Source organism: Phyllobates terribilis, unplaced genomic scaffold (genome assembly GCF_046119375.1).
Source record: "Phyllobates terribilis strain yellow unplaced genomic scaffold, ASM4611937v1 Scaffold_4__5_contigs__length_816908805, whole genome shotgun sequence".
NCBI lineage: Eukaryota > Metazoa > Chordata > Amphibia > Anura > Dendrobatidae > Phyllobates > Phyllobates terribilis.
The window spans coordinates 553,865,323-553,937,411 of NW_027362764.1; positions in this window are offsets into that span (position 1 = coordinate 553,865,323).

A 72,089-nucleotide genomic window follows, 5' to 3' on the forward strand; every position below is an offset into this window, starting at 1 on the left:
TATCAACACATAATGTATATGAGCATAATCATGCTCTCAAAAATTGCAATATTTTAAAATATGAGAAACCAAACCAAACAAAATCTGCACTATTATATGGTGCTCCTTCACTTATGAGCTTTCCACTGTGCCTGAAAATAATTTCTTGATTACATCTAGGATATTGGCTCACTCATGAGAAATTGGGCAACAAATTTTACCATTCATTTTATCCTATTATCCTTTATGAAAATTAAAAACTTGGGCCACAGCAACATTTTAGCGGAAAAAATGGTAATTTGCCATTTACTCATCCCAAGGTTATACAATTTTGCAAATTTCCTGAAGGTTAAAAATGATCACTACACCCCTAGATGAATTCCTCGAGTAGTATAATTTTGAAAATGGAGTCACTTGTGGGGGTTTCTGCTGTTTTGGCATGTCAGGAGCTCTTCAAATGTGACAAGGCATCCGCAAATCTATTCCAACCAAAATTGAGCTCCAGAATTCAATAGGCGCTCCTTCTCTTCTGAGCACTTCCTTGTGACCAAATATAGTTTTCCATCACATATGGGTTAACGGTGTACTCAGGAGAAATTACACAACAAATTTTGCTGTCCATATTCTCCTGTTACCCTTGTGAAAATGAAAAATTTGGGTCAAAACCAACATTTTGCAGGTAAAATATATCTTATTACAGCTCAATGTTATAAAATTCTGTCACACACCTGTGAGTTCAAGGTGCTCAACAAACCTGTAAATAAGTTTCTTGAGTGGTGCTGTTTCCAAAATGTGGTCACTTGTGGTGGTTTTCCATTGTTTAGGCACAGCAAGGGCTCTGCAAATGTGACAAGGCGTCCGCTATCTATTCAAGCCATTTTAATGTTCCAAAATTCAAATGGTGCTTCATCCCTGCCGAGCCCTGCCGTGCTCCCAAACAGTACAATATGTGGGGTATTAGCGAATGCACGAGAAATTACACAACAAATTATATGGTCCACTTTCTCCTGTTACCCTTGTGAAAATTCAAAATTGAGGGCTAAATCAATATTTTTGTGGGAAAAAGTTAAATTTTCATTGTTTCCTTCCAGATTGCTTTAATTCTTGTGAAGCATTAATAAGGTTAATAACCCTATTGAATGCAGTTTTGAGCACTTTGAGCAGTGCAGTTTTATATTTATGTCACTTTTGAGTAGTTTTTTCATATAGACCTGTCAAAGTCACTTAAAATGTGATGTGGTGGCTAAAAACATTGGTTTTGTGCATTTTGTTGTAAAATTGAGAAATTGCTGATCAACTTTTAATCCTTCTAACTTCCTAACAAAAAAATTATGTTTAAAAAATTATGCTAATGTAAAATAGACATGTGGTAAATATTATTTGTTATCTAATTTTTGTGCTATAACTATCTGGTTTAAGGGCATAAAGTTAAAAGTTTGAATATTTAGAAATTTTGACATTTTTTGTCAAAATTCCCATAGTTTCACAAATAAACGTAAAAAATACCGGCCTAAATTTACTACTAACATGAAGTACAATGTGTCACAAAAAACAATCTCAGAGTTACTGGGATATGTTGAAGCGTTCCAGAGTTGTAATGTCATAAAGTGACGCTGGTCAAAATTGTAAAATTTGGCCTGGACAAGAAACTGAAAACAGTCTCGAAGGTGAAAGGGTTAGGACCAGTAGCCTTTCATTCCTCCTGAACACAGAATGTGTTACACAAGTCCCTCTGTTAGGAGGGCGGTTGCAGACAACTTTATTTTAATAGAACGCAACCGACCTTGGGGTCCGCAATGCAGCCTGGAAGACTGCTGCCGAACACTTTCCGGGTGGAAAGGCAAGCGACAACTTAAATGTAAAACCCTTCCGTGTTTCTTCACACAAGAACGGGTAAAGCGGTACACCCTATCTCGGTTAACTGCATGGAGGGAGAGCGACCGACGATGCACCTAACAATAATCTTAGCCCTTCGTGTTAAGGCACACGGAGGGGTAAGACGGTTCGCACAATCTCCAAGAACCGCAGGGAGACGTGGACCGTGGGAACAGCAATAGCCCTATCTTTGATACAGGCGCTACGCTATGGGGATTGGCGCTAAAGCGGTTCACACAATTTCCAAGAACCGCAGGGAGACGTGTAACCGAACTAGGAGCAGTAGCCCTGTCTTCGGTACAGGCGCTACGCTATAGGAGAAGGCCCTAGCGTGCGGGTGTGATTCCCGCCGGGTATTCGAGCACTCAGCCAGCGTGCTTCCGGACTGAGCCAACCCGCTCTATTTAGCTCACAGGCGGCTCGGGGTGTAAGGCGAACCCCCTGGTCAGAACCAGTCTGCAAGGTGAAGCTACCAGCCTACTTAATCTGACCTGCCTAACTAAAGCTAAGGCTCTTAGAGGAGCCCAGAGAAAGCGTGCACACCACAAACAGCTAGCTCAAATGATCTGAGCGAGTCGCCATCTTTGTGGGCGGGCCTTTTAAATACTAAGCCCTGCCCACCGACCCGCTATTGGTGACGTTAACCGTGAACCAATCAGGTGGTGCCAGGTCACCGGGTCAGGTGGGTGCCATCAAACCAATCATGATCAGCCAGGTCACGGACATGCTCAGTGCGGCAAAACCTGGACTTAGATTCCACAAGCCCTGTCTCACTCTGCAACCCAGGCTTAACATTGCTAGGCACAACTACCTGGGAGACAAACATGGCTCGCGGACCAGCTAGGCATTGGGGCTCATGGTGATGCTGAGCAGCATCAGCCCTGGTTGGACTGAAATGGGAGACCACAGAAGGTCCTGGACCCATTTCAAATCCAGCACCAGACGGATGCCTAACATTATCCCCCTCCACTTGACGCTCATTTTCCTCCATGAGCCGGAGGGCAATGGATGTGGTCCAACGGGTCACAGAGAAGATTCACGAAACAGTGACCCCTCCGGTGTACAGGGTACCCTCTTTTAGAACGGGAAGCAGTGACAACTGGTTCTTTATGTGTAGGATCCTTCACGGGTGACAGGGAGGAAGGACCCGCTGGTCTCTGGTGAAAAGATTTATCTCTCGCACAGACGGGACACGCGAGAACAAAGTCCTTGACATCCTGGGGCCACCAATAGGACCATAGAAGGGACTTAGTGGTACGTTTGACCCCCAGGTGAGCTCCGGTCTTAGGGTCATGAGCCCAGGAGAGCACCATACTCTGTAGATTAGGGGAAACAAATGTCCTCCCCGACGGAACCGGGTTGGAGGACACTGCAGCCACCCTCTCTTCCTGAGAGTTCTTTGTGACAAAATCTGACAGGGCCCGGGGCCTGGAAACAGACAAGGAATCTGCACCGGATGTCGCAATGCTAGGAGGATCAGAGACTACCCTCCGGGTAACTTTGACCAAACACTGAGATGTACAATTCTCACTCCAGGAAGAAATTCTCCCCGTATTCCAGTCAATGTGTGGAGTATGACAACGTAACCAGGGGAGCCCCAATAACACCTCGTCTAATCCACTGGGAATAAGAAATGAAATAACCTCCCGGTGGCCCTGGGGAAATGACATGGTGAGAGGAATCGACTGGTGGGTGATTTGTAGATCCAGGAGTGAACCATTGACAATACTAATGTTCATTGGTCTAGAGAGTAACTCAATAGGGATGGCATGCCTCTGGGCAAACGTAGACGATAGAAAATTGCCATCAGCACCGGAATCCACCCACGCCTTGCAGTGACTGCAGCTTTACCAAAGGACAAAGTCACATTATGTAATAATTTGGAGGAAGAAGTCCCGGAATTTAGTACCCCTCCTCCAACGGTGGTAAGACCTACTCATTTTACCGACTGCTTGGAACCCTTATTTACGGGGTGCTCCGAGATATGTGCAGAACGGGAACGAGAGGAAATAGACTTTGACCGGGGTACATCCATAGCCTTAGGCTCCGGGTTGAGTGTCTTGAGTTTGAAAACGGGTCTAAAGGCGGATGGTGCCAACAGATACTGAGGTCTGGCAACCTCCAGCTCTATTTTGTGTTCCGCACGACGCAAGTCAATACGGTCAGCGAGAGATATTAACTCCTCCAGAGAGGTTGGGATTTCTCTGGTAGATAAAGCATCTTTAATATGCCCAGCCAGACTCCTCCAGAATACTGGGATAAGTGACCGCTCAGACCAATCCAGTTCAGCCGCTAGGGTTCTGAACTGGACGGCATAGTGGCTGGTGGTGGCTGAACCCTGGACCAACGCAAGAAGCTTGAGAGCCGTATCATGTGTGACCTGAGGACCCAGAAAAACACTTTTTAGAGTCTTAAGGAAAAGACCCGCATTTACTACAACCGGGTCTTTCCGCTCCCATAGAGGAGTAGCCCACTCCAGAGCCCTGTGAGAGAGTAATGAAATGATATATCCAACTTTGGCTCTTTCGGAGTTGAACCGTGCCTCCATCATCTCCAAATGAATGGAGCATACGTTAATAAAACCCCTGCAGAGTTTACTATCCCCAGAAAATTTCTCCGGGAGAGCAAACCGGGGTAATGGGGCACTTGCAGTGGTTGCAGTAATCACCGCAGCCAAGTTATTAATATTGGCTGCGAGAGTAGCCGCCTGGGAAGCTACGGCAGTGATATCAGCGACCGCAGCAGTTTGTTCTAGATATTTAATTCTGGCCTCGAGTTGCTGTATGTATCGCTGCAGTTGTTTATTGTCGGCTATGATCGGCAAGACCATGGCGCTCAGAAACTGTTAGGAGGGCGGTTGCAGACAACTTTATTTTAATGGAACGCAACCGACCCCGGGGTCCGCAATGCAGCCTGGAAGACTGCTGCCGAACACATACCGGATGATAAGACAAGAGACAACTTAAATGTAAAACCCTTCCGTGTTTCTTCACACAAGAACGGGTAAAGTGGTTCGCCATATCTCCGTTAACTGCACGGAGGGAGAGCGACCGACGACGCACCTAACAATAATCTTAGCCCTTCGTGTTAAGGCACACGGAAGGGTAAGACGGTTTGCACAATCTCCAAAACCGCAGAGAGACGTGCAACTGTAGCACCCTGAGGATTCGGCTGCTACAGGGGTATTGCACCTCAGCCAGAGGTGTGATATTCCACTCCCGGGTAAGGATGGAGTGTGGAACTGAGCTCAGATAGACTGCATGCACTACATACATCCCATTTCCGGGGAGCAGGCCGACGGCACTCCCACTTAGAAATGTGCAGGTGCGACCGAGCCTGTTCCTGGCTGGAGTGGGAGGGGGGAGGAACATCCCATGTAGTGTAGGGGCAGATAGGGGGAGCAGTCTGGGTAGTGATAGGAGCTCATTGGGTGCTGGTCACCTGAGCTCACACATAGAGGGTGTATATAAGGAGGGCACCAACTTAGATCAGGGTCAGACGCTGAGAACAAGTCAGTTGGAGAGAGAGAAGGAAACAGCAGCCCTGAAGAGAGAGAGTGGAGTGAAGAAAGACCCAGAGGGAGACAAAGAAGGGACCCAAGAACCCAAATTAGAGCACCGGGTGAGGAGTCAGCAAGAGGGTACCGGAACCCAAGCTGGTGGGGGTAAAGACATTCCCCAGCCAGAGACCGGAGACCGTGGGCAGTGTCTGTCACGGTCACCCACTACATTCACCCTGAAGGCACACCACAGGAAGGGTCAGGGAACCTAAGGCCAAAGGTTGCCCAACAGAAGGCCCGAGGGAGCTGGACTTAGGTGAATCACTGGTGGGGACGGCTGAAGAAAGGACAGAGGGGGAGCTCAGGGCCACGCTCCGGACTTGTTTGGGGGTTGGCCGGATCCAGGACCTGGTGGATGCAGCACGGCTCGGGTGGTCACTTGGAGCTAGAGTGACCAGGAACATCAGCAGTGAGTAAAACCCTTAACTGCACAACCCGACTCTGTCTTCCTTTATCATCTATGCTGCACCACCACAACCCCCATCCTCTGCGCCTGTCCCCTCTGAGGCTATACCCCTCCCGTTGGGGGTTATCCCACCAAGCTGCACATCCACCATCAGCCTCAGCGGACCCTGCTGCAGCGGCGGCCACAGTGACCGCATTACAACGGGTGGCGTAGTCGACACAAAAAGAACTCTAATAACATCAGTAAGGACTGCCACATAACACATAGCTTGACGCCCTGGGCACGGGACCGGGTCACAGCCGCTCGGAGACTACAACACCCCATCTGATCCGGTGCCGGGTATTCCCCTCAAAAAGGAATATGTCCCAGGGGGCGCGTCAACTTTGGCGTAGTCGGCAGGATTACGTGCCCGCAACACCCGGGTACTGCGTGCCTGAAGAAAAGTGCAAGTTTACCTCAGAAAGAAGTCTCCTGCCGGTTCCGGAGGGTCCACGCCATCGGACTCCATCACCAGTTGTTTCCCGCCGATTGTCCGCCATTTCCAGCTTGTTCCCGCCATCTGCAGAGTTTCCCGCCACTGGGAAGCGATTCCCGCCAAAACCGCAGATTTCCCGCCTTGGAAGAGCAGCGGACGCCATTATGGGCGTGCCAAAGGAGGGCAGGAGGCCACATCCCATCGTGGGCCGGGACAGAAAATGGCGCCAAAAATGGAAACCGCCCCCACCAACAGAGACTGTGATGCTGGAGGTGTCTGTCAGCGTGAAAGAACTCCCCCTGGAGCTGACAGTCACCGAGTTGCCCCGGGACCGCCCTCGAAGTGGGAGGAGACGAAAGAAAAGAGAAAAGATGGGTGTCGCTTGGAGCAGTCTAGAACGAGCGCACCCGGAGGCGAGGTGTCCAGAGCAAGAGCACCCGGAGTCGAGGAGAGGAAGAATAGACCCGGGAATGGAGCGGCAGCAGCGCAGCACCGGCCCGCTGGCCAGGAGCCTGCAAAAAGAAGAAAGAGGAGAGCAGAGCAGCACCGACCCGATGGTCAGGAGCCTGCTAGAGTCCACAACCCCGCTAGGTCTAGCGGAGATCCTAGCGCAGCTCCCCCGAGACCGGGAGTGTGCACAAACTGCCCTGGAGGGCCTCGCAAGGAGGATGGCCCGGGTACAGCGCGAGATACTGGCGGAGTGGGGCCGGGAGATGACCCAGCAAGCAGAGACCAGTCAGCGGAGCACGCTACCCTGGAAGAGGAAGCAGACCGCCTCTGAGGATGGCGCGGGAGGACCTAAGGCCGGAGACGGCGCCGAGGAGGGAGCCGAACGCATGGAGGCAGGTAAAGGGGACGCCTATACCCCAAGCCGTGACACCGCTTACCTGCCCCAGCTCCCCGTCGCAGAGCCCGAAAGTCCCCCTGCTGTGCCCGTAGCCGCCAGGTCACCGACGCAGACTAGGCCCCAACCGGAAGCCGCCGCCGCGACCCCTGTGACGTCACACGCCTCGACCCCGAGCGTGACCAAGCAGGAAGTACCACCAGCCTGGTCGCAGGGCCTAGAATTCCCGGGCGCCGCAACACCAACAGCGCCCCCTACCTCCGCGGAGCCTCCGGCCTGGCCGCAAGGCCAGGTAGCCCAGGGCGCCGCCGTATTAACGGTGCCCTTCACCTTCCAGGTGCCCCAGGCCTGGCCGCAAGGCCTGGGCAACCCGGGCGCCGCCACCACCGCGCCCGCACCCGTAAAACCAAGGGTGCCGCGTCTGGGAGGAGGAGCAAGAGGACCCGGACGGGTCTGAAGTAACAACCAGCTATAAGCAAAGAGCAGGAGGAAGACGCCGTTGAGTGCGGCAGAGCAAGTGATGTAAATAGTTACCCGACCGGGTACCAAAGAAACTGTTGCTGCTTTAAAGTTTAGTCCCCGTTGGGACCAGTGAACAGTTTAACCCGTGTGTCCCCTACCCAAACCAGGCTGAGGACTGTGAGCAGCCATCCCTTTCCCTTTACTTGGCCGGGGACTGAGAACGGCCAAACTCCCCTGTACATAGTTGCGCTTTCTAAGGCGCCCCCTACTGGTTTAATGAGAAACTGCTTTTCGGTCGCACTTTACCTGGTCACGAGTTGCACGGTGACCAGAGGAGGAAGAAAGAAAGAGACGACGAGAATGTTATTTATATAAATATATCTACTGTTTTATATAATGTTTTATATGTTTTATAAGTTTATATGAAAAAAAAAAAAAATTGTTGTATGTTTTGGTGTTTTGTCTTACAGCCCGAGGACGTGCTGTGATTTACCAGGGGGGAATGTAGCACCCTGAGGATTCGGCTGCTACAGGGGTATTGCACCTCAGCCAGAGGTGTGATATTCCACTCCCGGGTAAGGATGGAGTGTGGAACTGAGCTCAGATAGACTGCATGCACTACATACATCCCATTTCCGGGGAGCAGGCCGACGGCACTCCCACTTAGAAATGTGCAGGTGCGACCGAGCCTGTTCCTGGCTGGAGTGGGAGGGGGGAGGAACATCCCATGTAGTGTAGGGGCAGATAGGGGGAGCAGTCTGGGTAGTGATAGGAGCTCATTGGGTGCTGGTCACCTGAGCTCACACATAGAGGGTGTATATAAGGAGGGCACCAACTTAGATCAGGGTCAGACGCTGAGAACAAGTCAGTTGGAGAGAGAGAAGGAAACAGCAGCCCTGAAGAGAGAGAGTGGAGTGAAGAAAGACCCAGAGGGAGACAAAGAAGGGACCCAAGAACCCAAATTAGAGCACCGGGTGAGGAGTCAGCAAGAGGGTACCGGAACCCAAGCTGGTGGGGGTAAAGACATTCCCCAGCCAGAGACCGGAGACCGTGGGCAGTGTCTGTCACGGTCACCCACTACATTCACCCTGAAGGCACACCACAGGAAGGGTCAGGGAACCTAAGGCCAAAGGTTGCCCAACAGAAGGCCCGAGGGAGCTGGACTTAGGTGAATCACTGGTGGGGACGGCTGAAGAAAGGACAGAGGGGGAGCTCAGGGCCACGCTCCGGACTTGTTTGGGGGTTGGCCGGATCCAGGACCTGGTGGATGCAGCACGGCTCGGGTGGTCACTTGGAGCTAGAGTGACCAGGAACATCAGCAGTGAGTAAAACCCTTAACTGCACAACCCGACTCTGTCTTCCTTTATCATCTATGCTGCACCACCACAACCCCCATCCTCTGCGCCTGTCCCCTCTGAGGCTATACCCCTCCCGTTGGGGGTTATCCCACCAAGCTGCACATCCACCATCAGCCTCAGCGGACCCTGCTGCAGCGGCGGCCACAGTGACCGCATTACAACGGGTGGCGTAGTCGACACAAAAAGAACTCTAATAACATCAGTAAGGACTGCCACATAACACATAGCTTGACGCCCTGGGCACGGGACCGGGTCACAGCCGCTCGGAGACTACAACACCCCATCTGATCCGGTGCCGGGTATTCCCCTCAAAAAGGAATATGTCCCAGGGGGCGCGTCACAACCGTGGGAACAGCAATAGCCCTGTCTTTGATAAAGGCGCTAGGCTATGGGGATTGGCGCTAAAGTGGTTCACACATTCTCTAAGAACCGCAGGGAGACGTGTGACCGAACTAGGAGCAGTAGCCCTGTCTTCGGTACAGGCGCTACGCTATAGGAGAAGGCGCTAGCGTGCGGGTGTGATTCCCGCCGGGTATTCGAGCACTCAGCCGGCATGCTACCGGACTGAGCTAACCCGCTCTATTTAGCTCACAGGCGGCTCGGGGTGTAAGGCGAACCCCCTGGTCAGAACTAGTCTGCAAGGTGAAGCTACCTGCCTACTTAATCTGACCAGCCTAACTAAAGCTAAGGCTCTTAGAGGAGCCCAGAGAAAGCGTGCACACCACAAACAGCTAGCTCAAATGATCTGAGCGAGTCACCATCTTTGTGGGCGGGCCTTTTAAAGACTAAGCCCTGCCCACCGACGCGCTATTGGTGACGTTAACCGAGAACCAATCAGGCGGTGCCAGGTCACCGGGTCAGGTAGGTGCCAACCCACCAATCATGATCAGCCAGGTCACGGACATGCTCAGTGTGGCAAAACCTGGACTTAGATTCCACAAGCTCTGTCTCACTCTGCAACCCAGGCTTAACATTGCTAGGTACAACTACCCAGGAGGCAAGCAGGGCTCGTGGACCAGCTAGGTGTTGGGGGTGATGGTGATGCTGAGCAGCATCAGCCCTGGTTGGACTGAAATGGGAGACCACAGATGGTCCTGGACCCATTTCAACTCCAGCACCAGACTGATGCCTAACACCCTGCGTAAAGTAAACTGCTTGCTTTTTAATGATCTTCTTCCTTCCTTCCTTCCCTTTCCTATATCAGTCAGAGGTAGTTTGGAGCATGAAGCTCCAAAGGTTGCCAAGTAGTAAGGCTGTCATTACAGTATCTCGTCCATTGGCAAATAAATGGATCAAAGGAAGGATTTTGAGTTTCAGCTAATAAATCAATATTGGAAAAAAAAAACAGTTGCAGTGCCAATGGTGAAGAGCCTGAGTTTTGGAGGGGGGGGGAGAAGGGGGAGATGTTGTGACCACTCACCTGGTCCTGTTGTGCCAAGGAGCCCCGCACAACAAGGGAAAATGCTTCCAGGTGGGAGTCTGTATGATGACGGCAGCTTAACAGGGACTACTGTATGGAGATTCTTCCTGCTTCACTTCCACCAAAGTGGGCTTTCCACAATGACATCACTGCAGGTCCTGCAATAAGCTCGTTGTAAACAGAGCAGCTTCCACTGCTCTCCACAAGGGAGATTGGCAATCAAGAAGGAAAGAATTGTGCGGTGTTAGGGAAGTGCTAGAACAACTAGACAGGGAATTAAGGTTATAAAACACAAACCTTTTATTGTTTAATACGCTCTCTAACGCTGCGACACGTTACGATTGCAGAAGCTATCTTCCTCAGAGAATGGGATTCTGAAAGCTCAAGATGATGCTCCATCTAACACTCCCCATGGGAGGTTGTTCGTGCCTTGAACCTTTAGGAGAGATTTGTTTGTGGAGTGTCATGAGTCTCGGTTGGCAGGTCATCCAAGAAATTTCGGAGACTAAGAGACTTATCAGTCGCAGTTTTTGGTGGCCTGGATGGCAGAAGGAAGTCATCAAGAGGGTGTGTCAATGTACGGTGTGTGCTAGGTCAAAGGCTTCACATACACCTTCTGCAGGGTTTCTTTGTCATCTGGAGGTTCCAAGTGCGCCTTGGACGTATCTCACAATGGATTTTATTATTGATCTTCCTGTGTCCGAGGGTTTTACTGTCATCTAGGTGGTCTTGGACCGTTTTAGTAAGATGTGTCATTTGGTTCCATTCATTAAATTGCCCTGCACCAAGACACTCACTAAAGCTTTTGTTAAGGAGATTGTCAAGCTTCATGGCGTTCACGCGGATATTGTTTCTGATAGAGGACCTCAGCTTGTGGCTCGCTTTTGGCGAGCTTTTTGTGACAGGTTGGGAGTCCATTTGTCATTTTCATCTGGGTATCATCCTGAGTCTAATGGACAGACTGAAAGAAAGAACCAGGATGTTGAACAGTTTTTGCGTTGTTTTGTGGTGGACAATCAAGAGGTGTGGTTTGAGTTTATGCCTCTCACAGAATTGGCTCTTAACAATCATACATCCTCATCTGCTGGGTGATCTTTTTTTTGTTGTACTGGGAGACATTCGTCTTTTGGTTTGTTTGCCAAATTGGGGTCGGCTGTGCCGGAGGAGGAGAATTTTTCCGGTGATTTGGAGAGAGTTTGGACTAATGTACGTTGCAACCTTCAAGAGCCTAACAAGAAGTCCAAGAAGTATTTTGAGAGGAAACGTAAGGAGGTTTTGTTTTCTGTGGGTGACGTGGTTTGGTTGTCCTCTAAGAACCTGCGGTTGAGGATTCCCTCTAAAAAACTGGGTCCTAAGTTTGTGGGTCCATTTAAAGTACTTCAGATTGTTAACCCGTCTGCTGCTAGATTGGATGTCCCTACTTCCTGGAAGATTAATCCTGTGTTTCATGTTTCCTTGTGGAAAAAGGCTGATGTATCAGATAGGGATTCCACTGTCACAGTTCCTCCTGTTTTGGAAGACGGCGAATATGAAATTTCTCGTATCTTGAATTCTAGATGGCATAGAGGGAGATTACAGTATCTTGTCACCTGGAAGGGGCGGATTATGTCTCTGCTCCTAGGCTTGTTAGAGCTTTCCATAGGAGGTTTCCAGATAGGCCTGGGCCTGGAGGATCTGAAGGATCCTCATAAAAGAGGGGTTACTGTTAGAGCCCTCCTGTTTGTTTTTTCCATCTTGTGTTTTGCGGTCACGTGACCACCTGCCTTTATATTCCAGCTCCGCCCTTCTGGCTGTGCTGGACTTCAGTGTTGTTTGACTGTTTTGCTAGCCAGGTGCATCTGTGCCTTTCTCTGTCAGTTCGCTTATGCTATAGGTCTTCGTTCAGACTAGCCGAGGACTAAGGCGGGTCTGTTTGCTAGGAATAGGCAGCCCGCTACATCGTAGGGATTCAGCTTAGTCTTACTGTAGGGATAGCTTTCCCCTCTCTTTCCTTAGTACTTTTTACAGATCATAACAATTTCCTGGCGGAGCATATACTTTAGTTACAGTGACCCCTCCTAAAAATGTAGGCACTATAATATCCCTGTTTGAACATGCCATTACTACCCTTGCCTTTCTTTGCTAGGCTGTGCTGCACTAATATTACAGATGGAGCTGGGTAATGGTCGCTTGTTTTAGTTTAACTTTCAGATAGTTGGGATTTATTTTCTCTTCCTCCTATTCATCTGTGTTTTGCAGTAAAGAGCTAGTTATTAGTGTAGTTAGCTCCTTGCTGGGAGCCATGATTTGACTCCTGCTAATCTAAACCCCTAGTAGTCAAAAAGAAAAAACTTTTTGACAGTTAGGGTGATTAATGAGTGGAACAGGCTGCCACGAGAGGTGGTGAGTTCCCCTTCAATGGACGTCTTCAAACAGAGGCTGGACAGACATCTGTCTGAGATGATTTAGTGAATCCTGCTTTGAGCAGGGGGTTGGACCAGATGACCCAGGAGGTCCCTTCCAACTCTACCATTCTATGATTCTATGATTCTATGATTCTATGATTCTATGATAGTCAGTCTCTGCCTGCTAGTTATAGGTTACACTTACTCTGGTTGAATCTTTTTGCACTGCTCTGACTTAGCCTGATAATTGACACCCTTGACATCAGCTTCAGTTTAGACTGCACTACTGCCTTACGGACATGTTCCTTATACAGACACTTTGATACTGACCCAAAATTCGGACAATCCTTCGCCAACCTGCTGTATCGGCTAGCAACTATTTTGTGAACGCAATTCAGAAGGCCCTGTCTAGATTCCTATTACAAGGTTGAAGAATGAAGGCCAGGGTTGCCCTGGAACCTGCTAGATGAAGGGGCTTACACAATGCAGGTCTGTGGAATTCATTTTAAGTACTACAGCCTTTCACTGACAATGTCTGATTATACAATTATTTTATTATTTTAAGTTGTTGCTGCTGAAATTCCCCAATCCATTGATTCCTTGTATGAACTTCTGCTGTTTTTCTGGTTTTTGTTAAATAATTAATAATAATAAGGCTAAATTTGTCCTGTGCTGTCTTGAGGTTTAATTATTTGTAAGACACAGTCGAAACATCAGTTTTTTTTTTTTGTTACGCTCACCTTTAACCCTGGCTGTTCTGTTTGTATTAGCTATACACTTCTACTATTTGGGTCAATATGACCTGACCTATAAAAGTCTGTTAATTTTGATATTTAACTAGTTGCATTATTTAACTGTATGTGAACATAGTTGATCAAAAATAAATGAAAATGAAAACTTCAGCTTCCTTTATTTTCTTTAGAAAAAGGTTGTACATGTTCACTTACAGTATATTTAGGCATTCTTAAATTCTGCACAGAAATAACTCACATGTACTTTACTTAAATATTTACTGTAACTAGAACATGTGATATTTGTTTTATTACACGAAGATGGACAAATGCTGCATGTTTTCCTTTTTCGGCTTTTTCCAGTGCTGGTGGAGGCTTGTGGGTTCACGTTGTTGAGAATGCTGATAGATACAGTTTACTATGGCTGCTTTTAGTGATGAGTGAGCATGTTCTGTTAACCCTTTCGGCAAGCATGCTCGGGTGCTCGCCGAGTATTTGCAGCGTGCTCAAATGTTATGTTTAAGTCACAGTCTGTGCATTATTTGTGACTGGTTGACAGCTTTAATACATGTGAGGAATGACTGTTTGTTAGGCATTCCTCACATGTATTAAAGCTGTCAAACAGTCGCAAATCATGCACATGAAGTGACTAAAACATAACACTCCAAATACTCGGTGAGCACCCAAGCATGCTCGCTGAAAGGGTTAACAGAACTCACTCGCTTATCACTAGCTGCTTCTCCTTCACTTTGGGGTTTTACTTTTCTTCCTAAAATAGATGGCATAACAAGTGAGTTTCCCAATTCTTCCGAAAAGAGTCTTCGTTTATACAGTTTATTGGCTTTCCAATCAGCGTTTATTTCACGCCATAAAGCAAATCTATTGTAGGCAGATACATCAAGAATGTTATAAAATAACACCATTGGCCACCGTTTGGTTTGCTTCTACTTGTGTACGTAGCTATTAGTTGATCTTGTGTATAAACTACTTTTTGATGGAATTATAATTTAACATCATTTGAGACTTTTTGTCATCTCGACTACTTACTGCATTGTCATGGTGCATTTTGCTCATCAGAATGACCTGTTTGTTTGTTTTTTGAGATTGTAAGAAACTACTGTTGTATCTCCACTAAAGTAAAATGCTGAGCTATGAACATCTCTTTTACCAAATTACCCTGCGGCCGTTCAGACTTGCTTTTTCTTACAGTGCCCAGCATTGTAAGTTTTTTTTTAGCAACAGCTGCGCCAGTTGGTGCGATGTAAAAAAGTTATCACATGTCACATTTTATCCTCTTAGTCCATACGTCAAATCTGAAAAGACTTTCATACCCTGATTCTTTTCAGGTTTTTCTCCAGGTTTTTTTCTGTATATATCTGATTGTTTAGAGCGTATCAATTGTGTGTCCTTTTCTTGATGCCATACTTTGCAGACGTACTGGATATATATTGTTTGAATGGGCACCTGCCTCGGAATGCCACAAGTTGTTCATCCACAGTGACATATTCACCAGTATTGTATCATTTTGGAAGAATCTCTACCCATTTATTCCAAACTTCTCTAATAGCGGCTAGTTATTGGAGAATTATCTGATGTTAGCAGAGGACAATTTTCCTACCTGGGCAGAAGGCTGCAAGTTCCAAATTACACTTTTATTTTTAGACTGAATTGCTTGCATTGGACTAGTTGTCTGGGTTTTGTGCCTCATCAGATTCAACCTCAGAATCAGAATTCTCGCAATCACTTTCCCTCCACTTATGTGATCCTCATCTTTGGACACTTTCTACGGTGTAGTGTGGCGGTATTCACACTGTGCGGTAATGAGGCAGTGACCCAGTAAAGTTCAATTTAAATGTCTTTATTTTCCAAAAACTCACAAAGTAAAGGTAAGCGGTATCCTCCGGATCACAGCCGGGTTGTAACACAGTCCGTCTCCGTCTCTCAGTGTCACGCTGAGGTGTGCCAGGAGTTTTGCTTTCCTTGGCTCTGTCTTTGCTTCACACAGGCCTGTGTTGCAGAGACACCTGTTCTGCAGCTTGCAGACAAAACACTGACACACCCAAACATTTGCTGCAGGTTCTTAAATGGAATCTGTGGCCATGAGCCACTTGTAAGACCCGACTGGATGGAGTGAACCGCCCCACCACCACCTGTAGTTCACTCTCAAAATAAAAGACCATGCCGGGTTTTCTTAATTCCAATTTAGCCAAATAGCTTGACCAAGTTCAAACTTCACTTTTATTCTACAGTGCAACCACAGCTGTATCTGTGATAACAATGCACTCCAGCGGGTTCAATATGCCTCTATGCACATCCTAAGAGATAAATACCGTCCCTCACATGTGGTACCTCTCACTGCCTCACACCAGATGGATATCTTCTTCAGAATCTGAGGCATTGACAAGCTTTTACAATTCAGCTTCACTCAATGGACATTTTCTACACATTTTTATGTAACTTTCAAAATAATGGAAACTCATGACTTTCACGAGGTAAAATCACTGTTGTAGAATAAAATAGAGCTATGTGAATAAACAATAATAATAATAAAATTGCAGCAAACACTAACCAATTTAGCAACAATAGGAGCTTACTGTATATTCTACAGTGAAACAGACCTGCACAGACCAGTACTCAAAGCCCATCCATCTGCAGTAACTTGCAAATGTATCTAGAGCATGGACCGGCAGAAACTGGAGAAATCGATAAACAATAGTAGATGCAATAAATAATCCACAATGATATTATAAATGGTTTATGTGACTGAAAATATATGTCGGGAGATTTGTATAAAATACTATAGGGTCATATTGACCTAAACAGTACATATGTAACAATCATTATTTCATACAGAAAGAGTTAAAAAAACAACAACATTGATAATGACAACACCTATCCATAAACAAACTTGCCAAACCACGACTTGCAGATCTTCATAATAAATAATCTGCAGCTTCACAAACTTTCAAATAGACCTGAACAGTACAGCAGGGTTAATACATAAAACCATAGAATTCAAATTCAACACTGTAACTATAGCAGTAACAGTTGCGCCCAGGCCATCATGCCTTAGTGGATCCCAAGGTCATTCTGCTATGTTATTTTGAATGAGACCCTAAAAAACTGAAAATGTTTAATTGGATGCTATGTCACAAACATACCATCACCTAGCAACATACAGTGCAATATAGTGCAGTACAGCTGTAGGCAGGGTCAGTTTAAGGCAAAGTGGGGCCCTAGGCAAAAGTTTAATGTGTGGCCCTAAATGATGACATATTGCACCATAACACAGAAACATTGCGGTTGCGGTTAGATGAGCTGATATCAGACCATTAAATGAGTGCGATTGACAATATTGAAGTTCTTCAGTGTTTGTTTCCCGGCCTCTTTACATCGGCTGACTAACAATAATGGGCACAGAACAATCACTAATAGATCAATCTGTCCCCATACATATCATGTTATCTGCAGCTTACACCGAGTGATGTGCTGCTGAGAACAATGATTTTGTTCTGCCATAAACAATCCAATCACCCAATGTATTTCACAGCATTTTGCTAGATCGTTGGACAATTGCCAACATGTTTACACCTATGAACTCACACACACACACTCTGTGTGTCACATACCGCCAATGTGTGTCTATACCCAACCATCTACATCTACTATTAACATATATGCAAGTTAGAATATTGAAATAAAATATATAAACATACACACATATACACATCTACACATCACACACTATACACAAATGTACAAGGCACACACTATACACACAGGGAGGTTGCTGCTCCTATTAAGCACCTATACACACCTATTTCTTGTTTTGGAAATACCGGCACACACATGCACAAGGCACACACATGTACAAGGCACACACTATGCACATACATGTACAAAGCTCATACTATACACACACAAATACAAGGCACACACTATGTACACACGTACAAGGCACACACATGTACAAGGCACACACTATACACACAAATGTACAAGACACACACTATGCACACACATGTACAAGGCACACACTGTGCACACACTTGTACAAGGCACACACTATACACACATGTACAAGGCACACATTACACACACACATGTACAAGTCACACACTATGCACACACATGTACAAGGCACACACTATACACACATGTACAAGGCACATACTATACACACATGTACAAGTCACACACATGCTGCACAACAAATGCTCAGTAGATACAAACATTACACACAGCACATGTATGCAGGACAACAAATCTATATATATAATCGTTAATTCTGTCTGTTTGTCTGTAACGGAAATCCTGCGTCGATGATTGGTCGCGGGCGGCCGGCGTGACCAATCAGCGACAGGTGCAGTCCGGCTGGCCGTGACCAATCAGAGATATTGGCGCTGCTACTTTAAATTAACCCCCCAATGTATCCCCCTGGGGCCCCTAATGAATTTTGTAAATACCTCATGTTGCCAATACTGCCTGTGCGCAGCACTATCGCTGACCGTGCACAGGCAGCACGTGACTCCCGGCTGCAGCCGACTCTTGCTTCTGCTTAGGTCACGAATATTTGTAGCTGCAGCCAGGGGTCTCCTGTTCCACGTTCCACGGTGAGTGACGGGTTGTCGGAGGGGTTATCCCCCATCGCGTCACAACCGGCATCCACCGTGCACTCTCTCAATGAATGGGTGCGCGATGGATGCCAGGTGTGACGCAATGGGGCATAACCCCGCCCGCAACCTGTCACTCACCGTGGAACACGGAACAGGATACCCCTGGCTGCAGCCGCTAGTAGTCGTGACGTAAGCGGAAGCAAGAGCCGGCTGCAGCCGGGGGTCACGTGCTTCCTGTGCGCAGTCAGCGATAGCGCTGCGCACAGGCAGTATTGGCAACATGAGGTATTTACGAAATTCATTAGGGGCCCCGGTGGGAAACATTGGGGGGTTAATTTAAAGTAGTGGACAACCCCTTTAAACCCCGCTTCGCTGATTGGTCGCGGTCGGCCGACCGCGACCAATCAGCGATATTGGTGCGCAAGTTAAACCCCACTTCGCTAATTGGTCGCGCCCAGCCGACCGCAACCAATCAGAGATATTGGCGCGGAATTTTACCCCCCAGTCACAGCGCGACATAGTTCACTCACGTTTACTGAACAAGTTCTGTCAGTCACAGTGTGATGTAGTTCAGTCACGTTTACTTAACAAGTTCTGTCAGTCACAGTGCCACGTAGTTCAGTCACGTTTACTGAACACGTTCTGTCAGTCACAGTGCAACATAGTTCACTCACGTTTACTGAACACGTTCTGTCAGTCACAGCGCTCTGAACAGATACTTCTTTACTGTACGCTATCACGATTTATGCTTCCTGTCTTCCAATGGGTCGTAAGTGAAAATACGCCAATGAGGATGACAGAAAAGCAGCAGCAAGGCAACGACAACGTCGAGAGCAAGAGACACTTCAACAAACTGCGGCCAGACAAGCCCAGAATGTGGACTCTCACAGACAACGTCGCCAACAGGAAACACCACAACAAACTGCCACACGACAGGTACAAGTAGCTGATTCACATAGACAACGTCTGGAACAGGAGACACCACAACACACTGCCGCTAGGCAGGAACACGATGTGGAATCCCACAGACAATGTCAGGTGAATGAATCTCCACAATCCAGGGCAAACAGACAACAACACGATCGCCAAAATCATAAAAAACGAATGCTCTACCAACTAATGCAAGCCCAGCGGAATATTCAACAACTTGCATGCTACGTAACAGACAATGAAACTACAAATATTGAACACTACTGTGGGAATATGAATGCAGTTTTCTCTAAATGCGACTCTCTGAATTTTATTGATGAAAAAACATCTGACAATCAGTTTACTCAATGCTGCCAAAAAGGAAAAGTTATGCTACCGAGACCCCACTACTCAGATCTGTTTGAGCAGTTGATGAAAGGAACGCATCAACACAGTAGAAATTTTATGGAAAATATCAGAAGCATCAACAGTTCTCATGCGTTTGCTTCATTTGGTGCTAACATTGCACCGCCCCCTGGATTCAGACCGTATTGTTTTAAAATTCACGGCCAGATCTACCACCGCACTGGAACACTTCACCCAGAAATAGGACAACCACCAAAATTTGCACAATTATGCATCCTTGATACAAGTGAGGCTACAGAACAAAGGATGAACCTGAAAGAAAACGAAAAGTGTGATGCTGAACTGATGAGATAAATTGCTGTACATTTACAAAAAATCAGCCCATTTGCTGCCGCATACCGCATGCTAAAAGACTTCGAAGCTGAGGAGGAACAGAGGGCTATACAAAATGGGACTGAAATGCCTTCTATTGTCATGGCCATTAAACAAGAACGTAAACAGGATCCCCGACTTTACAGCAAACTACGTGTAAGTGAGGTCGCAGTTATTTTTCAAAACGATGACGGAGAGCCTCCTTTTTAAAGGGATATATTATTCCATCTTAAGCCAGACAAAAACAACCCTTTGGTTCCTAAGACACAACGAATTAGCATTTTGCACAGCAACCTTGATGCTCTTCTGTATCCGATATTCTTTCCAAGAGGTGATCAAGGGTGACATGAAAACCTACACCAGCTAGGAACTTCAAGAAGAATTACACAACTTCAGTACTATAGTTTTCTTCTGTCTTTCCGAAATTACTTCAATCCTATTTTAAATGGTGGGAAACTGACACAACAGTACTTAGTCGACGCATATGTAAAAATTGAAGCTAATCGTCAAAATTTCATACGAATGAACCAAAAGTAACTGTAAAGTTGAAGACTACTGCGTTCTTCAAGAACATTTGCAAAAACAATCAATTCAAAAGGAAATTCCAATTGGAAAAACAGTAATTCTCCCATCGTCGTTTGAAGGTAGCCCCCGCAACATGCAACAGCGTTATCAAGATGCAATGGCAATAGTAACAAAGTATGGAAGACCTGACATTTTTGTGACAATGACCTGTAATTCTAAATGGCCGGAAATTACCGAAAATCTAGAACCCTGGCAACAAGTTGAACACAGGCCGGACTTAGTTGCTCGCGTATTTTCACTGAAACTCAGCAGCCTTTTGAAAGACATCAAAAATGGGCTTTTTGGAACAGTCGTAGCAATGGTACACGTCATAGAATTTCAGAAAAAAGGTCTCCCACATGCGCATATACTAATTATCTTAGACACGGATTCCAAGTTTCGCACGGAGGAAGAAATCGACAACATAGTGTGGGCTGAAATTCCTAACCAAGAAAAGTATCCTGAACTGTATAATATTGTAGTCTCTCATATGGTTCATGGCCCATGCGGTGTAGAAAATCCAAAAAGTCCATGCATGGAAAACGGAAAGTGTACAAAAGGGTTTCCAAAGGAGTTCAAACAGCACACTGTTAAAGATTTGGATGGCTACCCATCCTACCGGTGACAACACATTGATAACATTATTCGCAACAAAAAATTATAAATAACTCATGGATAGTTCCATACAACCCGTACTTATCAAAACGCTACAACTGTCACATCAACGTAGAAATCTGTGCTTCAATAAATAGTGTAAAATATCTTTTCAAGTACATCTACAAGAGGCATGACAAAGCTAACGTCGAAATACAACAGAAAACAGTCAATCAAGATGAATCATCAATTTTTGTTGACTCGAGATATGTGAGTGCTCCAGAAGCTGCTTGGAGGATATTTGCGTTTCCAATGCATTCACAGTCCCATGCCATTATACGTTTAGCTATTCATTTACCAAATTAACAGCAGCTTTATTTCTTTGAAGATGCTCAAGACAAAGATGTCTCAAAAACTTTAAGCATGATGTCAACATTAATGGAATGGTCTTTGCTGAACCAACGTGACGAAAACGCAAGGCAGTATTTGTATCGAGAGATTCCAGAGCATTACGTTTGGAAGAAAACTTGGAATCCAAGACAACGAAGACTTAGCAGAAAAATTGGACGCATGTATACTGTTAGTGTCAAGGATAAAGAAAGATATTGCCTTTGGCTGTTACTACTGCATGTGAAAGGAGCTACAAGTTATGCCGATTTGAAAACAGTTACCGGAGTATTGCACGATACATTTAAAGCTGCAGCTTTGGCTTTAGGACTTCTATTGGATGATACTGTGTGGAGACTTACTTTAGAAGACGCAGTTACCCTACATATGCCTAAGCAACTTCGTGAATTGTTTGCCTACATCTGTGTATTTTGACCGCCTACAAATCCGTCTCAACTTTGGACAAATTTCAAAGAACATATGATCAAGGATTACTGCTTACGTTTTCACAACAGAAGTGGAAATTGTCAAAATTGCAAATCTTATGCCATGCAAGATGTCCAAAATGTCTTACTACTGCATGGAAAAACGTTTTCAGACTTTAATTTGCCACAGGCTGCAATTCAATTTCCACAAGTTCCAGAGTATGACGAAACTTACGAATTATTGTTGGCAACAGAGAAGAGAAACTCCTTGAATGAACAACAGCGGATTGCATATGACACTATTGTGAGCGCTATAGAAAACCAAGCAGATGCAAGGCCAAAATGTTTCTTTATTGACGGAAAAGTCGTATTGCCATTGGCTACAGCAGGTATTGCAGCAAACCTTTTACGAGGAGGTCGTACTATCCATTCACTCTTTGGGAAACCAGTTCCAGTCAACGAAATCTCTGTTTCCAGAATAAAACAACACACATTTGCAGGAAGACAGTTATACAACGCAAATCTTTTGATACTTGACGAGTGCACCATGGCACCCAAATACGCTTTGAGCTTAATTGACAGACTTCTGCATGAAGTAATGACTACAAATGTTGCTGAAAAAAATGAAATTCCGTTTGGAGGTAAAGTTTTGGTCATTGTCGGAGATTTTAGGAAATGCCTTCCAGCTATACCAATTGGATCAAGAACAGATGTTATCGAGTCCAGCTTAAAAATGGCTGACCTTTGGAAACAGTTTAATAAACTCCAACTAATTAACAACTTGCTATCTTCTGACCCAGAGTACAGCAAGTGGCTTCTTAAACTTGGTAACGGTGAACTTAGCAATGAATACAACCTTGGAGAAGACATTATTAAAATACCAGAAGACATGTTGTGCACTGACTGCATCGTAAGTGATGTTTTTGGACAATGCGCTGAAATTGATGTGAACAACCAAAGCAGTGTTGAAAGGGCCTCTTCCCATGCAATTCTCTGTCCCAAGAATGATGATGTGGCTCTGCTAATTTCCCGTGTGATGGATAGAATGCCTGGAGAGTATAAGTTGTACAAAAGTGATGATTCAGTGGATGTAGACAATGAAGATGAACGAGAGTATTATCCAGTTGAATTTTTAAATAGTCTTACGCCATCAGGAATGCCATCCCACAGACTACAACTCAAAGTTGGAACGTGGAATCTTAGTACAAAAAATGGTCTATGTAATGGAACTCACCTTATTGTTACTGGACTCCATTCCCACGTAATTCAAGTAAGAGTGATCACTGGATCAGCAAAAGGAGACAAATTGTTCATTCCACGCATTGATTTATGTCCTTCGGACACCGGTCTTCCATTTTGGCTTCGGCGTCGACAGTTTCCAGTAAAACCAGCTTTTGCCATGACAATAAACAAGTCACAAGGTCAAGCTTTACACCGTGTTGGCATATATCTACCGGAGCCCGTTTTTGGTCATGGACAACTCTACATTGCATTTTCAAGCGTTAAAATGAGATCCAACGTCAAGGTGCAAGTTCTTCATACCCCTTTACAAGGAAAGTTGCTTATAGATAGTCAAAATGTATTCACAAGAAATGTTGATATTTTGGGTTGATATTGTTAACAAATATATTATATTGTCGATGTACTTCTTTTGTCCGATGATTTATTTAAATACAGTTAGATATTCATGTAATGGGTTATATATTTTGATGATCTGTTTAATAATTTTGTTCAGTTGTATTAAGTTCTATGAGCAATAAAATTTAATGATATGTATATATTTTACCCAGAAAATCCTATGTATTCATTGCATTATTCTTAAATCTTCATAAATAAACTACATACATATTCTAGAATACCCGATGCGTTAGAATTGGGCCACCATCTAGTGTTTATATAAACACATACAAATCTCTCTCAGACAACACACACTACACTTACCTCACATACACACACTGCTTTATGCTGAAGGGAATGAAGATGTTCCACAATATGAGCTGCAGCTTCTCATGCTCACAGCAGTGCTGTCCCAGCAGACACCTCCCTGCCCTCTCCTCCTCTGGGACTGCTTAGCTGACAAAAGCAGGAGGAGGCTAATAGGGGCAGGAGGATGCAAGCAGGAGGAGGCTGGCAGGAGAAGGCTGGCAGGTGCATCAGGAGGCTGACAGGAGGAGACTGGCAGGAGCAGGAGGGGACTGACAGGAGGAGGCTGGCAGCGGCAGGAGGAGGCTAAGAGGAGGAGGCTAGCAGGGGCAGGAGGAAGCTGATGGGAGCATGAGGAGGCTGATAGGAGGAGACTGTCAGGGGCAAGAGGAGGCCGACAGGAGAAGGCTGGCAGGGGCAGGAGGAGGCTGACAGGAGGAGGCTAGCAGGGGCAGGAGGAGGCTGGCAGGGTCAGGAGGAGGCTGGCAGGAGGAGACTGACAGGAGGAGGTTGACAGGAGGAGGAGACTGACAGGAAGAGGCTGACAGGGGCAAAAGGAGGCTGACGGGGGCTGGATGAGGCTGACAGGGGCAGGAGGAGGCTGACAGGAGGAGACTGACAGGAGGAGGCTGTCAGGGGCAGGAGGAGACTTGCAGAAGGAGGCTTGTAGGGGCAGGAGGAGGCTGACTGGAGGAGGCTGGCTGGGGCAGGATGAGGCTGACTGGAGGAGGCTGGCAGGGGCAGGATGAGGCTGGCAATGGCAGGAGGAGGCTGACAGGAGGAGGCTGGCAGGTGCAGGAAGAGGCTGAAAGGAGGAGGCTGCAGGGGCAGGAGGAGGCTGACAGGATGGGGCTGCCAGGGGCAGGAGGAGGCCGGCAATGGCAGGAGGAGGCTGACTGGAGGAGGCGGGCAGGAGGAGGTTGACAAAAGGTGGTTGACAAGAGAAGGAGAAGGCTGACAGAGGCAGGAGGAGGCTGAAAGGGCAACAGAAGGCTGACAGGAGGAGGCTGGCAGGGGCAGGAGGAGGCTGACAGGAGGAGGCTGACAGGAGGAGACTGACAGGAGTAGGCTGGCAGGGATAGGAGGAGGCTGGAAGGAGCATGAGGAGGCTGACAGGAGGAGGCTAGCAGAGGCAGCACAGCACACACAGGTGGAAATAGGAGAACTTATCTGACAGCTCAGCTTGTTAGGTTCCGCACCTCTTGCTCCCCCTCCTCCTCCCCCTCAGGCTCTGTGCAGGAGGACAGGAGCACTAGCCAATGAGAACTTCTATCCCTCTGATGTGGAAGGTTCAGTGGCCGCTGATCTTGTCCTTCACTGCACGCTCATCTTTTAATGCAACACCTTCATCAAAGGTCCTGGTCACATGATCGTGATGTCACTACAGATCCTCAACCAGTGTCTACATCGGAAGCTTCACTGATAATGCTATTATCAGTGAAGCTCCTGCTGTAGCCACTGGGGCCTCCAAGGGAGTGGGGGCCCTAGGCAGATGTCTAGTTTGCCCTGCCCTAACCCTGGCCCTGGCTGTAGGTATTCTATGTTTCCTCATTACTTCCATGCATGTTTGTGAGCCCATAAACTGGTACATTAGTCTATGAAACCCTGTCTGTGTTGTTCATTCATATGATAAACTATTAGAATAACACAAGTTTCCATCTGTGCACATTCCAGAGATAACAAACACATATTCTCATATACATGGAAAGAAGTCAAAATATATTACTTAAAGATATAATAAGTATAAACAACATATGGAGCACATTTGTTACATCAATTTTAATCTATATATCTCAATTGTTTGAAAGCAATTTTAAAAAATTTAGAAGAAATTTAGAATGTAACAAACATTTGTGATCCAAGGGGTAATGTTTCTCCTTGCGGAGAGTGACATGTGAAACAAGTCAAGGTGAGGAGACTTAAGCTGCAATGCTCTACTCGGTAATATGCAAATTGTACTCTAATGTCACCTATAGGAAGTATTAATTCTAAAACTCAATATTGACACGCAAACGAGCCTTGTCCCATGACTTAGGATAAAAGCCAGAACCAGAATCTCAATTTACAGACACTGTGTTTCGGGGTACTGCTCCTCGTCAGTACAAAGTGTGAGATCTGGTTTGGGTGACTTAGGATAAAAGCCAGTGACAAGGCTCATTAAAGAGTTGATATTGACTTTTAGGATTGCTACTTTCTATAGGTGGCACTAGAGTTCTAGTAGAACACCCCTTTAGGGTAAAAAATGTTCTGTATAAATGTCTAAATTCAGTACAAAATTGAGAAAAGTAACTTTTGTCATTTAAGTTGAATCAAAACATGCAAACTTTGACAAACTTTTATCTTTCCAAGCAAAATAGAATACATAACTAAAGACATATAACATTAAGACATGCTACTAGGACACATATTAAACTCAGAAAAAGATCAAAACTCATGGTTTCACAAGCTGTGATATGGATTCTGGATGTAGGAAACACACTACATACTGTATATAATATTCCAAATGCCCTGAAAATGTGTATTTAACACTCAGATCTATTAGGACTGTATTGAACACTTTTCAAGCTTTTAACTCAGCCTTACTAATGTTCAAGTGACCTAAACATATTTCACAGGGGCAGTTCAATCAGTTCAGCTGCACAGGGACCCGGTAGGAAGGGGCCCAACAGCACAAAAGTTCATAATTTTATCCTCTGTTTCAGGTATGTTTCTCTCTGAAACAAACCCATGTTTCAGTGAATGCATAGTTTAAAGATCCAGCCAGGGACCATAGGTAGATGTCTGACAAATCCAGCACCATCCCAGGAAGGCTTCTCCCCACAGCATTCTAGATGATTAAAAGGTTTCTCTTTATATGCACACAAAAGATAGATGCATCAATTAATTAGAATGGTGCAGGGAAAAGCTAGCGGGGGCGGGTTTACACCAGACTAGTTATTATAGCGCCATTTATTCTATGATGCTTTACATGTGAATGGGATAGATGCTGGGAAAGGAAGTTTTTTCTGTGCTCTCTGGAGTCACGACAAACCATTAGTATAGATAAAAATGTAGGTTTATTGTCTACGCGTTTCAGAGTACCAGGGACTCTGAAACGAGTAGACAATAAACCTACATTTTCATCCATACTAATGGTTTGTCGTGACTCGAGAGAGTGCAGAAACAACTTTCTTTCCCAGCATCTATCTCTGACATATCCATAGGAAGCTACAGCATTTGGAGCCCAGGCTTTATAAGTGTTGTGTCCCACACAACCCTACTAGGTGAGCAGTTTTTAATACTTTTATGTAACATTTATTAATTGGATAAGACCCTATTGCGCTCTTGCATTTTTCCATTACATGTGAAAGGGGTATTCATTGCACAAACAATTACAATAATTCTGAACAATACAAGTCAGCGACTGGTACAAAAGGAGCCTGGACCCTGCCAGTGAGGGCTCACAATCTACAAACTTATCTCTCCCTATGGTCCTAGAAAATGTTGTGGTTAGGATAAGTAGGGAGATGGAAGAAGGATCTCAGCTTCACCCTCTGCAGACCCAGACAATACAAGAAGAAGAGGATCAGACTAGGGTCCTCTCCTATTCCGTGTCATGTGTCCTCCTCCTTCTTCTGTCAATTAGTAGTAATTACTGCAACTGGTTATGGCAGCAGAAGTGAAAGACTGCCCGAGCTGCTCCAGGTAACTCCTGGAAGTTTTGCAAAGATAAGTATGTGCATGGATATCTGGCAAAAATATATACATATAAATATGTAATATATATATATTAATATATACTGTGTGTGTGTATATATATATATATATATATATATATATATATATATATATATGTGTGTATTGTGACAAAGTTACTGGCAGAATACTGGAGGGGAGATATGTTTCACTGAAACTATTGGCTTCAGTGATTGAAAACATGGAAGTTTCTCATGCACATTAGGTGCAGAGAGGGTTATTAGCCAGGTTTACAAGGGCATGCTTTTTACAGGTGGATGGTTAAGTGCTGGCAGGGACACCATTCACCCTATCTCTTCTCCAGGGTGTGTTTTGGGGCTATAAAGAGTCAGTCTTTTGACTCAGGAGGTGGTCAGTGTCTGGAAAAACCCTGCTCCAACGAGGAGCTGGCAGGTTCTGTCCTGAACCGTCAGCAACTAACCCTGAGTGGTCAGACGTCGGCCGATATACGGACTGTGCTGCAACTTTGGTATTTTGTTGTGCCTTTATGCTGAATGGGATGTATTTTCGTTATGGACTCCAGGTTAGTTTATGATGTTTAATAAACTAATCAGAAATTTAAAGAGACAGTGTTACTTGTCTACCTCCTCATACAGCCAAGCAAGTCACTTAACCACAAGTGGTGGAGAATGCGGGCATAAGGCAGCAAGTGACGCCAGACAAAATGGAGGACCTGCTTAAGAATCTGTTGCAGGCACAGAAGGCGCAGCAAATGCAGAACCAGCAGCAACTACAGCAACAGCAGGCACAGTACCAGCAGCAGCACCTACAGAGTCAGCAGAGCATGCAGCAGCAGCATCGGGAGAGGCTACAGCAGCATCGGGAGCAGCTACAGCAGCAGGAGACAAATAAACTTCTGATGTAGCAGATCCAACAGCAGCAAAGATAGATGGAACTCCTAGCAGAGCAGATCCATGGCAGGATTACCGCTCCACCCCCAGATCCAGGTGATAACTCACACATCAAGAAGACGGTAAGAAGAGCATTACAAAAGATGACCCCGAGGGATGACGCTGAGGCATTCATGACTGTGTTTGAAAGGGTGGCGGAGTGGGAGAGATTACCTCCGGAGCAGTGGGCTGAGGTTCTGGCGCCATATTTAACAGGGGAGCCACAGAAGGCCAATTATGACCTGGCGTTGCAACATAAAAAAGAGTATGCAAAATTAAAAACTCAAATTTTGGCACGTTTTGGGGTAACAATGTCTGTGAGGGCACAGTGCGTCTACCTCTGAGCGTATCACCGCGAGAAACCCCCTCTCTACGAAATTTTTGACTTACTGCACCTAGTCCAAAAATGGTTGCAGCCTGAAACCCCTTCCCTTGCGCAGATAGTAGAGCGAGTGGTTATGGAACCGTTCGTACATTCCCTGCCAAGGTCAATACAGAATTAGGTTGCCTAGGATTATCCCCGGGATGCTGATGAATTGGTGTTTCTGGTTGAGAGGTATCAGAGGGGCGAGGGCTCCTTAGGGAGGCAGCCCACTCCATACTGTGGAACTCACCAGGGGATGGAGGCCAAAAAAGCGGTGGGGTATCCAAGGTCCAAATGGGTGGGGGAGGCAATGTCCAAGGTCCCTGCGGGTGATATTATATGCTGGAGGTGTCAAGGCCCAGGCCAAGTGACTGCCCTTTGCCCCCTGACTATAGAGCAGATGAACTGTAACCTGGGACACCGGTGCTCTTACTATGCCTACCCCGCCTGCAGTGTGGACTATCAGCCCAGCGAGGGGCCACATTCATGTCCCGTGTCCGTAAATGGGGTACTGATGGCAGGACTTTTGAACTCAGGGAGTTTGGTGACTTTTATAAAGGCCACACTCACTCACCAGTTGATCCCCAGGAAAAACGTGGGTGCCCAATGTATTCACGGGGACGCCAAGTATTACCCAGTGGCCAAAGTAGCTATACAAACTAACTGTGGGGTTGAGTCCCATGAGGTCGGGGTGGTTATGGATCTGCTCCACCCGATAATAATAGGGCGGGACTTTAGCTTGTTCTTGGGGGGTACCAAGAGGGGGTACCATGTGTCTCCAATAGGAGCCGGTTACACCATGAAGAATCACCATCGCACTCAGAGGCAGATGAGTTCCCCCTGTGTGTCCTTGCTGGTGATGAGGATGAGATGGTGACCCCAGAGGACGAGATTCTGGATTTTTGGGTGTCTAGGGGGAACTTTGGTACTGCGCAGATGCAGGATCTGACCTTGAAGTATGCTATTGATAATGTATCTGTAATCAATGGGGTTGGGCAAGAGCCGGAGGCTGACACCAGTTACCCATATTTTACACTCAATGAGGAACTTCTTTATCGGGTCACTAAGCCAAAAGGGGAGGTGATAGAGCAGTTGGTGGTACTGTGACCCTAGGGTATAGGGTATTGGACCTGGCCCATTCTCACATCTTGGGTGGCATCTAGGGGTAGACAAAACTCGGGAGAGGGTCCTGCAGAGGTTCTACTGGCCTGTATGCCACAGTGAGATTATGAATTACTGTTGGTCCTGTCCCTTCTGTCAGCTAACGGCTTCCGTGTCCAATTTCCGAAGCCCCCTAGTAACCCTACCTATCATAGAGGTCCCATTTGATCGGATTGCCATGGACCTTGTCGGGCCCCTGGTAAAGTCTGCCCAGGGGCACCAACACATCCTCGCAGTATTGGACTATGCCACTCGGTATCCGGAAGCTGTACCATTGAGAAATTCCTCCGCCAGAAGTATAGCCCGAGAGCTGGTGCATATTTTCTCCCAGACGGGTCTGCCAAAGGAGATCATGATGGACCAGGGAACTCCTTTTATGTCAAAGGTAATGAGGGAGTTGTGTAAGGCTCTCAAAATTACACAACTCCGGACATAGGTATACCATCCGCAGATGGACGGACTGGTAGAGAGATTCAACAAGACCTTGAAGTCAATGTTGAAGAAGGTGGTGGAAAAGGATGGCCGCGACTGGGATTGTCTACTCCCGTACCTGCTGTTCTCAGATAAGGAAATTCCCCAGGCCTCTACAGGATTCTCCCCCTTCGAGCTGCTGTATGGCTGGCAGACTGCTGGATATTGCAAAGGAAACGTGGAAAACCAAGGTGACATCTCACAGGTGCATCATTCAGCATGTGGCCCAAGTGTAGAACTGGATAGAGAAGATGATGCCAACTGTGAGGGAGAGCCTCCTTCAATCTCAAGAGGCCCAAGCCCAGGTCTACAACTGGGTGGCAAGGCTGAGACACTTTAGCCTAGGAGACAGGGTGTTGGTGTTAATCCCCACGGTAGAAAGCAAATTCCTGGCCAAGTGGAATGGACCATACGAGGTGGTTGAAACGTTGAGTGACATCAACTATAAGGTACACCAACCAGGAAGAAGAAAGCCATACCAGGTATACCACATGAACCTGCTCAAACCCTGGCGGGACAGGGAACCATGTGCCTGCAAGCCCATCTTGAAGCCAAGGTCGAGGATGTCTCAATAGTCAAGACCCTGTCACTGGCCCAGAAGCAACAGGGCCGAAAGTAGCTTCAGTGAAACCGAGACCTGTTTTCGGAGTTGCCAGGGTGAATGCAGGTTGTGGAACAAGAGATCCGGACGGAACCACATGTACATGTATGGGTGAACCAGAGGCCATATTGAATCCCCAAGGCCCGCCACGAGGTAATCTCCAAGGAGGTGCGGAGAATGTTGAACCTGGGCGTCATCGAGGAGTCAAAGAGCAGCTGGTCCAGCCCCATTGTGCTTGTTCCAAAGCCAGAGGGAGAGTAGCGGTTCTGTAACGATTACAGAAAGCTAAACGAAGTGTCTGAATTCGATGAATACCCGATGCCCCGGGTAGACAAACTTATTGAATGGTTAGGGCCAGCCAGGTACATCACCACCCTGGAGCTAACAAAAGGAAAATCCTCTCCAAGTGCCAAGGAGAAGACTGCCTTCTTTACACCCAATGGGTGTTTTCAGTACACCCAGATGCCGTTCGGTTTGCAGGGAGCCCCAGCTACCGTCCAGAGGGCTATGGACTGGATCCTAGCCTCGCACAAGAAGTACGCCACCGCTTATCTAGATGACATCATGATCTTCAGTTCAGATTGGGAAAGTCACCTACAGAATGTCTAGGCAGTTATGGATGCGCTGAGGAAAGCCGGCTTTACCATTAACCGGAAGAAGTGCGCTATGGGGAAAGAAGAGAAGAAGTACTTGGGCTATAGTTTTGGAAGGGGCGAAATAATGCTGCAAGTAAAGAAGGTGGAATAAATCCAGAATTGCCCACAATCGGCCACCAAAAAACAGGATTGAGCGTTTCTAGGACTGGTGTGGTACTATTGGTGGTTTATCCCTAATTTCTCCATTATAGTCGCACCACTGACCGACATACTGAAAGGTACAAAGATGGCAATGGCCAATTGGTCTTCTGAGGCAGAGATGGCGTTCCAGGAATTTAAGCTCGCTCTGTGTAAGCATCCGGTTTTGCTTGTCCCTGACTTCAATAAGGAGTTCATAGTCCAGAAGGACGCCTCAGAAGTCGGGCTAGGAGCTGTGTTGTCTCAAGAAATAAATGGCGAGGAACATCCCGTGTTATATCTAAGCAGAAAACTCTCGGCTTGTGAGACAAACTATGCTATTGTGGAAAAGGAGTGCTTGACCATCAAGTGGGCAGTTTACACCCTGAGGTACTACCTGTTAGGTCGGAAGTTCAGGTTAGTGTCAGACCATGCACCCCTGAGATGGATGAATGAAAGGATGGGGAAGAATGCCCGGGTGACCAGGTGGTTTTTAGCACTCCAGGACTTTAGTTTTTCGGTGGAGAATACCCCCGGGAAGCTACATGGGAACGCTGAAGCCCTGTACAGATTTCCATGTTTATTAAGTGACTGTGGGCAGAGGGGGGATATGTGACAAAGTCACTGGCAGAATACTGGAGGGGAGATATGTTTCACTGAAACTATTGGCTTTAGTGATGTGAAACATGGAAGTTTCTCCTGCACATTAGGTGCAGAGAGGGTTAATAGTCAAGTTTGCAAGGGCATGCTTCATAGGTGGAATGCTAAGTGCTGGGAGGGACACCATCCACCCTATCTCCTCTCCAGGGCACTGTTTGGGGCTATAAAGAGCCAGCCTTTTGACTCAGGAGGTGGTCAGTGTCTGGAAAAACCCTGTTCCAGAGAGGAGCTCACATGTGCTGTGCTGAACCGTGAGCAACTAACCCTGAGTGGTCGGACGCCGGCCGATATACGGACAGTGCTGCAACTTTGGTATTTTGTTGTGCCTTTATGCTGAATGGGTTGCGTCTTCTTTATGGACTCCAGGTTAGTTTATGATATTAAATAAACTAACCCGAAATTTAAAGAGACAGTGTTACTTGTCTACCTCTGCATCCAGCCAAGCAAGTCGCTTTACTACAATATATATACAGTGATCAACTTAAATGATTTCAAGATTTTCATCAATCTCTCACTGAACATGAAAAATAAAGCAAAAACGAAGTTTCATAAAACTTATTTTTAACCCATGATATGAAAATAAGCTTAGTATTATAATTTTCAATATAAAAATTCACATTTTACTCACATTAGTTGATGCAAAAATGAGTACACCCCGCATAAAAAACTGCTCAATCTTCTGGGCATGGAATGAACAATTTGGCAACATATTGCAACATCTATTTTTTTCCATTCTTCAAGAATGAACTCTTTTAGAGCCTGGATGTTGGTTGGAGAGTGATGCTCAACTTGTCGCTTTACAATTTTCTATAGGTGTTTCATTGGGTTCAGATGAGAAGACATACCTGGCCAATGCGTCAATTTCACCCTGTTCTTCTTCAGAAGTGAAACAGATGTGTGTTTTTGATCATTGTCATGTTGGAAAAGTGCACATCTACCAAGGGCATGGAATGATGACAGCAACTTCTCTTTCAATATAGAGTAGTACACATCTGTGAATTCATGATACCATCAATGAAATGTAGCATCCAGACACCAGGGGCACTCATGAAGTCCCACATAATGACTTGCCACTGCCATGTTTAACTGTAGGCACCATCAATTTAGAAAAAATGTACATCTACGAAGGACACAGAATGATGGTAGCATATTCTCTTTCAATATAGAACAGTACATCTGTTATTTAATGATACCATCAGTTAATTGTAGCTCCCTGACACCAGCAGTATTCAAGCAGCCCCACATAAGGACACTGCCATCATCATGTGTCACTGTAGGCACCATGCAATGTTATAAATTCATTTTTCTAAATTCATGGTGCCTACAGTGACACATGGTGGTGGCAGTACTCTTATGTGGGGTTGTATGAAAGCTGCTGGTTTCAGGAAGCTACATTTCATTGATGATATCAAGATGGTACCATCACTCTATGCCTCTGCCTTTTTTTCCTTTCCTTTTTTAAGTAGTCCTAACTTTTTATTTTTGCACTGACACAGACATATGAGGGCTTTTTTCAGGCTGTAGTTTTGAATATCGCCATTTATTTTACCATATATAATGAGAGAATAGATTAAAAAATCCAAATGCGATGAAATAGTGAAAAAAAAAACAACTCTACCATTGTTTTTTATATTTTATTTTTACACCATTAATTGTGCTGTGAAAGCCACATAGAAACATTATTCTCCAGATCAGTACAATTTATGTTTAAACATTTATGTTTTTGTTTTACTGTTTTAGTGGGTTAAACATTTTTTGATTAAAAAAAAAATAGTTTGTGTTACCATTTTCCAAGACCTGTAACATTTTTATATTAACATCAAGGAACTGTGTTGCAAGCTAATGTTTTTATTTATACTGTTTTGGGGTACATACTGTGTATTTGGGGTACATGCTGTTTACTGCATTTTTTTGTGTTATTGCAGCCACTAAAAAAACGCAAATGTGTTGTTTTGATTTTATTCTATACAGTATTTACCGACAGACTTGATTAATTTTTTATATGTCATTTTTTTACATTTTTTATTGTTAACTAGTGAAAATTTGGGTGATTCGAAACTAAATATATATTTTTTGATTTTAAAACCTTTTTTATAATTTATACTTTAATTGTTTGGTCTCTTTAGAGACTTGATCATTTGATTACATGTTCTAGCAATACAGCAATACAAAGGTTTAGATGTACTGTACAGGTGCATCTCACAAAATTAGAATATCATCAAAAAGTTCATTTACTCCTTGTGGAGTTTGTCATTGACTGCCTTCTAGAGATCTGTCAAGTCAGCACTCTTCCCCATGATTGTGGAGCCTACTGAGACAGACTAAGGGACCATTTTAAACACGTAGGAAGCCTTTGCAGGTGTTTTTTGTTAATTATTCTAATTTACTGAGATCATGACTTTTGTGTTTTCATTTGCTGTAAGCCATAATCATCAACATTAACAGAAATAAACACTTGAAATAGATCACTCTGTTTATAATAACTCTATATAATATATGAGTTTCACTTTTTGTATTGAAGAACTGAAATAAATTAACTTTTTGATGAGATTCTAATTCAGTGAGATGCACCTGTATATAATAACATTCACAGACTTCTATGACACCCAGTCACAGGCTGGACATTGCAAAAGAGATCCATGATAGGCATGTGGGCTTTCAGTGCGCTCTCAGCTATCAAAACAACCCATCAGCACCCTGCGATCGCATCGCGAGGGGCGATCACACCCAAACTAACATCTGAGTTGGTTAAACACCTCTGTAAGTGACTGACAGCAGCAATTAAGAGGTTAACAGAAGCGATATATTGCTGTTTTTGCATATACACCGCGTGCAAAATGATTAGGCAAATGCGTATTTTGATCACTTTGATACCTTTTATACATGTTGTCCTACTCCAAGCTGCACAGGCTTGAGAGCCAACTACCAATTAAGTAAATCTGGTGATGTGCATCTCTGTAATGAGGAGGGGTGTTGTCTAATGACATCAACACCCTATATAAGGTGTGCTTAATTATTAGGCAACTTCCTTTCCTTTGGCAAAATGGGTAAGAAGAGAGATTTGACGGGCTCTGAAAAGTCCAAAATTGTGAGATGTTTTGCAGAGGGATGCAGCAGTCTTGAAATTTCCAAACTTTTGAAGCGTGATTACCGAACAATCAAGCGTTTCATTGCAAATAGCAGGGTCGCAAGAAGCGTGTTGGCCAAAAAAGGCGCAAAATAACTGCCCATGAATTGAGGAAAATCAAGCGTGAAGCTGCCAAGATGCCATTTGCCACCAGTTTTGCCATATATCAGAGCTGCAACGTTACTGGAGTATCAAAAAGCCCAAAGTGTGCGATACCCAGGGACATGGCCAAGGTAAGGAAGGCTGAAAAACGACCACCTTTGAACAAGAAACATAAGATAAAACGTCAAGAATGGGCAAAGAAATATCTTAAGACTGATTTTTCAAAGGTTTTATGGACTGATGAAATGATGGTGACTCTTGATGGGCCAGATGGATGGGCCAGAGGCTGGACCAATAAAGGGCAGAGAGCTCCACTCCGACTCAGACGCCAGCAAGGTGGAGGTGGGGTACTGGTATGGGCTGGTATCATCAAAGATGAACTTGTGGGACCTTTTCAGGTTGAGGATGGAGTGAAGCTCAACTCCCAGACCTACTGCCAGTTTCTGGAAGACAACTTCTTCAAGCAGTGGTACAGGAAGAAGTCGGTATCGTTCAAGAAAAACATGATTTTCATGCAGGACAATGCTCCATCACATGCATCCAACTACTCCACAGCATGGCTGGCCAGTAAAGGTCTAAAAGAAGAAAAAATAATGACATGGCCCCCTTGTTCACCTGATCTGAACCCCAATAGAGAACCTGTAGTCCATCATAAAATGTGAGATCTACAGGGAGGGAAGACAGTACACCTCTCAGAACAGTGTCTGGGAGGCAGTGGTGGCTGCTGCATGCAATGTTGATCGAAAACAGATCAAGCAACTGACAGAATCTATGGATGGAAGGCTGTTGAGTGTCATCATAAGGAAAGGTGGCTATACTGATCACAAATTTTTGGGGTTTTTGTTTTTGCATGTCAGAAATGTTTATTTCTAAATTTTGTGCACTGATATTGGTTTACCTTGTGAAAATAAACAAGTGAGATGGGATTATATTTGGCTTTTATTAAGTAGCCTAATAATTCTGCACAGTAATAGTTACCTGCACAAACAGATATTCTCCTAAGATAGCCAAATCTAAAAAAACCCCACTTCAACTTCCAAAAATATTAAGCTTGGATATTTATGAGTCTTTTGGGTTGATTGAGAACATAGTTGTTGATCAATAATAAAAATAATCCTCTAAAATACAACTTGCCTTATAATTCTGCACGCAGTGTATATATATATATATATATATATATATATATATATATATATATATATACAGTATATAAACATATATATAATATACAAGAGCATATATGTATAAAACAACTGTGTATTAAGTACATAGCAATGTACTTCATAGAGAAATGTGTTCTAAATGTCTGAAAAAATGTCACCCACTCATGTCACTTTTTCACAGTTTTTATGGACATAAGAGACGGGAAAATGCATTGCATGGAGAATGTTACAAAGCAAAAGACAGCAAGGAAAATACAAGCACTTTAAAAAAAAGAAACATAAGGCTGCCACGCAGATAAAAGTATTGCCAATCTGGATGAAAGATGGGTCTGAACAGCTTCAATATGAATGAGTTGGTGCACCAGCTGCAGTATGATAAAAGATCAATCACAAACACCAAAAGAAAAATAAAAGATGGACTTTTGGTTGCAAAACACTAAGAAAATATACAGTGCTCCCTGCTACAGAACGATTTTGATCTTAAAAGTATTACTGCAAAAAGGTGAAAATAATAACGATAATAAGGTGCAGAAATCTTTTGATCTGCAAACATTATTATTCAGCAGAGGTACATATTCATAGTAATATAAAGTGGTTGGCATTTTTTCTATTTTATGATCCTTCTTGTAAATGATAACATGCAGTACCAATGAAAAGAATTCATAGTGCTTTACATTCACTTTTCGTTTGGTAATATGCAAGAAAACTGAACCACAGTGAATTAAATTTGTGACACTAGTCATCTGATGCATACCTAACTTTAGTACATAACTTTTTATTCCTGTGTTTCTTAAATGAAATCTGCCATCAAGTTTTATCCCACTTGAAAACAGAATGATGTAGGAGCAAAAACCATGAAGCCATCTATGTATCACTGACTGGGCTGATTACAGCTTTCATTGCTGCAGATCTACCAGTTCTCTGACTGCTGAGCTCTGTATAACCCCATCCACACCACTGATTAGCAGCTTTCTGTGTATACTGTGCATAGGCAGAAAGCTGTTAATCAGTAGTAGGGGGCTGGTGTTACAGAATATAGTTCTCATGAATATGGAGGACTACATAACAGCGGGTTTTTTGTCATCTATTGATAATCTACAGCTGATTAAACAGAACTACCTCAAGCAGTCCACTAAATGACACATCGGTGGAATCAGAGTTTCTATCTCTATCATGCTCCTCTCATATTAGGAGGCACAAACCTGCTGACAGATTCCCCTTAAGGATAATACTAAATAGCAGTGGAGAATTCAGTTTTGCCATATTGTAGTTTTACAAAGCTGCTTCGCTCTGCTAAGTGATCCTCCGCACACAAATTTTATAACATAAATTAATATTCTGTATTAAGTTTAAATGGAATCTGTCAAAATGATCCATCCATAGAATTGTTAATAAGGTCATGTTGCTCTCTTGAAGAAAATGTCATCTACAATTTACTTATGTGATCTATTGCTCCCTAAGTGAAAGATTGCACTTTTAATTCATATGCAAATGTGAAAGACCTTCCAATCCTTGGGCTCCCCAGCTTTATTCCCCACCCAGCACCGTCTTGACTGCTCAGTGACTGTATAGTCAATCCAGAGAGCTGTCAGTGAAGCAGGAGAAGGTGGGGATAGAAAGTGAATAGAGGTGGAGGCTCGGTAAGTGCTCTGCCACACCCAGTTCACTTCAGCCTAATTTGCTTATGAATTAAAACTGTAACTTGTTTTTGTCAGGAAGAAAAAGATTGCATAGGTAAAAGTATGATTTGAAATTATCTTTCAGAGAACATTGCTGCCCTAAAAACTGTTTGAGGGAATGGATCGTGATGACAGATTCCCTTTACATATGGTATATAAGTCAGTGCATTTATGCAATGTTTGTATTAGCTAATTATTCCTCTTAATGCTTCCTACTTGTCTGATTTCCCATTTACCTTCAGCTATGGCAAAACTGATTTATTATGCGAATGAAAATGAATTGGGACATTTGCATATCAAACCTACAGGAGCACTTATGACATCTCCTTCTAAATACAAAGGCAGCTTTAGCAGCTTCCACTTTCTAAGAAGGTTTACAACAAGATTTTGGAATGTATGAGTTTTTGCTCTTTCATCTGGCAGTCCATAGGGATGATCAGACACTAATGTTGAACTATAGGGTTGGGCTCACAATCTTTTTTCATTTTTATTGCCCAGATGTAGTACTTTGCATTTTTCCCTGTTAAAAACCATTCTGTTGGTTGCTGCCCACTGCTCCAGTTTATTTAGGTCTTTTTGAATCCTCTATCTCTCTTCTCTAGTATTAGCTATCCCTCCTAGCTTTGTGTCATCAGCAAATTTAATCAGTTTACCCTCAATTCCTTCATCTAAATCATTGATAAAGATGTTGAACAATACAGGTCCCAGGACGGAGCCCTGTGGTACCCCACTTGAGACATTCATCCAGCTGGATGTGAAGCCATTTACAACCACCCTTTGAGTCCGATCACTAAGCCAGTTATGAATCCACCTAACAGTTGCCTGGTCCATTGCATACTTGGTCATTTTTTCAATAAGGATGGTGTGAGATACTTTGTCAAATGCTTTTCTGAAGTCAAGATATACTATATCTACAGCATTTCCCTGATCCACCCAGTCAGTGATTCTGTCATAGAAGGAAATTAAGTTAGTCTGACAAAGACTAAAAATGATCAAGCAAAATCAAATAATTGATCATTTCACACAAAACTCCAAAAATGGGCCAGACAAAAGTATTGGCACCCTCAGCCTAATACTTGGTTGCACAACCTTTAGCCAAAATAACTGCGAACAACAGCTTCCGGTAACCATCAATGAGTTTCGTACAATGCTCTGCTGGAATTGAGACCATTCTTCTTTGGCAAACTGCTCCAGGTCCCTGATATTTGAAGGGTGCCTTCTCCAAACTGCCATTTTGAGATCTCTCCACAGGTGTTCTATGGGATTCAGGTCTGGACTCATTGCTGGCCACCTTAGAAGTCTCCAGTGCTTTCTCTCAAACCATTTTATAGTGCTTTTGGAAGTGTGTTTTGGGTCATTGTCCTGCTGGAAGACTCATGACCTCTGAGGGAGACCCAGCTTTCTCACACTGGGCCATACATTATGCTGAAAAATTTGTGGGTAGTCTTCAGACTTCATAATGCCATGCACACGGTCAAGCAGTCCAGTGCCAGAGGCAGCAAAGCAACCCCAAAACATCAGGGAACCTCCGCCATGTTTAACTGTAGGGACCGTGTTCTTTTCTTTGAATGCATCTTTTTTTTTCCTATACACTCTATGTTGATGCTTTTTCCCAAAAAGCTCTACTTTTGTCTCATCTGACCAAAGAACATTCTTCCAAAATGTTTTAGGCTTTCTCAGGTAAGTTTTGGCAAACTCCAGCCTGGCTTTTTTATGTCTTGGGGTAAGAAGTGTGGTCTTCCTGGGTATCCTACCATACAGTCCCTTTTCATTCAGACGCCGACAGATAGTACGGGTTGACACTGGTGTACCCTCGGACTGCAGGGCAGCTTTAACTTGTTTGGATGTTAGTCGAGGTTCTTTATCCACCATCGGCACAATCTTGCGTTGAAATCTCTCAGCAATTTTTCTTTTCCGTCCACATCTAGGGAGGTTAGCCACAGTGCCATGGGCTTTAAACTTCTTGATGACACTGCGCACGGAAGACACAGGAACATCCAGGTCTTTGGAGATGGACTTGTAGCCTTGAGATTGCTCATGCTTCCTCACAATTTGGTTTCTCAAGTCCTCAGACAGTTCTTTGGTCTTCTTTCTTTTCACCATGCTCAATGTGGTACACACAAGGACACAGGACAGAGGTTGAGTTAACTTTAATCCATGTTAACTGGCTGCAAGTGTGATTTAGTTAGGTGCCACAGGTAAGTTACAGGTGCTGTTAATTACACGAATTAGAGAAGCATCACATGATTTTTCAAACAGTGCCAATACTTTTGTCCACCCCACTTTTTAGGTTTGGTGTGGAATTATATCCAATTTGGCTTTAGGACAATTCTTTTTGTGTTTTTTCATTGAAGACAAATTAAATGAAGATAATAGTACCAAAGAATTTGTGATTGCAATCATTTTCAGGAAGAAACTGAGTATTATCTGACAGAATTGCAGGAGTGCCAATACTTTTGGCCACCACTATATATATATATACAGTATGTGTATATATATATATATATATATAGTGGGGCAAAATGTATTTAGCTAGCCACTAATTGTGCAAGTTCTCCCACTTAAAAAGATGAGAGAGGCCTGTAATTGACATCATAAGTAGACCTCAACTATGAGAGACAAAATGAGAAAACAAATCCTGAAAATCACATTGTCTGATTTGGAAAGAATTTTTTTCATAATGAATGGTGCCGTTCAAAAGCACAACTCGTTGTTCAAAAACCAAGCCCTCATACGGCTATATGACTAGAAAAATAAAAAGGTTATGGCTCTTGGAAGTAGGGGAGGAAAAAATGAAAAATGTTAAATTGTCCATGTGTGAAGGGGTTAACCATGTGCTGTAGTATATTTTCTTGCTTATTAATACATTTCTTCCCAAGTTACTGTGCACTATTCTTGCAGATTACTACAACTCTACTTCTAGTGATTAACATTTTGCTGCATTTATCTTATACCTTCTAACGCCTAGTAGAGCCAGCAAGACAAAAGTATTCCAAACGATGCTCTACATTGGAAACTTTGTGATATTTGCCTTACATCAAAAAAATATTTTGCTCCAGAAAGCTAATTTAGGCAATATATTGCATGCTATTGTCTCGTAACATGACATGTCATGGTGATACAACCCCTTCTTCAGGTCATGAGACTAAAATATGTGTGTACTACATAAGGAGGTTTCTGATTCAAGCACTTAATAATCTTCTTTTTCAATGATAATAGAAAGGTAGATAATGAGATGCAGTGGACGTAAGGGATGATGTCGTTTGGAGCAAAAAATAAACCTAATTTTGTAACTTTACCTAAATTATGTCTGCTATTTTACTACAATGATGGATTCTGAATCAATTTTTTTTTTTTCATCAGCTCTTTAGCAAAGTAAGATCATCACAAAATCAACTATATATTTGTAGTGGTGATTAGATATTTTATTTCTGTACACTGATTATATTGCAACATAACAGAAACATTGCATTGTATTCTAAGTCTAAATATGAAAGAGTTCAAACAATGTTAACATTTATAGGTATAGACGGCAGTATGTCCAGTGCAACAATAAGATGTTAAATCAAGCCAAAATCTAATAACATTTCTGGTCAAAATGCACTACAGGTCATACAAAAAAAGGAGAAATGTACTTCAAAAAGTTAGAAAGATGAAACATGGACAGACACTGCACGAAATAAGTGCTTGATGCACAAAACCATTCTGTACAATTTCAATTCAATTACTGATCTTTTTGTTCTCAAGCACATTTTTATGTAGCAGTCAACCAAAGGTACATTTTATTCACTTTGCACTTGCATTTCTCAATTTCATTTCTCTTCTTTGTATCATTCTTGTGGATGTTTCCTATTTATAATCCAAAATATTTCATCTAGAAAAAATATACAGCTGTCTTCAAACAGATTATTTGTCAAATGCACCACAACTGTCATATGGTGCTTCATCTTGTGAAATATAATACTACTTTGAAAATGTAGTTGCAGTAAACATCTGCATTAAATGTCATTACATGGCTTGGTTGGGTAATGTGATTTAGTTTTGTATTCTATTAGTTGTTTTGTTGATTCATGAAGGAGAAAAAACGACATTTTAAAAAGCATACATTGCACAATTTCATTACAGATAAAGCTTGATAGCTTTCTTTTGAAACTTTTTGCATGAATAGCAGTCTTTTTTTATCCTTGATGGGCAAATTAAATGAGTACAAATAATTGTGATCAATTTTGATAAATAATAGCATAATATTACAAATTGGTTTTATTACTATTTACAACAGTAATTTAAATAATTATTTTAAAAGGCATTTTAGATACTGAAGCATCAGTGTCAGTAATGGCTCATTGAGCGCGTTTGTAGAGAGTAGGAGATGACGCAACCAATTCTAGTCAAGGGGCTCAATACATTTGTGATTTCTTGAAGTCATTTTTCTTTTTTGTCTTACTGTATTTATTTTTTTATGCTATTTTTTTGCACCAAAATCTTAAATGGCTCATGCGATTCTTAAATTTGGCAGAAAATAAAAAAAATGTATTTGATTTGTATCACCAAAAGTTGAAAATCATTTATAAAGTTGCACAAAATTTGTCACATTGAAAATTTCTCTAGAAACTCCAGTGGAGACTGGTGATGCCCCCAAAAATGCATCATTTAGTGAGAGTCTAAAATATCAGGATAAGCTCAGTTGTTGAGGGCAAACATAAAAAGACTTAAAAGAAGAAAGATAACTTAAATAGTGACAAAAAACGAATAAAGTGAAAATACTAAAACAATTAAATAGAAACAAATTACTCAAGAAAAGTGTAGAAACCGGAATTGCAATGAATTGGAGCCAATGTGCAAGGCACGTGGGTGCTCTACCCTACAGACTGAAGGTAGGTGAGGAAAAAGATGACAGCATGCGCTCTACTGGTCCCTTTTAAAGAGCATATTCCATTATAGGCAGCTCCTGCACCCGTCTACAATATGTAAGAGCACACAGATCTACAGATCTAGACAATCATGTCCCCATTTTGTGGATCTGACTGGCCTATTTTAATTATATGGCTGTCTTAACCCGGCTTTATACACAGTTGCCTTAAATATACTTTAGATTATTGAGTTATGTTCCCAACATAGAATCATAATAATCTGGATTTAATTATAAACTAATGAATGCTTTGTTTTTATTTGATGAAACTGCTTGACAAAATGCAAAGTGTGTGTAAAGTTACCATTAGAGTGAAATATGGACACTTTCATACATTGAGATTGGAGAAGAAATGGTTCAATGACAATGAAGTAGAGGTGCTAGATTTTCCCTGACAGTCCCCACACCTCAATCCAATCTAACACTTGTGGGAAGAGTAGAAGAAAGAGCTGTATACATACTCAAGTGAGTCAACCAGTATGCATCAAATTTGGGAAGGTGTAGAAGAGACCTGAGATCTGATTTCAGTCAAGACATGCTTGAATGTGATCAAGAGCATGCCCAGAAGCATTCAGGCAGTGTTGAAAGCCAAAGGTGGATTTACAAAATACTAACAAAATAATAAAATTAAAATTTACATTTTTAAAAGCAAAACAGTAACAATGTAGTGACATGACAAGAAAGTGCATAACCAATCCTGTGATAAATAGTTACAAGTCCAATTTATGTATGAGATAGCCAAGATAATTGTCTATTAAATGATGGGAGTCTCACATTTGACGCAGTACTGTCTGGTGAGATATGGAGCCTGAAAGTCAAAAGTTCAAAACATTTGATTCCCTTTTGCTCATCAATGTAGGAGGCAGATGTGCAGTGCCCAGTCATGGCCACTATCAGAAGACAGAGCAGCTCCGCAATTGAGCATTTCCCGCTGGAAGCCACCGCCGCTGACACTGAGAACAGCTGATTGACGGGGGTAACGAGTGTCGGATTCCGACTCATCAGACATTCGTGACCTATCCCAAGGATAGGTCATCAATGATAATGTAGTGGACAACCTCTTTAACTTGTCATTTTTGGGAAGGTGATTGAATTTTGTTAAAAAAAAAAAAAAACAGAAAAAAGTAGACATCTGTGCATGTCTGTTTTTGCACATCTGTTTTATTTGTCCAATTTGGCAACCATAAATTCCATACTTGTAATATGATATTCTGCCTCATTTTGCTGTTTGCACATCTGCCTACCTAGCATTTTTTATTATTTCCTTTTTGGCAAAGGGTGAATAATTGTGGCTAAAAAATACTGTATAAATTAATTATAGTATTGTATAAAATGTATGGTAAAATAATTAGTGGTAATGACAATGGACAGTATAATTTTAAAGAAAAAAACATACTATGGCAAAGAATGTGGTAGCTGCTAGAAGCAGCTGAAGCACCACCACCACTGCCACCAGCCATCCTGACAGTAGTACCACCAAACACAGGTCACAATTGGCCCTCTTTGTCTAGTGGGATAGCAGCAGAGGGGGTAATTGAATAAATGGCACTTCACTCGTCTCAGTCACGGCAATATGATATTAATTCTAACAGTGACACTGTCAGTTTGAGTTAATGTTCTGAACAGAATAGTCTGCTTGATCAGAATAGACTAATAGGGAGGATTTTTGGTCTGTTTGTTTTTTTATCTTTTCTTATAAACATGAAAAATCTATCACTTTATTATTAAATAAGGAGCTTGTTACCACTGGCTCACCTTTCATTTCTATGTTGAGGCAATTTTGACACAATTAAGGCTGTGATTGCATTAAAGAGATTGAAAGGTGTCGAAGACCTAGTCAACCTTATTCACATCTTTTCAGGACAATTGGGAGTATCTGCAATTCGTGGTGAATATATTTACCACAAATCAAATTTTTTTAGAAATCGCAATATCGGCAAATTGGAATTTCAAAAAAATTAAATCATCTCTAGAGATTACATAATTATACAATGTACTTGCAACCATACTAAAAGTTTTGTAGCACTTGTTTATTACACAGATGTTTCCTCTCTAACATTCTTCAAAATTTATTAAGGCGTTACATTTTTTTAAGCTAAATTTAATACATTATCACTGCATGCCGAGAAATGCATCACATCCATCGGCTGGTCACAAATAAACAAATAGCATATAAATCGCATGAACAAGTATCAAATGCACAGAATTGGAGTTATTAGCAGGATGGAGAAATTTTCTAGATTGGGAATGGTGCTAGAAATATAAGAAGTAAAACATGGTGCATCCTCTGTAGACTAGATGAGACTGGAAGACGATGGTCAGGTTCAGATGGAAAAATTAAGAGACAACTGAAAAAAAGTTATTTCACCTGGTTATAAAGAATAGAGGGGTCCACAAGCCATTTTTTTAAATATTTAAAGAAATAATAAAAAAAACGTTGTGGGGTCCCCCCCATTTTTGACAACCAGTCAAGCTAAAGCATACAGCTGGGGCTTGCATCCTCAGGCTGGCAAGGTGCCATTAATATTGCCCCCCCCCTACATGTCCTACATGTTCTTTGTCCTGTTGTGCATAAATACGTGACTTTTCAGATTTTGTGTTATACTATGCCTGATGAAGAAATGCTAGTAGTCTCGAAAGCTTGCAATTTGTTACCAGCTTTTCAGTTAGCCATTAAAAGGTATCAACCACTGAGGACTCTCAAATTTTAATATTTTATTCCAAAGAAATCTTTGTTATTCTTATATGTATATGTAAATGATCTGTTAAGATCTATGGGCCTGACATAGATCTCCCTAAGGATCTCCCTCCAGAGCTTATTTTAGCTGAAAGGAGGAGGTACCAGTATGAGACATGTAGATCAGGAGAGTAGGCTGTCAGTCATTACATGTCTCACACTGGCAATGTCCCATTTCATTTAAAATAAGTTCTAGAGGCAGATTCTCAAGTAGAACTATGTCCAGCTCATGGATCGTAAAAGCTCATTTGCATATTAAGTGAAATGTGGATTTTTATGGAATAAGATATTAGATTGCAGATATCAATGTATCATTTTTTTCATCTTATTATGATCAACTCGACAATGTACAGTAGATCGCATAGAAAGGTTGATCTTATTGACAGATTCCTTTTAAAAAACTGAACGATGGTGTAAGCCTTTAATAAATATTCAGTAGCAGTCATTTTAAGGTCACATTTAGTGTTGAGCCACCCCCGTAGTGTTCGAGTTTGGCTCGGTTCGTCGAACTGTTCGTCGAACACCTTCGAACACCGTTAAAACCAATGGCAGGCAAAAAAAACACATAGAAAAACATAGAAACACCTTCAAAGGTGTCCAAAAGCTGACAAACTGCTCAGAAGACATAACTAACACATGGAAAAGTGACAAGTAAATATAGCCATGCGAAAAGAAAAGAGGTGGAGGAGTAAAAGGAGGGGGAGACACAGATATAGGCATGTCATGCCCTTCTAAAATCCAAAAAGTGAGAAACCGACACGGCCAGTCCGCTCCTGCCCGTGCCACCTCCGTGTCGCCGGGTTTGTGCCAGAGCCGCGGTGAACCCTGACGGCCAGCCCCCCTCTCCCAATACTGGTGCCTGTCCGCTGGTGGGTCGAGCGAGCCCCCCTGTGGTGGAGGCAGCTCTAAGCTTTTTAATTTAAATTGTCTCTCTAATTTGAATGAATACACTTTATATCCATTTACAAGGATCTATTGGAGGGCAAGTCTCATGCCAGCAGCCGCGTAATTCCAGCTCCAGTAGCGTCCACTAAAGCTGCTGCAGTTAAAAAGCTTTTATAAGGATCGAGCTCGGCTGTCCACCGCAAGGCATTCTACTGCCAGTCTCAGCCCCTATGCCTTGGGGTGCCTCCTGATGCTCTTCACTGAGTATCCCGTGGTCCCGAAGCATTTCCTTTGAAAAAATTAAGTGTCCAAACTACAGGTGGTGTAGCTTGCTTAACAGCCGGGATAATCCGCTGACTAGCAGACACTGCTACTAGGCACAAAGTATTTCCTGGGCTAGATGCAGTTAAAAGTTTGTAATTAGATACTCTCGTTGGATGCTGAGAAAGCATTTTATAGAGTCTCCTGGCACGCCATATATTATTCTCTTAAAAAGTTTGGGGTAGGGGTCTAGGGGACCCTTTTATAGCCAAAATCACGGCCCTGTATCGCAATACGTCACCTAGGCTGAAGATAAATGAAACTGTAGCACCCTGAGGGCTCGGTTGCTACAGAGGTATTGCACCTCACCCAGAGGTGTGATATCTCACTCTCAGGTAAGGATGGAGTGTGGATCAGGACCCGACATCTGCATGCATTACACCACATTGCCGTGGGGCAGGGCGACCAATATGCCCCTGAGATGGGCATGACAGTCCCTGTCCCTGGCTGGAGTGGGGGGAGGGAACACTGAGGAAGGGGAACCCTGTAGTGCAGGAGCAGGGAGGAAGCAGTTCCTGGGTGCATTGAGAAGGTAGTATAAAAGGTGGGCACCATCGTAGTTCAATGCAGAGAAGTCTGAGCAGAAGTGACAGGGAGCAGGGGCTCTGCATGAGCTCTGCTCTGGAGGCGGGCCTAGTAACAGAGGCCCAGGCCTGGAAGAGGGAGAAGGAAGGAAGAGGAGCGGAGAAGTCTCCAGGAATGAGAAACGAAGGGATCCCAGGGGTACGGACGGGCGAGTAGCCACCGCACGCCCGAATCCACCTGCGTGGAGGGGTCAGGCCAAAGGGGGAGACCGGTCCCCGAAACTAGTGGAGGCGGGAAATGACCCTTAGCTAGAAACCGGAGGATGTGACATTTTATGTGGCGCAGCCCCTCGCTACACCCGCTAGGAAGGCACCACATAGGGTCAGGGAAACTGGCGCCAAGTTTACCAAGAGGAGGCCCGAGGCAGCCGGACAGAAGTGTTGGTAAGAAAGGCCAGACAAAGGACACACAAAGGGGGTCCTGTGAAGTGCTCCAAAGTTATCTGGGAGTTGTCTGAGCCCCTCACCTGGTGAGCACAGTACGACGTGGGCAGCCGTTACCTGCAGACGTGGTCTGGATAATAATAACTGTGAGTAAAGGCCCTGGACTGCATCACTGACTCCGTGTCATTACTGCTGCTGCCCTGCACCATCATCCCCATCCTCCGCATACACTGCCCTGAGGCTATACTCCTCCTGTGGGGAGTTATGCTACGCTCTGCTGCACCCACAACACCAGCCTCAGCTGTCTGCCCTGCAGCGGCGGTTCACTCTGACCTCAATCCACGGGTGGCGTAGTCGGACATTTAAACATCAAAACCACATAAATAGTTCCGCCACTGGTTTGACCGCCCTGAGCCACGGAACCAGGTCGCCGCCACGGAGACTACAACCACCAGCATCCACCAAAAAGGGTACGGCTCCGGGTGTCCCAAGGCCCAGGGGGCGCGTCAGAACATTTTCATCACCTTTCACAATCACCAATGGGACAAGGCAGGGATGTCCTCTGTCCCCTCTCTTATACATCCTAGTGACGGAGCACCTGCTCTCATCAATTCGCCATAACCCCAATATTAGGTGGATTGAGGTTGGAGGCACCGAGTACAAGTGCTCTCTATTTGCTGATGATGTCCTAGTATATATCACTCAATCACATATATCCATCCCTGCTGTTATGGCTGAAATAGATCACTTTGTTACATGGTCAAATTTTAAAATCAATTCAGCGAAGTCTGAGGCCTTCGATGTCTCCCTCCCCAAATCCATACAGGTTTCTATCCAGTCCAACTTTCCCTTTGCCTGGCCCTCACAGGGTATCAAATACTTAGGAATTCCTATTCATAGAGACCTCTCCCATCTATGTTATCTTAATTTTGGGCCCTTTATTGAACAACTCCATACAGACCACGGTTGGCAAGTTAGAACTGTAAGATTCACTACGTGAACCACTGGTGTTTTGTGGAAAAGCACATGTACACTGTGTTCCAAATTATTATGCAAAAAGTGTTTAGGAGTGATAAGGGAAGAATTTGTTTGTTTGTCAGTTAAACTCATTGATGATGATGTGTGTCAGGGCTCTTTATATCACTGTAAGCAATTGCAGACACCTGTGCTAATTACTAATTAGTTTGGCAGGTGTGTCCAATGAAAGGCAAGACTACTTAAGAAGGCTCTCTCACATTATTAAGCAGCCTACATTTTCTGCCAAAATGGGAAAGAAAAAGGATGTGTCGGCTGCTGAGAAGCAACAAATTGTGGAGTGTTTAGGTCAAGGCATGACTACAATCAACATTGTGCGATGATCAGGATGAAGTGTCTTGGCAATCAAGAAGTATGTAGCTGATTCACAGTACACATGTGTGCGTGCTGATAAGGGCAAATTGAGGACTCTTTCCTACAGGCAATTACGTCAGGTTAAAAGAGCAGCGGCAAAAAAGCCTTGTCATAGCAGCAGACAAGTTTTTGAAGCTGCTGTTGCCTCCAACGTCCCCCGAACAACAAGATGCAGGGTCCTTCAGAGGTTTGCAGCTGTGCATACGCCATTCTGTCAACCTCCTCTATCCACTTCACACAAGCAGAAACGGCTCCAGTGGGCCAAACATTACATGAAGACTGATTTCAAAACTGTTTTGTTCACGGATGAGTGCCGTGCAACGCGCGATGGTCCAGATGGATGTAGTGGAGGATGGCTGGTTGATGGACACCCCACGCAAACACGGATACAGCACCAACAAGGAGGAGGTGGAGTAATGTTTTGCGCTGGAATCATGGGGAGAGAGATTGTCGGCCCCTTTAGGATCCCTGAAGGGGTAAAGATGAACTCCATAATGTATGTAGAGTTTCTCAAACAGCACTTCCTGCCATGGTTCAAGAAGAAGAACCGTGTATTCCACAGCAAGATCATTTTTATGCATGATAATGCACCGTCTCATGCTGCACATAACACATCTGCATCTCTGGCTGATATGGGCATAAAAGGGGACAAACTTATGGTGTGACCCCCATGCTCCCCTGACCTCTACCCCATTCAGAACCTCTGAAGCATCATCAAAAGGAGTGTCTATGATGGCGGGAGGCAGTTCACATCTAAGCAACAGCTCTGGGAGGGTATTCTATCCTCATGCAAAACAATTGAAGCAGAAACCATCCAAAACCTGACAAATTCAATGGACGAGAGAGTTCAGAAGCTCCTTTCGAACAAGGGGTCCTATGTGCAAATGTAACCTCACCTAGAATAAAGTTTTGAGTTGAAAACTGTTTGATTTCAGTTTCTAATAACCTGATAATGCTTATAATTTCAAAAATGACCATTTTTTGGTCTTTATTAAAATGAAAAGGTTGATCGAAGAATGTGGGGGATCTAAGAGTGTGGCAACCCAGTAGTCAGGATTACTTCGAATTCTGACAATCTGAGGGTCATGTTGCAGGTAGTGCAGCAAGAAGGCACTTATGTGTCTTGCGCTTCTCGGAGCCCCAAAATTATTTTCTGAGCTAGAAGCAGCTAAAAATTATTATTAATTTTAAATCTGGTGGAGCTTAGCATAGATGGCCTAATAGAATCAGTACTGCACACTGCTACAAAGCCCAAATTATTTTCCAGCCAAGATACAGATAAACATGATTAGTAATTTTAAATCTGGTGGAGCTTAGTATAGATGGCCTAATAGAATCAGTACTGCACACTGCTGCAAAGCCCAAATAATTTTCCAGCCAAGATACAGATAAACATGATTAGTAATTTGAAAGCTTAAAATGGTTGGTGAGGTGATTTTAACCAATCATCAAGCTTTTACTCTCCCCAGGATGACACGGGGGTAGAAAAGTTGTTTCGGATCCATGATTTGTTCATCTTTATAAACGTAAGTCTGTCTACATTATCAGTGGAGAGCCGCGTGCGCTTATCTGTCAGCACACCACCAGCAGCGCTGAACACACATTCAGACAGAACGCTGGCTGCGGGGCATGACAAGATCTCCAAGGCGTAAGTGGCAAGCTCCGGCCATTTATCCCGATTGGAAGCCCAAAAAGAGCAAGGGTCCAGTGACACAGTCTTGGCTTCAATGTTTACTTGGAGATACTCCTGTACCATCGTCTCTAGGCGTTGACTATGTGTCAGACTTCTTGTCTCCTGCGGCCTTGCAAAGGATGGGCTAAAAAAGTGGTGAAATGATTCCGCAAACTTGATGTTACCAGCAGATACTGTGTTTCTGTTACGGTTTGAGTGCTGAACACTCGACGGTCCCACGGTTGGCAATTTGGAACTGTGAGATTCAGTACGTGCACCACTGGTGTTTTGTGGAAAAGCACATGTAAGATTCTGCAACAGTCTCTGCTGAAACTCCTGCATGCGTGCATCCCTTTCTATGGCAGGAATAATTTCTGCAAATTTACTTTTGTACCGGGGATCTAACAGTGTGGCAACCCAGTAGTCAGGATTATTTCTAATTCGGGGTTGATAAGGGTGTCCCCGGCAAACTGCCGGTCTGTGAGGAAGATGCAGGCGGACATGTTAGGTTTCCTTGATCCAAAGGTGGTGCTATCGATATCGGACAGCGCTCATCACCAGCTGTTGTTACCACTTCCAAAGAAAATGATGACCTGCCAATCACGCTGGCTGGTGCGGGTAAAGAGGTGGCAGGTCTGCGCCCCAAAACAGGTGTGACTGCTGTCCCCCCAGTCACAGAGGATGAAGAGGCCGCGGATGCACAAGATATGGCAGACGGTGGTTGGCCCTGCCGGCTAGGCCGCATTGTAGCACAGTGAGCTTCCCACTGCAACTTATGCTTCATGTCCATGTGCCGGTTCATGCATGAAGTACTCAAACTATGTATTTTTTGGCCTCTACTTAGCTTTTGCTGACAAATGTTACAGATAACACGAGTTGGGTCATCTTTATCGATCTGAAAAAATGCCCAGGCTATGCAAGGCTTAGCACCCATGCGACCTGAAGAGCCACCACGACTTGTGGTGAGAAGCAGAGTTGTGTTTGAGGATGCAGTTGTTGACGTGCTTCCAGTACTACGTCTCTGTCCAGGAAGGTGCAGCCTAACCTCGTTGTCACTATCATTCTCCTCCACCTCCTCTGCTGACCTCATCTCTTGGCTGACTGTGGGTTGACAGTAAGTGGGATCTCCAACCTCATCATCATCACCCTGTGCGTTATCACACCCGTCGTCCTCAGAGCCAACCTGTTCCTGCCCTGACAAAAAACTAAAGTTGTCGCTCCAATCAGGTATTTGAGTCTCATCATCGTCTTCCTCATTGTCTCCACCAACAGGAGTTACAGTTTGGGAATGAGGGTCTACATTATGGTCAGAAACTTCAGCGTCTGGTCCTGGATCCGACTCATAAAGATTCTGGGCATTAGTGCAGATCATTTCCTCGTCTGGATTCACAGAAGCGCTGGAGCCGACCTCTGATTCCCAGGCTATAGTATGAGTAAACAGCTCTGCAGACTCAACCATCTGTTCAACCTCATACTCAGACGGGCAGCAGGAGATTTGGGAGCTGTGAGGAAGCAAGTGCGATTGGGTTGACACCTTTGAGGACTGGAGTATTTGTGATGTTGAAGTTGATGTGGAGGAGAGCACACTTAAAGGAACACTTGATATCCGTTGAAGCACCTGCTGGTTTTGTGCCTCACCTGGAATTTGTAGCGATTGGCGTGGCCGTAAGAAAAGGATCTTATCACATTGTCCGCTAAAAGAAGTAGACATTTAGTTTGGCTGGAAGATGGTCTTTCTTCTGGAGATGTTACTGTTGCTTTAACACCAACCCCACGGACACAACCTTTTTTCCCCTTCTCAAAACGCCTATTCCCCTTTCCACCAGCAGCAGGCCTTTTTCCACTCATTTTGGTGGTTAACTAATTCACAACTCTGGAGTTGTTTGCACAAAAAAACAATGGATGGGAACCGAGCAGAGCTGAGTGGCCAAACTGTGGTATTAGGCCAAAACTATTGGCTGGGTTAGATGCAGAAAAAAATTATATTCAATTTGCAACCTGATGGAGGTCAGTATAGATGGACTAATAGAACAAGTCTTATCCTCTCTTGCTGACAACTTTATCTACCAAAAGGTAGGGGAGAAAACAAGGGGATCTGCTACTTTGGATCTAATCCTTATAAACAGGGAGGAAATGGTTGAGGAGGTAAAGGTGGCTGGGACCCTAGGAGGCAGCGATCATGCTATTATAGAATTTTGGATAACTAGAGGAGGAAGACATGTGAAGACTCAAACTTCAAGGTTAGATTTTAGAAAGGCAGATTTTAAGAGACTCAGAAAGAGAATAGGAGGGATCCAATGGCTGGATGTCCTTAAGGACAAAAATGTCCAGGAAGGATGGGAAATTTTTAAAAATGAGATTCTCAAAGCACAATCGTTAACAATCCCGAAAAGTAGGAAGAATGGGAAGCATTTAAGGAAACCAGGATGGATGAACACAGAACTTAAACACATGCTAAAAAGAAAGAAAGAAATGTTTATTAAATGGAAAGAGGGAGGCATATCTAAAGAAGATTATAATGCAGTCTGCAGATCCTGCAGGGCACGTATCAGGTTAGCTAAAGCTGACAATGAATTAAGGCTTGCAAGAGATGTCAAAAGCAATAAAAAAGGATTTTGGGGGTATGTCAAAAGTAAAAGAAAAGTCAAAGATGCTATAGGATTTTTACAGGATGAAAATGGAGAAATGGTAAGAGATGATGTTGAGAAGGCCGAACTTTTTAGCTCCTATTTTGCATCTGTTTTCTCTCAGAAAGAAAATGTAACATCAACTGATCTTCACTGTCCTTTTAAAGGAATAGAGGAATCCAATATATCTGTAAACAGAAAGATTGTGAGGGAATATTTAGCTAACATAAATGAGTTCAAGTCTCCAGGTCCAGATGAATTACACCCCAGAGTACTGAAGGAGATCGTAGAAGAAATTTTAGAACCACTCTCCATAATCTTTGAAAATTCTTGGAGAACAGGAGAAGTCCCAGAAGACTGGAGAAGAGCAAATGTTGTTCCTATCTTCAAAAAGGGGAAGAAGGTGGACCCAGGGAACTATAGGCCGGTGAGTCTGACTTCTATACCAGGAAAGATCTTTGAGCAAATTATTAAACAACATGTATGTAAGTACATGGATAAGAATGAAGTGATTAACCAGAGTCAACATGGGTTTGTAACTAACAAGTCATGTCAGACTAACTTAATTTCCTTCTATGACAGAATCACTGACTGGGTGGATCAGGGAAATGCTGTAGATATAGTATATCTTGACTTCAGAAAAGCATTTGACAAAGTATCTCACACCATCCTTATTGAAAAAATGACCAAGTATGCAATGGACCAGGCAACTGTTAGGTGGATTCATAACTGGCTTAGTGATCGGACTCAAAGGGTGTTTGTAAATGGCTTCACATCCAGCTGGATGAATGTCTCAAGTGGGGTACCACAGGGCTCTGTCCTGGGACCTGTATTGTTCAACATCTTTATCAATGATTTAGATGAAGGAATTGAGGGTAAACTGATTAAATTTGCTGATGACACAAAGCTAGGAGGGATAGCTAATACTAGAGAAGAGAGAGAGAGGATTCAAAAAGACCTAAATAAACTGGAGCAGTGGGCAGCAACCAACAGAATGGTTTTTAACAGGGAAAAATGCAAAGTACTACATCTGGGCAATAAAAATGAAAAAAGCATATACAGAATGGGAGGAATAGAGCTAAGCAACAGTACATGTGAAAAAGACTTAGGTATACTAATAGATCATAGACTGAACATGAGTCAACAGTGTGATGCAGCAGCAAAAAAGGCAAATACAATTCTGGGATGTATTAACAGAAGCATACAGTCTAGATCACGTGAAGTCATTATCGGTCTTTACTCCTCTTTGGTCAGACCTCATCTGGAATACTGTGTACAGTTTTGGGCACCACATTTTAAAAAAGACATAGACAAACTGGAGCAAGTTCAGAGAAGAGCGACCAGAATGGTGACTGGTCTGCAAACCATGTCCTATGAGGAACGGTTGCAGGATTTGGGAATGTTTAGCTTGCAAAAAAGAAGACTGAGAGGAGACTTAATAGCTGTCTACAAATATGTCAAGGGCTGTCACATTGTAGAAGGATCATCTTTATTCTCATTTGCACAAGGAAAGACTAGAAGCAATGGGATGAAACTAAATGGGAGGAGACACAGATTAGATATTAGAAAAAACTTTTTGACAGTTAGGGTGATTAATGAGTGGAACAGGCTGCCACGAGAGGTGGTGAGTTCCCCTTCAATGGACGTCTTCAAACAGAGGCTGGACAGACATCTGTCTGAGATGATTTAGTGAATCCTGCTTTGAGCAGGGGGTTGGACCAGATGACCCAGGAGGTCCCTTCCAACTCTACCATTCTATGATTCTATGATTCTATGAAGTCCCACACACAGCTAGAAGCCCAAATATTTTTTCAGAGGTAGATGCAGAAAAATATTATATTCAATTTGCAACCTGATGGAGGTCAATATAGATGGACTAGTAGAACAAGTCCCACACACTGCTAGAAGGACAAATATTTTTTCAGAGCTACATGCAGAAAAAAATTATATTCAATTTGCAACCTGATGGAGGTCAGTATAGATGGACTAATAGACCAAGTCCCACACATTGCTAGAAGGCCAAATATTTTTTCAGAGCTAGATGCAGACAAAAAAATATTTTTAATTTGCAACCTGATGGAGGTCAGTATAGATGGACTAATAGAACAAGTCCCACACACTGCTAGAAGCCCAAATATTTTTTCAGAGGTAGATGCAGAAAAAAATTATATTCAGTTTGCAACCTGATGGAGGTCAGTATAGATGGACAAATAGAACAAGTCCCACACACTGCTAGAAGGCCAAATATTTTTTCAGAGCTAGATGCAGATAATAATTATTTTTAATTTGCAACCTGATGGAGGTCAGTATAGATGGACTAATAAAACAAGTCCCACACACTGCTAGAAGCCCAAATATTTTTTCAGAGGTAGATGCAGAAAAAAATTATATTCAGTTTGCAGCCTGATGGAGGTCAGTATAGATGGACTAGTAGAACAAGTCCCACACACTGCTAGAAGGACAAATATTTTTTCAGAGCTAGCTGCAGATAAAAATTATTTTTAATTTGCAACCTGATGGAGGTCAGTATAGATGGACTAGTAGAACAAGTCCCACACACTGCTAGAAGGCCAAATATTTTTTCAGAGCTAGATGCAGACAAAAAAATATTTTTAATTTGCAACCTGATGGAGGTCAGTATAGATGGACTAATAGAACAAGTCCCACACACTGCTAGAAGCCCAAATATTTTTTCAGAGGTATATGCAGAAAAAAATTATATTCAGTTTGCAACCTGATGGAGGTCAGTATAGATGGACAAATAGAACAAGTCCCACACACTGCTAGAAGGCCAAATATTTTTTCAGAGCTAGATGCAGATAATAATTATTTTTAATTTGCAACCTGATGGAGGTCAGTATAGATGGACTAATAAAACAAGTCCCACACACTGCTAGAAGCCCAAATATTTTTTCAGAGGTAGATGCAGAAAAAAATTATATTCAGTTTGCAGCCTGATGGAGGTCAGTATAGATGGACTAGTAGAACAAGTCCCACACACTGCTAGAAGGACAAATATTTTTTCAGAGCTAGCTGCAGATAAAAATTATTTTTAATTTGCAACCTGATGGAGGTCAGTATAGATGGACTAGTAGAACAAGTCCCACACACTGCTAGAAGGCCAAATATTTTTTCAGAGCTAGATGCAGACAAAAATTATATTCAGTTTGCAACCTGATGGAGGTCAGTATAGATGGACTAGTAGAACAAGTACCACACACTGCTAGAAGGCCAAATATTTTTTCAGAGCTAGATGCAGACAAAAAAATATTTTTAATTTGCAACCTGATGGAGGTCAGTATAGATGGACTAATAGACCAAGTCCCACACACTGCTAGAGGGACAAATATTTTTTCAGAGCTAGATGCAGACAAAAAAATATTTTTAATTTGCAACCTGATGGAGGTCAGTATAGATGGACTAATAGAACAAGTCCCACACACTGCTAGAAGCCCAAATATTTTTTCAGAGCTAGATGCAGACAAAAAATTATTTTGAATTTGCAACCTGATGGAGGTCAGTATAGATGGACTAGTAGAACAAGTCCCACACACTGCTAGAAGGACAAATATTTTTTCAGAGCTAGATGCACAAAAAAATTATATTCAATTTGCAACCTTATGGAGGTCAGTATAGATGGACTAATAGAATGATGCTATGCCCAAAAGGTTTTACTTCACTAGGTGTAGTAAAAAAATTTGTATTATATACACAGGTGGTGTATCTTGCAACACAGATAGGCTACTCCACTCACTAACACACTCTGCAATAGGCCAAAAAGGATTAGCTTTGCTAGATTCAGCCAAATTCTGTGAAAAAAACTTGCACAGCACTGGCACAGACCTGCCTGGCAAAAACTGATAGGAACTGATGTAACTTAGTCCTGAAAAGGACGTCAATTACAATTAGTCTTTACTCCCACAACCTGTCTATTTATGAGCACAGACCAGCCTGATAAAAGTCGTAGGAAATGCTGTAACCTAGTCCTTAAAAGGGCTGCAATCACAACTATTCCCTACTCCGAAGCTATCTGTAGATTTGTGCGAAAATTGGCTTGAAATTAACAAGGTATAGCGCACACAGCAACAGCGGTGCCGTCTAACACGCAGCTGCAGCAGTGAGCAAATGGTGGCGACGGGGAAAATGGCTGGGTCTTATAGGGCAAGGACATGTGACATACACTGCCAATGACACATGCCCTTGCTTGTGTGAAAAAAAGCACTTCGCTCCACGTGTGCGCAGCTGATAGGCTGACAGATTGCATCTCCCCACTGTAAATGCGGGAAAGAGAAAAAAAAATGGAGATCTTCATTATTCCTGCAGAGATCCATCCCCTGCCCCTCCCCCCGCCCCGCTATACACTTAAACTGCGTATTAACATTAATTTTCATCATTACTGAGAAAACATCCAGTTATAATTTTGGTGAACGAACAGTTATCGAACATAACCTCGAACAGCCGAATTTTTCTCAAATCGTTCGTGTTCGCCGAGCGGCTCGAACACCGCCCAAAACAGCTCGAATTTGAGATTGGCGAACAGTTCGAGTCGAACAACGCTCATCTCTAGTCACATTAAGATGAATGTCCATCAGTATAATACATGAGTGTTAATTGAGTCTGCCCAAATGGGAAACCTAATAGGAAATATAGACAGGTGTTGTCTTTAAGAGACAAGTTTTCAAAAATAAGGGATTAGACATGTAAATACTGAAGTTTATATGCTTGCCTCTTTCTCTATACAGTTAAATGAACACGTCACTGGATTAATTGTGCAGTGATGTGTCTGCTATATTTTGCATCTCTGTAAATAAGTTTTATAAATATTTCTATGAAATTTAATTGCATAATTATTATATGTCTCTAACAATTCAGATAAAATGATCACTTTATTATTTTGTTTTTGATAGAATATTTACAAATTAAATCTGCATTTATTTTTGTATAAAGAAAAAAATGGAAAAAATCAGTTGACATTGAAATATTTACTGTGTTAAATTTGACCTATATTTTGTGGCACAATAAATTATTTTGTCAATAGTAGAAGCGAAAACTATTTTCTTTTAGGCAACCAATTTTTAAGACGTGAAAGATTGCAAATGAAAATGACAAAGCTGTTGTCAAATTCTTCAAATTCTGGCATATTAAGATAGGAGTAAAGGAAAGTTATTTTGTAAGGTTCGGAGTCAGTCAAGTTAACTTCCCTATCTATCAAACAACACAGATAAATAATAGTTTACTCCACTGTATAAGTGTAAAGCGAATAATATCTAGAACTGCATAAACAAATGGGGGATGTTTTCCTATTTGATTGTAATGCTGTGGAAAAATAATATGATTCTAGTATTGTGAAAAAAATAGCTTTTGTTTGGGAAAAATATTTTAATGCCAGCTAATACTAGTGTGTAAACAACCAACAAATTTCACAAATGATTCGTGAGAGAATAACTAATTTGAGGTATAGTGTAAAAAAGCAAAATATTAAAAAGATATGACTAAGTATATTGGAATGGAATAAAATTCTACTCTAATATTCCAAAAATCCAAATTTGACAAAATTTGGATTATATAAAATGAATTTCCGCATGAATTCAGCAAAATGGCAGCCTGCCCTAAAAAGGATGAAAATAAACACTTATACTCACCTTATCGTTCACCTCTCCAGCCCCTCCGTTCTTCATCAAACACCCTTTCAGTCGGCTGCACATCTTATCACCGCCACTGAGCAATCAAACCCTGCGCCTCTTCACGATAGGCCCGGAGTTCCATCTCTATTGAGGCCCAGGATGTCTCCACCCATGGAAGGTGTTGTCACATCTACTGATACTGGACAGGAAGTATGCACAATTATCAGGTATTATTAGAATTTGCCAGGTGCATGATACCTACACATAGTGCACGAGTTTGCACAGGTATCATTAGACTTAAGGTTACTCATAAACTATAAGGCAATGTGCCCACAATCAGGTTATAGCAACGCTTTGGATGCAGCGTATTTTCACTGCGTCCAAAGCGCTCAGTCCAACCCCGCAGGTAAATCCACATGTGTTCATTGAACCATGTGGAGTTACTACACCCTATCCATTCTATTGTGGAAATTTCTGTTGTGGAGACTAGCATCTCCGCAACAAAAAATTGACATGCTGTGGCTCAAATAGAAGCACAGTGGGCATGAGATTTCTATCAATCCCATCCACAGTGCTTCTACTATACAATGCAGCATTTTGGAAACAGCGAGGGTGAGCTGCATCCAAAACGCTGCTGTTATGGATCGTGGGCACATACCCTAATAGTAGAGATACATGGATAGCAAAACTCATTGCACCACACAATGTAGTTGGAAGAAAACCTTACTATTAACCACTAGTGTTGAGCGAGCATGCTCGACACTGCTGGGTACTCACCCGAGCATCACGCTACTCGGGAAGTTCGGCGAGCACCGAGCATTTCCGGGATACTCGGGCGGGAGCTCGGGTCTCCACCCTGCATGTTTGGCACTCTTTACAGAGCCAATGAACATGCAGGGATTGCCAGCCAGTCACTGTAATGCCGCAGCCATGTTGTTTGTGGGCATTACATTGATTGGCTGGCCGCACAGCGTCTCCTCGAGTATTTAAAACCGGGCGCCACCATCTTGGACATAGACGGCTGGGATCAGACAGTGTAGGGACAGCGCTGCTGATTTAGGGAGAGATATATACTGCGAAATAGTTAGTGTAAGATCTGTAAAGGCTGCCAGATCAAACAAACAGGAAAAATCCTTTTTTTTTACATCTAAATCCTCTTTTTATTTCTTCCTTCACAGTGTACAAATACCCGTCTTATTAACCTTTTGTTGTCCCCCCTTCCCCCAAAAAAAGTGAGTCTCTGATTTTTCAGACACAAATATATCTGTTGAAAATAGTCAGGTATAGGCCCAAGAAATAGAAGTGTGGTTTTGCAGTTCCACGGGTCAAATCTCTGTATTATCCTGCTTTTGGCATTTTTTGGTGTAAAAAAAATCTAATAGTGTCTCCCTGATTTTTTCAGACACAAATATATCTGTTGAAAATAGTCTGGTGTAGGCCCGAGAAATAGAAGTGTGGTTTTGCAGTTCCACGAGTCAAATCTCTGTATTATCCTGCTTTTGGCATTTCTTGCCGTAAAGAAAAACAATAGTGTCTCCTGATGGTTCAGACACAAATATATCTTTTGAAAATAGTCTGGTGTAGGCCCGAGAAATAGAAGGGTGGTTTTGCAGTTCCACAGGTCAAATCTCTGTATTATCCTGCTTTTGGCATTTTTTGCCATAAAGAAAAACAGTAGTGTCTCCTGATTGTTCAGACACAAATATATCTGTTGAAAATAGTCTGGTGTAGGCCAGAGAAACAGAAGTGTGGTTTTGCAGTTCCACCGTTCAAACCTCTGTATTATCCACTTTTGGGCCATTTGTGTCTAAAAAAAAAACAGTTTGAGTGTGTCGCTCACTGTTCAGGCGCAAATATATCTATTTAAAATTGTCTGGTATACCCCAGTAAACAATAACTGTGGCTTTGCCATTCCATGGTAAAAAATCTCTATTATTCAGCTTTTGGTATTTTTTCTGTAAAGAAAAACAGTAATAGTTTCTCCCTGATTGTTCAGATTGTTTAAAAGAGTCGGGTGTAGGCCAGAGAAATAGAACTGTGGTTTTCCTCTTCCATGGTTCTAATCTACTTTTTATTACCCTTTTTCCATTGATAGTTCGAGTGTAAGCTATTTTACTTCCTTTATAATGGGCAAGGAACGTGGCAAGGGACGTGGAACTGGACGTTCTGGTGATGGTGCGTGCAGGGGACAGGGCCGTGGCCAAGGTGAAAATGTGCCACAATCAACAGCCACATCTTCTCGCTCCCACTTCTTGACTGAATTACTAGGGAAGCACAGAACAACACCAGTATTGCGAACTGATCAGTGTGAACAGGTTAGTAATTGGATAGCAGATAATACTTCCAGTTACCTGGGCACCACCACCTCCGGTCTGTCTTCCACACGGTCAACTCTTAGTAGCCATGAGTATCGACCGCATACTCCTCCTCACCCTGATGCTCCTTCCTCCCACCATGCCGAGTGTCGTCGGACAGAAAACTGATCCCACACTTGGACACTCTGAAGAGCTGTTCACTGGTCCATTTCCAGATTTGTGCCCCTCGCCTGCTCCGCTTGAAATGGTGGAAGAGGAGATCCCATGTAGCGATGCCCAAATATTTGAACAGCCACGGCCACAGGAAGTCGACGCTGGCAATTTGTCACAAGAGGTGGACGATGACAAGACACCATTGCCAGGAAGTGAGGAGGAGGATCGTGGTGCGCAAGTGGAAGAGGAGGAGGTGGTGGATGATCTAGTAACTGACCCAACGTGGCAGGAGGTGAGGGAGGCAGAGTACCCCAACAGGCAGGAAGAAGCAGTGTGGTGGCCGCAAAAAGAAGGCAGGCAACAGTTCCCCATAACACGAACACGAGGGACGTTGCCAGTACAACCTGTATGTCTTCCAGAGTCTGGAATTTTTTTAAAGACTCTGCTGATAACCCCAAAAAAGGCCATTTGTACTACCTGCCATGCCAGCATCAGCAGGGGTGACAAAACTACCAGCCTGACCACCACCAGCATGATCAGGCACATGGCAGCAAAGCACCCGACTTTGTGGGGTGAACCCCAGGGTCCACGACCACGGCCAGCAGTGTCACCACTGCTTCTTCCACTGTTGTGCATGCAATAGAACCCCCTGTTGTGTGTGCAAGGCAATCCCCTGTCCATACTGCATGCAACGATGCCCCCTCCTCTCAGTCTTCTCTTGTTCTGGCAGATTCTCAAGAAACAGCATCAACGTCCACGTTCACGTCCCACCGCAGCGTTCAATTGTCCATATCGCAGACCTTTGAACGAAAGCAGAAATTCGCAGCCAACGCCCCACAGGCCACAGTCCTAAATTCACACATTTCACGACTGCTTGCGTTGGAAATACTGCCTTTTAGGCTGGTGAAGACGGAATCCTTCCGCGACCTTATGGCGGTGGCCGTCCCTCGGTACTCGGTCCCCAGCCGACACGATTTTGCCCGGTGTGCCATGCCCGCACTATACAAGCACGTGTTCCAAAACACCTGCGGTGCCCTCAACAACGCAGTTACTGGGAGAGTCCACCTGACAATGGACACGTGGACAAGTGCTTGTGGCCAGGGATGGTACATCTCCCTGACGGCACTCTGGGTAAACATAGTGGAAGCCGGGTCCAAGTCGGACCTTGGGACGGAACACATCCTCAACACACCGAGTATTGCGGGCCCTATGTCAGTCAGAGTTGCCCCCATAGTGTACAGCTCCTGCGCATTGTAATGCACACGCCCGAACTGACTGGCGTGTGCATGTTTATGTAGTGATTCCACTGTGCCATGAACCGGAGAGTGCCTGGAGGGGCGTAACTAAGTATCTGCCCGATCCGACCAAGGTCGCACGACGGCATACGACGCCAGTGCACCAGGGAGGAACCGAGCAGAGGAACCAGGGTCTACTCCAGGTCAGACTCCGGACACGGCTGTTGACCCACACCGGGGAATACTGGAACAGGCAGACTAGAGCGCAGGCTGGGTAGGGTCCAGTACAGACTGGGAGACAAATTCGAAACCGCAGACACGGTGGACAGGGCCGAGCAAAGCGAAAACTGCAGACGCGGCGGACAGAGCCGAGCAAAGCGAAAACCGCAGACGCGGCGGACAGAGCTGAGCAAAGCGAAAACCGCAGACACGGCGGACAGAGCTGAGCAAAGCGAAAACCGCAGACGCGACGGACAGAGCTGAGCAACCGAAAACCGCAGACGCGGCGGACAGAGCTGAGCAAAGCGAAAACCGCAGACGCGACGGACAGAGCTGAGCAACCGAAAACCGCAGACGCGGCGGACAGAGCTGAGCAAAGCGAAAACCGCAGACACGACGGACAGAGCTGAGCAACCGAAAACCGCAGATGCGGCGGACAGAGCTGAGCAAAGCGAAAACCGCAGACGCGACGGACAGAGCTGAGCAACCGAAAACCGCAGACGCGGCGGACAGAGCTGAGCAAAGCGAAAACCGCAGACGCGACGGACAGAGCTGAGCAACCGAAAACCGCAGACGCGGCGGACAGAGCTGAGCAAAGCGAAAACCGCAGACGCGACGGACAGAGCTGAGCAACCGAAAACCGCAGACGCGGCGGACAGAGCTGAGCAAAGCGAAAACCGCAGACGCGACGGACAGAGCTGAGCAACCGAAAACCGCAGACGCGGCGGACAGAGCTGAGCAAAGCGAAAACCGCAGACGCGGCGGACAGAGCTGAGCAAAGCGAAAACCGCAGACGCGGCGGACAGAGCTGAGCAAAGCGAAAACCGCAGACGCGGCGGACAGAGCTGAGCAAAGCGAAAACCGCAGACGCGGCGGACAGAGCTGAGCAAAGCGAAAACCGCAGACGCGGCGGACAGAGCTGAGCAAAGCGAAAACCGCAGACGCGGCGGACAGAGCTGAGCAAAGCGAAAACCGCAGACGCGGCGGACAGAGCTGAGCAAAGCGAAAACCGCAGACGCGGCTGACAGAGCTGAGCAAAGCGAAAACCGCAGACGCGGTGGGAACAGGGCTCTGTTCACACGGAACAGACTAGAAGGGAAAGGCAGAACCAGATACCCACAGGGTACTTGCAGAGAAGTAGCGAGTGGACCACAAACTCACAAACGGAAGTACAGTGACAACGAGCAGGAGTTAGGTACGAGTTCAGACTCTGCAGAAAAAGGAAGGGAACAGACATAGAGGCAAAACAGGTAAAGGATAGGAGAGAGTTCAGACTGGAACTGAGTGTACGGAGGAGACCGACACTGCAGCGGAATACAGGAGCGAGTCTGGGAATACGGCCCCAGAAGGCGGGAGGAACAGGCTAGGAGCGTGTTCAGACAGGACAGACAAGATACAGGAACGGATCTAGGTAATCGGCCCCTAGAAGGCAGGAGGAACAGGCTAGGAGCGTGTTCAGACAGGCCTAGAAATACAGCCTCCAGGATAGGCAGACAAGAGAACACAGACAGGACTCAGTTCAGACACGGGAACTGATACCGCAAGGCAGGAGACAAAGACAGGACTCAGTTCAGACACGGGAACTGATACCGCAAGGCAGGAGACATAGACAGGACTCAGTTCAGACACGGGAACTGATACCGCAAGGCAGGTAACATAGACAGGACCTGGCATGTGAGAGACAAAAGCCAACTGACAGGGCAAGATGCTCAGGCATCAGTTAATTGGGTCAGCTGATTTAAATACCAGGTGATAGACAGCAATAGGCTGAGGATGCACAAGGGGTGTGCCTACAGCAGGTACAAAAAGCAGGAAGTGATCGGGCGCCGCCCTTAAGCAGCAGACACAGAAGCAAACAGACAGCATGGAGGGAAGCCAGAGAGACACCCTGGACTGGAGATCAAGTACGCGCTCTTGCACAGTGGGAGATGGACCACTATGCAAGGACGCCGCCAGGTATGTTACAGTACCCCCCCCCCTTACGCCCCCTCTTCTTCAAGCCTGCCAGAATGTTCCACAGGGAATTCGAGGGCCAATCCTTTACTTCAAGGAGATCACTTCCACTGTCCACTGGAGAAACTGGTCTCATCTGGATAGCTAGGATGCTACCTCCTATCCACCCATCCTCAGCAACAGACGAAATGGGTGGAGTACCAGGAACAGCACACAAGGAAGTCTCTCTCCACTTATTATCAGGTAGCACCCCAGAGGGTTCAGGAGACAACTGGAAGTCCTCCGCCGGGTTGGAGGAGTGCAGAGACTCTGAGGTAACCTCTGCTTCGGGGTACATCTTGTCAAACTCACAGGATGAAATGGGCGAGGTATCAGGTACAAGGTGTAGAAAAGTCCCTGTTACCTTGTTATCTGGTGGTACCCAGGAGAATTCAGAAAACAACTGGGGGTCCTCCGCCGGGTCGGAATAGTGCAGAGACTCGGGGGTAACCTCTGCTTCGGAGTACACTAGGTCGGACTCGCTGGATGAAGCGGGCGAGGTATCAGGTACCGAATATAGAAGAGTACCTGTCCATTCGTTATCAGGTAGCACCCCGAAGGGTTCAAGAGACAACTGGAGGTCCTCCGCCTGGTCGGAGGGGTGTAGAGACTCGGGGGTAACCTCTGCTTCAGAGTACACTAGGTCGGACTTGCTGGATGAAGCGGGCGAGGTATCAGGTACTGAGTATAGGAGAGTACCTGTCCATTCGTTATCAGGTAGCACCCCGAAGGGTTCAGGAGACAACGGGAGCTCCTCCGCCTGGTCGGAGGGGTATAGAGACTCACGGGTAACCTCTACTTCAGAGTACACTAGGTCGGACTCACTGGACGAAGCAAGCGAGGTATCAGATCCAGGATATAGGAAAGTCTCTGTCCATTCACCACCAGGTGGCACCCCGAAGGGTTCTGGAGACAACTGGAGGTCCTCCGCCTGGTCAGAGGGGTGTAGAGACTCGAGAGTAACCACTGCTTCGGAGTACACTAGGTTGGACACAGTGGATGAAGCGAGCAAGGTATAAGGTACAGAGTATAATAGAGTCTCTGTCCTTTCGCTACCAGGTAGCACACCGAAGGGTTCTGGAGACAACTGGAGGTCCTCCGCCTGGTGGGAGGGGTGTAGAGACTCGGGAGTAACCTCTGCTTCGGAGTACACTAGGTTGGACTCACTGGACGAAGCGAGCGAGGTATCAGGTACAGAGTATAGGAGAGTCTCTGTCCTTTCGCTACCAGGTAGCACCCCGAAGGGTTCAGGAGACAACTGGAGGTCCTCCGCCTGGTCGGAGGGGTGTAGAGACTCGGGGGTAACTACCACTTTGGGGTACCCATTGTCAGGCTCACAGGACGAAGTGGACAAAGTATCGAGTACCGGGTGTAGAGAAGTCTCTCTCCATTTGTCATCGAATGGTATCCCGGAGGATTCAGGAGGCAACTGGGGGTCCTCCGCCAGGTAGTAGAGGTGCACAGACTCTGAGGTAACCACAGCTTTGGAGCATCCTTGGACATGCACACCGGTTAAAGTGGGTGAAGCATCTGATGCCGGGTGCAGGAAGTTCTCCTGTGTGGAGTCTGGATGGGCAGAAGTCTCTTCGGGCAGGAGAACTGGTGCACTACCCACGCACATTACCCGTTGGGGCTTCTCCGGGATACAGGGAGATGAAGCTTCAGTAGGGACTTCAAGGTTGGGGTCAGGAGGTCTCAGGGAGGACAGACCCTGGCGTGACGGCTTGCCTCTAAGTCTAGCACGTCTGGACTGCCTCTTGAGGTTGGGAGAAGTATTCCGGAAAGCGTAGTCACCCTGTGAGGATTCTGGGTGGGCAGTAGTCTCATTTGGCTGGAGGACTATTGCGCTACCCACACACATTACCCATTGGGGCTGCTCCGGGATATTGGGAAGTGAAGCTTCAGCAGGAGCCTCCGGGTTAGGATCATCGAAGACCATTAGAAAGGCCACCAGGAAGGCCATTAGGTTCAGGAGGATCGGATCCTGTGTTTCATATAGGGGGTTGATCCATTCCAAGGCATCACCAGCCAGGTAAGACATAATGAATGCCACCTTAACCCGATCGGTGGGAAAACATAGACGGTAGAACTTGAAGTGTAGCATGCATTGCTCCACAAATGCATGACTTTGTCTTGGATCCCCATAATAACGTAGCGGATCCGCAGGAACGAGAGCAGATAGATCCATCTGGACGGGTGCGTAATTCGCCTGGAACTCAGCTAAAGGGAAAAAAAAAAATTATTTATTTATTTTAATGCATGTATTCGCTGGAAAACTTCTCAGAGAGCGAAGGCTGTGGGGCTCAACGGGAACCATGGCCTGAGCATGCTGTAATGCACACGCCCGAACTGACTGGCGTGTGCATGTTTATGTAGTGATTCCACTGTGCCATGAACCGGAGAGTGCCTGGAGGGGCGTAACTAAGTATCTGCCCGATCCGACCAAGGTCGCACGACGGCATACGACACCAGTGCACCAGGGAGGAACCGATCAGAGGAACCAGGGTCTTCTCCAGGTCAGACTCCGGACACGGCTGTTGACCCACACCGGGGAATACTGGAACAGGCAGACTAGAGCGCAGGCTGGGTAGGGTCCAGTACAGACTGGGAGACAAATTCGAAACCGCAGACACGGTGGACAGGGCCGAGCAAAGCGAAAACCGCAGACGCGGCGGACAGAGCTGAGCAAAGCGAAAACCGCAGACGCGGCGGACAGAGCTGAGCAAAGCGAAAACCGCAGACGCGGCGGACAGAGCTGAGCAAAGCGAAAACCGCAGACGCGGCGGACAGAGCTGAGCAAAGCGAAAACCGCAGACGCGGCGGACAGAGCTGAGCAAAGCGAAAACCGCAGACGCGGCGGACAGAGCTGAGCAAAGCGAAAACCGCAGACGCGGCGGACAGAGCTGAGCAAAGCGAAAACCGCAGACGCGGCGGACAGAGCTGAGCAAAGCGAAAACCGCAGACGCGGCGGACAGAGCTGAGCAAAGCGAAAACCGCAGACGCAACGGACAGAGCTGAGCAAGCGAAAACCGCAGACGCGGCGGACAGAGCTGAGCAAAGCGAAAACCGCAGACGCGGTGGACAGAGCTGAGCAAAGCGAAAACCGCAGACGCGGCGGACAGAGCTGAGCAAAGCGAAAACCGCAGACGCGGCGGACAGAGCTGAGCAAAGCGAAAACCGCAGACGCGGCGGACAGAGCTGAGCAAAGCGAAAACCGCAGACGCGGCGGACAGAGCTGAGCAAAGCGAAAACCGCAGACGCGGTGGGAACAGGGCTCTGTTCACACGGAACAGACTAGAAGGGAAAGGCAGAACCAGATACCCACAGGGTACTTGCAGAGAAGTAGCGAGTGGACCACTAACTCACAAACGGAAGTACAGTGACAACGAGCAGGAGTTAGGTACGAGTTCAGACTCTGCAGAAAAAGGAAGGGAACCGACATAGAGGCAAAACAGGTAAAGGATAGGAGAGAGTTCAGACTGGAACTGAGTGTACGGAGGAGACCGACACTGCAGCGGAATACAGGAGCGGGTCTGGGAATACGGCCCCAGAAGGCGGGAGGAACAGGCTAGGAGCGTGTTCAGACAGGACAGACAAGATACAGGAACGGATCTAGGTAATCGGCCCCTAGAAGGCAGGAGGAACAGGCTAGGAGCGTGTTCAGACAGGCCTAGAAATACAGCCTCCAGGATAGGCAGACAAGAGAACACAGACAGGACTCAGTTCAGACATGGGAACTGATACCGCAAGGCAGGAGACAAAGACAGGACTCAGTTCAGACACGGGAACTGATACCGCAAGGCAGGAGACATAGACAGGACTCAGTTCAGACACGGGAACTGATACCGCAAGGCAGGTAACATAGACAGGACCTGGCATGTCAGAGACAAAAGCCAACTGACAGGGCAAGATGCTCAGGCATCAGTTAATTGGGGCAGCTGATTTAAATACCAGGTGATAGACAGCAATAGGCTGAGGACGCACAAGGGGTGTGCCTACAGCAGGTACAAAAAGCAGGAAGTGATCGGGTGCCGCCCTTAAGCAGCAGACACAGAAGCAAACAGACAGCATGGAGGGAAGCCAGAGAGACACCCTGGACTGGAGATCAAGTACGCGCTCTTGCACAGTGGGAGATGGACCACTATGCAAGGACGCCGCCAGGTATGTTACACGCATCATCCTCCTCCTCATGTTCAGCCTCCATCTCAGATATCACCACATCAGTTACAAGCTGGAAGCACTGCAGTACTGCCTCCGCCAAGCGGCCACAGGCTGTGCTGAAACTCATAAGCTTAGATGAGAAACCTCACACTGCTTGTGAGTTGTCGACAGCTGTGAAAGAGCAGGCAGATCTATTGCTGACACCGCTGAACCTACATCCAGGCATGGTTGTGTGTGACAATGGCCGTAACCTGGTGGCGGCTCTGAGGAGAGGCGAGATCACACACGTACCATGCCTGGCTCATGTGCTTAACCTCGTGGTTCAGCGGTTTCTTAAATCGTACCCCAAGTTGCCAGATCTGCTTGTCAAAGTACGCCGCCTGTCAGCTCATTTTCGCAAGTCGGCTACAGCTTCCGCCACCCTTGCTGTGTTGCAGCAGCGTTTGCAGCTTTCATCACACCGACTGGTGTGTGATGTCCCCACATGTTGGAACTCTACCCTCCACATGTTGCAAAGGATTTGTGAGCAGAAGAGAGCAGTTGTGGAGTATCAGCTGCAACAAGGCCATCGATATTCAGGTCAGACTCCACACATAAGACCTCAGGAGTGGACCTGGATGTCTGACATATGTACCATCTTGACAAACTTTGAGGAGTCCACCAAGATGGTGAATGGCGATGACGCCATCATTAGCGTCAGTATCCCACTTGTCTGTCTTTTGCAATGCTCTCTGCAGAGAATTAAAGAGGAGGCATTGCAGCCAGAGTATGATGAGATGGATCAAGAAGCCGTAGCGGTCGATTACACACAGCCCAGCCTCATCTCATCCCAACGTGCATTGAGGGACAATGAGGGAGAGGAGAAGGAGGAGGAGGAAGAACAGGAGCTTGTATCATGCACTGTAGACGGTAGTACCTGAACAACTTTAATACCGTCGGTTCAGTGTGGGTGGCCTGAGGACAGGGGGGAGAAGGAGGAGGAGAGCATGGTCAGTCATCATCTTGGTGGGGACACAGAAGTCTTGCCCGTTACCAGTCTGGCACGCATGGCTTTGTTACGCTGCCCTAACCGTGACCCTCGCGTTGTCAAAATGTTGGGTGACAGTCATTACTGGTTGGTGACACTTTTAGACCCCCGCAACAAGAAGAACTTTCACTCTCTTATTCCTGAGGTGGAGAGGTCTACAAAAATCGGGCAGTACCAGACGGCCCTTGCTGCATCTGAACACGCTAGCGGCAGAGGTCACAGTTCGTTGCCCAACCAAGGCGTACATGTGAGAGAGACGCAACACCAATCCAGCAGAGGCAGGGGAACACTGTCAACGTTCTGGGACAGTTTTCTCAGACCCTCCCTTCGGACAGACCCTGAGACATGGGGTACTCTCACAAGGAGTGGAAAGTTTCAAAAGATGGTGAGGGAGTACCTTGCCGACCGTACCAGCATCCTCCGTGATTCCTCTGTGCCTTTTAATTATTGGGTATCCAAGCTGTACACTTGGAATGTACTCGCTCTGTACGCCTTGGAGGTCATGGCCTGCCCTGCCGCTAGCGTGTTATCGGAGCGTGATTTTAGTGCCGCTGGGGGAATTTTAACTGATAAGCCCACTCGCCTGTCAACTGACAATGCTGACAAGCCGACCCTTATCAAAATGAACAAGGGCTGGATGGGGCCAGACTTCTCATCACCACCAAATGACAGCAGAGTAACATAAAGTCAAATCCACTCTGTTATTTCGGGAGGTGTATTTCACATGCATCGCTTTACACCCACACATGGGTATATGCTTCCTCATTTCAGCTGTTTTATGTTCTTCTCCTTATCCTCAGTGACAGTGGCCCGTGTTGCCATTATTGAAAGTTCCTCCGTCCTTATTTTTGTCAGCTTTTGCTTGGAAGGCATAAGCAAAGACTGTGGGAGGCCCACTCCCCAATAATGGGAATAATATTTTTAAGATGCTGTACTGTATGGCTCTTGGAAGGGGCATTAAAACCGTCTTGATAAGCTACTGCAACCTCCACCACTTTTCCAAAGGGCATTAAAATCATCTTGTTAAGCTAGTGGGTAGAGATGAGCGTTGTTCTACTCGAACTGTTCGCCAATCTCAAATTCGAGCTGTTTTGGGCGGTGTTCGAGCCGTTCGGCGAACACGAACAATTTGAGAAAAATTCGGCTGTTCGAGGTTATGTTCGATAACTGTTCGTGCACCAAAATCATAACTGGATTTTTTCTCAGTAATGATGAAAATTAATGTTAATACGCATTTTGAGTGTACAGCGGGGTGGGGGGAGGGGCAGGGGATGGATCTCTGCAGGAACAATGAAGATCTCCATTTTTTTTTCTCTTTCCCGCATTTGCAGTGGGGAGGTGCAATCTGTCAGCCTATCAGCAGCGCACACACGGAGCGAAGTGCTTTTTTTCACACAAGCAAGGGCATGTGTCATTGGCAGTGTATGTCACATGTCCTTGCCCTATAAGACCAAGCCATTTTCCCCGTCGCCACCATTTT